This window comes from Lagopus muta, chromosome 1 (assembly GCF_023343835.1).
Source record: "Lagopus muta isolate bLagMut1 chromosome 1, bLagMut1 primary, whole genome shotgun sequence".
NCBI lineage: Eukaryota > Metazoa > Chordata > Aves > Galliformes > Phasianidae > Lagopus > Lagopus muta.
The window spans coordinates 186,445,696-186,517,784 of NC_064433.1; the positions used below are offsets into that span (position 1 = coordinate 186,445,696).

At 39.3% G+C, this 72,089-nt stretch overlaps 2 protein-coding genes across 2 annotated transcripts in view; both read left to right on the forward strand.

Annotated features, from left to right (window-relative positions):
- Positions 1-10,872, forward strand: part of CTSC (cathepsin C) — a 15,801-nt gene extending 4,929 nt beyond the window's left edge. Inside the window, exons 3-7 of the mRNA XM_048940160.1 lie at positions 3,583-3,749; positions 4,202-4,357; positions 5,462-5,577; positions 8,862-8,993; positions 9,732-10,872. Coding sequence (XP_048796117.1) covers positions 3,583-3,749; positions 4,202-4,357; positions 5,462-5,577; positions 8,862-8,993; positions 9,732-10,234 — 1,074 coding nt within the window. The 3' untranslated portion in view covers positions 10,235-10,872. The remainder of the gene's footprint in view (positions 1-3,582; positions 3,750-4,201; positions 4,358-5,461; positions 5,578-8,861; positions 8,994-9,731) is intronic.
- An 18,744-nt stretch (positions 10,873-29,616) lies between these two features.
- Positions 29,617-53,867, forward strand: RAB38 (RAB38, member RAS oncogene family). Its single transcript, XM_048940288.1, has 3 exons — positions 29,617-29,990; positions 38,428-38,708; positions 49,630-53,867. Exons 1-3 carry the CDS (start codon positions 29,786-29,788, stop codon positions 49,780-49,782), a joined length of 639 nt encoding a protein of 212 aa, XP_048796245.1. The 5' UTR covers positions 29,617-29,785; the 3' UTR covers positions 49,783-53,867.
- The last annotated feature ends 18,222 nt before the right edge of the window (positions 53,868-72,089 follow it).

The window sequence follows — 72,089 nt, forward strand, 5'->3', positions numbered from 1 at the left end:
TTTGTAATACTGTCCATCGCGAAACTACTGTTTCACAATTGTCTGTGGAAACTTGGTCAGGCTGTTTGCAAGGAAGAGCTTCAACTTTTGTGACATCTGTCTACTTTAAACCATTAATTATTCCAACAGTTATGAAATAGAAATAAAAAATATTTAGTCCTGATAAAAACTGAAAATGTGTTTCTATCAACTGCAGTTTGCATTCATCTATTGTAAAGCTTCTAGGGGAAAATATCCTCGGTATGGTGCACACTCGAGAGCTTGTTTGAGGAGTGGCTGTTTATTGTTTAAAATACTCATATGATTTGCATCTGAAAGTTATTTAATCATAGCCAAATTCATCTGCTTAGATTTGGTCACAGTCTGGTAAAATGGGCTGAAGTAGAATGGTAATGGGAAATTTTGGAAGAGCTAAATTGTTTATCCTAGCATCTCAGTGAATTAGGCAATTTTTCTCTTTCAAATACTGATGTAGTTACAATTATTACATTAAAAAATGCTCTGGAGTTGGTCTCATTTGATCCTCAGACTCAGATCTTCTGAAGGAGTAGCCATATCAGAAAGCCTTGCATGTCTTTTGTCATAGCTGAGTTTGTGCTTGTCAGGAAAGCATTCATCGTTTAAGATCTGCTCATGAACTTCTGGTCCACTGCAGTTAAGTTACTTGGCTAAAACCCCATTACCATGACAGAACTGATAAACTGTCCTGATTGATCTATGATGTTTTAGCACTTTCCTCATTCAGCAGAGCTGAACAGCTGTGTTTCATACAAATGAATAGCTCTATTTCAGCCAGTAATGTTTCAAGCATGGGGGCTCAGTTGGTGCTAGCTGAACTTTCAGTGTAATTCTTCAACATTAAGCAAAAATAAACTTCTAATAAAAATTTTTCTAAATAAAAAGAATGATGATATTTTGTCTAGAGTGTGTCTCTAGCTGGGCTACTACACTAAGTGGATATAGATGCAGCTTGTTCATTGATAATGCATGTTTCATTTGGGTTTCTTTTAGTGGTCTTGTTCCAGTGACTTACTGAGCCCTTCCAAGTTATTCGAAGATCTCACTGACTTTACAGGTTATTTGTTGTTCTACCTGGGGTCTGTGGACGAAGGACTCACTACACAGAGTGGTTTGGATGCGATTACTATACTGAACTTGGATGTGGGGCAGCTGTACTGACTCCTGACAGAAGCTTTAGCATCTTGCTAAGGGACATGATTTGGCAGAGAGTTGTTGGGGTAATACAGTTAGGTCATGGTTGGACTCGATGATCTTTAAGGTCTTTTCCAACCTGAGTGATTGTGCAATTCTATGATCTTCTTTTGCTGGATGATGTGTCTTCTGAATGCCTCCAGAATCCTTACAGGACTTTCAAGTGTCTTTTGTTTTAAGTGATTACAGTAGCACAGCATAAAAAGCTAAAATGAGCTGAAATGGAAATTAGAACTTCCTGTTTTGATTATTTCATGTCTCTTGTAGTACTTGCTTATTGTTAAGGCTCATACATTGGAGAGAGACAGTCTCCTAAAAATTGTACGGTTTGTCCCTTAGACGAGGTGATATTACTTCAAACTTTTGAGTTGTATCCTAGCAGGAAAAAAAAGCCCCAAAACGACAAAAGTGAGAGGTTTGGTTTCTTTCATATTGAAGTGTTAGCATTATTTCAGCTGGGGAAAAAAATAGATTATAAAGTATTTCACTATACAAGGTAAGCTTTTTCAGCCTATATATACTAAGATCTTCCAGGCTCACTTGGTGACATTTCCCTCTCGCAGGTTTTTCTCCCATTTCCCAACAATTGCTGAAATAACCAATCTAGACAAGTGGTAGTAATTAAGGTTTAAATTTCAGGATGTTGCAAAAAAAAAAAAAAAAGTCTGAATGTTTTTACTCTGTTGCTGAAATCTAAATAGTAGAGTTGCTAGTGCTATTTAATTCTGCAAGTCAATTGAAAGCTTATTTCTGATGTCATTAGCTGGACTAGCTTACTAGCAAGGTGCTTCTGCTGTTTTCCCAGAGTGTAAATGTGAATGTGTATATCTCTAAACTGCAGAATGTTCTTTGAAGCCAAGGAAATGCAGATGTAGTTTATATCTGCTTGCATTTTATATCAGGTAGCAACATAGCGCTTGGTTCTGATAGTCTCAATTTTTGTTTATTTGCACAGTAAGGTGTCTGCTGTCCTATTCCAATTTGAAGTGTAGTCCTGATGTTATAGCCCATAAGCATGCTTGTAAATTTTCTAAGAAATGGGGGGCAAATTCTCATTTCTTCATCATGCTTAATGTAGGTGGCAATCCTCCTGCTAGAATGCGAGTAGGGTTATGGGCTGAACATTGTCAGCAGTAGCTATAAAAGGGGATGGAATAGCAGCCTGGGTGTGCTGCAGTGCTGTGTCCAGTAAGGTCTCTATCCTTTCATTCTTACCTGTTAGGGAAATTAAAAACTTGCAGAATTGAAACATGCTGTTTTTACCAGCAGGACCAGTACTCATACAGGGTGGTTGGGCTTAGTCTGGTTTAAATCTGTTTAGAGGCAGTACTGCAAGTCACTGCTTTTTTCAGTGAAGAGCCTATGAGCACCATTCTGTTGAAACACAGTTCAAAAATCAGTTGCAGATGTACAACTGTACACTGTTGGATGGAATTTAATGATGTATTCTTGGATTAGGGCTTGTATTCTGTTGAAGTAATCTGTGGTTGGAAGAGTCAAGCTAAAGCTTCTGTAGTACAAATTTTCAATCTCCTGTGTGACTTAAAGCAAAACTTGAACCTTAGAAGATGAGTATAAAAACTTTTCTCCCCTCCAGACATTCTACTGTCACAGAATTACTAACAGAAATTTTTCATGCAAGCTTAAAATATTTGTTGTAAACCATGTTAAGCAGAAAGTTTTACTGAATCTGTTAGGAATTTGTAGTTGAGCTTTTAGTAACGTTTTCCTCACCCACTCCCAAATTTCTAATGAGCTGCCTTCAATGAATCATCCTTTTTCATCCTTTTTTTTTTTTTTTTTTTCTAATCTCATTTTGATAGCTGAGATGAAACTGATTCTTTGTGCTCTGTTACCACAGCTCAGACTTCAAGCAGTTGCAAGGCATCCCACCTACAGCTCTGACTTATGGAAGAGAAATGCTCTAATACAGTTTTCCCTGAGATGTTTCTAATGTAGTAACATGTCATCCTCCCTGTATTTGATTTTCATGCTGCCACAAGTCTTGGCTTCTTTTAATAATCCACAAAGACCTTGGAAAGAAGGCTAAATATTAAGATGCCTTTTACATTATAGCTAGGAAGTAACTGTTCAACCCAAAGAATTATATTAGTACTGGTATTAACTATGTATGGTTTGTTGCTGTAAGTGTATGTCACAGCCCAGCTGTCCTTTAGCAAGCTGATGAGGATTGTTTTCATTAATCTGCATAGTGTTTACTTGATCCTTTCTTCTGAAGTTAAACATAAAGTGGGTTGATCTAGAATGTTTGGCCACTTTGTCTGAAACAGAAGAAGCATCTGGTTGGGTAGGTTACTATTGCTATGCTGACAAATGTGTGTATTCAGTACAAGTGTAATCTCTTCACAGTATAAAAAAGAAGGCCAGAATGTAACCAGCTACTGTAATGAGACTCTGCCAGGATGGGTGCATGATGTACTTGGCCACAATTGGGCTTGCTTCACTGGACAGAAGGTTTCTTCATCTGCCTCAGATGTTCACGTAAACCAACTACCTCTCCAGAAACTTGGAGGAGGGTAAGCAACAAATATTTTGCTAGGTGAAACATTTGGCAATTGTGCTTCCGGTTTCAGCAGGTTCATTCAGCATGGTTCAATTTTGTGACTGGAAATAAAGTTAATTCCAGTGATAATGTTCAAATACATCTTCAGTGTTCAAAGACGGGGGGGTTGTGCCAGCCACATCACACATGGTCCTTCAGTCTGTGTCTTCCTGCATTTTCTGTTTAAGCTGATTGAGATGATTGAACTGAGCTGATTGAGGTGATTGTATCTAGGGAGTTATGGGCTGTCTCAAATTTCAGAAGCCTTGTCTTGATCATATAATTGCATAACTCTTCATTTCTGCCTAGTAGGAGGTTCTTCCAGAACTACAGCCTTCTCCACATAAAAACATTTACCAAATTAAATATTTCAATTCCAGTCCTTTTTTTTTTTTTTATTGTACTGTTTTGTTTTTTGATTTGCAGGCTTTCTAGCAGACGCTTTGTGCACAACTTTGACTTTGTAAATGCTATCAATACTTACCAGAAGTCCTGGAGAGCAACAAGATATGAGGAGTATGAGAATTTTTCTCTGGAAGAACTAACAAGAAGAGCTGGGGGTCTCTATTCCAGGACTTCACGGTACTACAGCCTTTTGGTTTGCTATCAACAGCTATACCCACTGCTGCAAAGAATATGTTCATCTTTATGCTCACTCTTCCTGTCTGGGTTTAGGATAAAAATGTAGATGTTTAGTGTTTCAAGCCCTCTAGCTCGGTTTCATGGGGTACCAACTTTCTTGTCCATTTGAATACCAGTTCATAACATGTACTTTCTCAAGCAGCTGAGACAAATGGAGTCACCTCCCCTTTAATCTTGCCTTGCCCAGTAACTTTCTGGTGAGCTTCTACATGCAGAGAAGAAGGAATAGGAGTAGTCTTGGATAGACTGGTGTGTGACATTGCAACCATCAGCTGCTTACTTGCCATTGCTTACAGCCTCTGCATGGCTGTCTTCCTGGTTCTGCTGGTTTATCATTGCAATTAAAAGGCTGGGAAGTGCATTACCTTATTAAACGTGGATGAAGATTTTCTAGGGTAAGTCCTTGGTTACCATGGCAACCTGTCTTGCCTGCAGCCAGGGTCTTCCATAATTGGACTGGAGTGATTTCTCAGTTCCAGTGAAGTCACCCAGAGAGTATATTTAGGGTCCTACAGGTCACATGACAGATTGACAATGAGAATGAATGTGGTTCTACATCACATAATTAATGTGCAAACTGGAATTTTTCAGATAGTTTCTTTTCTTGATGGCTGCTTCTCCTTTTAATTCTTCCATTTTCTATTCTGACACTGCTGTGAGTGGGGTGCTACTGATCCTTTCCAAGCTGTAGCAATTGTATGTGGTTTGTTTGTTTTTTTTTTTTAAGAATGTAATAAAATGTAAAAATTGATTTGGATGGAGTATTTCTACAGATGCTGAGTTTGCACCTCTGGTTAGTGCAAATACTTTAATCTGCTTGTAGATACTTTGTAATACAGTTCCCTTTGGGAAGGATCTGAGTAGGTCTTGCATCTTGTTGAAACTCATCTTTTGAGATGGGCACTTACTCAGCATAGAGGGAGGCTATTTCAAATTGTTTAGTGTGAAACTATGAGAAAAAGGATGGAAGGTGACAACTGAGTGTTACGTGTTGTTTCCTTACTTAGCGTTACGTGTTACTTAAAAGTGTTTTCTGCTCTTTAGGCCGAAGCCTGCTCCTCTAACACCGGAGTTACTCAAAAAAGTTTCAAGCTTACCAGAATCCTGGGACTGGAGAAATGTGAACGGTGTCAATTATGTCAGCCCTGTTAGGAATCAAGGTAAAATAAGTAAATATATATACAATGTGAAATACACTAAATCCCCTTTGATGTACTCTGTAGTTTGCTGTTAACAGGGTTTTATCTTACTTGCATAGTGCCTTGCAATTGGTAGATTGCATCTTTACTGTGACTAACCTGTGGAAACTTTGTGGATCCTGGCTGACAGCACTGCCAAAATACGATGTTGTAGTTATGGTAGTGCTGTTATCTTAGCAGTGTCTTTTGCTGAAGTAAAAGCCAGCACCACAGTGCCCTGCATAAAGACAGCTGCCAAGCTTTGTGTGAATAATCTCAGTCATGGCTTTCTGCGTGCTGACAGAACTGATGTGCACTTAATTCTTTTCCTAATTCGTGCTGATGGCAAATTATCATGCAACATTATCCTGCAGCATTAATTAATAACTCATGAAAATTGTCTGTACTGCCCTGAAATCTTATCAGTTTGTGAACTTCAGCAATTGCTTAAGTAGTTACTTGCAAGATGAGATGTCATTTGCTGTGAAAGGTATATGATAGATTACATACAGTGTGCCATGTGCTCAAAATAGGTGTAAACATATACATACAGTGTCCTCTTCCATAGGCATTTTGATGTGAGATACTTGTTCTATTTCCTAATTAAATAGGTACGTATTGAAAGCCAGATATGCGTTCAGTTTATGCATGCCTTCCCTGTTCTAGTAGAAAACAAATTTCTACGTGCAACTGGATAATTTCCAGCAACTTTGAAGAGCAAAATGGATTTGTGTGGTGGATAGGGAGAGGGTTACTTATATAACTGGATCTACATCTACAATTTAGTTCTGCCAAATTCTGCCTGCTAGATTCCTGGTAGAAAAAAGCATAGAAAGTCTTGTGGGAGTTCTGGATCACAGGCTGTCACATCACATCACTGAGGGATGGTAACAGGAAATAATACAGTCCTGTACTTTCTCCTGATGTGAACTGGAAATGTCCCAAGAGCTGGTTAACTTTCCAAACTGAGGAACACTCAGCCTGAAGATTACTTTTTTCCCTTTGTGTTGCTTCAAGGTTTCTCTAAATGAGAATGTTCTGCTGCTTCCAGTAACACAAGTGCCTGTGTTTTTATTTTTTTCTGTAAGCTGAGAAACCATGCTGAGTATATTAAATGTCTGTGGAATATGCACTCTGCTCCATTAAATAAGAATTTTAGCCTTCAGGCTTTCAGAGAGCAAACAAACAAAAAAACACCCAACAACAGAAAAAGCTACTCACCAATTAAGTTTGTAGATTGTGATTTTTCTGAGGCACTGAGCTCTTGATTTGAAAGGTTATTAGGTGACTAATTAGAACATGACACGATGGAGAAGGCTGTAAGCAGTAGGAAGCATCTTGTCTGGAAGATGCAGAGAGAATTGTATGAATTAAAAGATTGTGGTGTCTCAGGTGTCACATGCTTGTGAAGTCACTGCTTTTTATCTAAGGATATAAAATAAGCTTGTGAACTGAACAAGAATTAAAAGATAAATTTTTGTTCATTGTATAATACTTTGAGACATGGCAGGCTTCATGCAACTACAGTTGTCTTCGATGCTAATACTTAGAGCCAGCTTATAGAACAGTAATGGCATCTTTCAGCCCAGATGTGGATCATCCTGAAGACAGCTCTGCCATTGCTTGTTATCAAATTTACTAGACAGGAGAGGAGAGAAACCTAAATATTTTGTTAGCCTTACCATGCAATTCTGATTTCCACCAACTTCTGCAAGCTTTTTTTTTTTTTTTTTTTTGCAAATAACAATGAGTGGGAAGTCTGGTCAGCTGATCATTTCCTGGATGCTGTGTCCCCTCCTTATTATTCCTCAACATCTATCAGCCCTTTCCTACAGAGCAAGTGTCATCTCATTTGGCTGAAGCTTTAATTGTGTCTGAAGGAGAGAATTTCTAGAAAGCCTCAGGAAAAGCAGCTGTGAAGTTGACTCCCTGCTGCTAGTGTGCTTTGCACATAAAGAACTGCACAAATACCTTTATGATCAGAGTTAAAAAAAAAAAAAAAAAAGTATTATATATCTTTTCTTTTTATATGTAACAACCACCCCAGCAGATTTCAGATTGAAATGATTGCATTGATTGTATGTCGAAAACACAACAAAGTTTTCTGTGGCATGGCCCATCTTGGATGCTGTGTCTGTACAATGGCACCTTTCACAGATTCAGCTAGGCCCTGCTGGGCAAAAAAAAAAAAAACATTCTTCTTCAGTCTGATTTTGCCCCTTTAGAGACGCTTCTAATTCAGTGAAGGTGCAATTTCACCAAGTCTTGCTTTTGTTGTCGTTCTGCTTTTACACACCTACACAGTTCAAGAAAAACTACTTTGTTTTGTTCCTTAAGCCTCCCTCCTTTTCATAGCTCTGCAATTCTTGACTTCCCTACTGTCAGGAAACAAAGGCAAATTGGGCACTGTGGTGACAATCAGATAAAATAGGACTTCATCCAAATAATTGTCCTTCCCTGTGATGCATGTCATTCTACTTCTAGAGGTTTTCAATGCGCTACAAAAATTTCCTAGGGAGTGAAGAGGCCTAAAACTAGAAGCATTACTAAATTTTGTTCCAAAAGTAGGAGACTTAGCTCTTTGCCAGGCAACAGAAGGGAGATTTAAGTGCCTTGGAAAATCCAGTGTACAATTAGATGTCCTTAGGGAAATAAAGGGAACTGGGATGAATATACAGTATCAAACCTTTATACCACTAGACTCTTCAAAGTGAGTTATTTTGGGGGTGGTTCTAGAAGTGGAAGATTTTAACAGGAGATTACAGCATAAAATACACTGATAGGTTGAAATAGTCTAGAAAAGATTTGTCACTGTTAACTTAAAATAGTTCACTGCCCATCAGTGCTCCTTAAAAGGTTATAGCCTGAGGCAGTAGGTTGTGAGGCTTCTCTGCTATAATATGGTCCCTCTAGATTCATTCAGAGTGAATAGCATTGATGTTAAATGATACTGCTGAAAAATCCTGAAGAGTAGAATATAGTCTGTTATTCTGGAATAACTTGGTGTTGTTTAAAAAACAAAAACAGTTGCTAAAGCTGCTTTGAACAAAACTGCTTACAAGCCTAAAAGGTAAATGTATGCTTGAAGTTCTTGATCTGTCAATGTTCAACTTATAATCACTATGTTGGTCTGTCAGGTTTTAACTCTTGTCAGTGCAGTATAGTCATACTGGTACCTGAATGCAGGTGACTCATCTTGTTTATATGACTGACTGCTCATGTTGTTTTGTGGTATTTTTTTGTTTGTTTTTTATTCCTTTCCTTAGCCTCGTGTGGCAGCTGTTATGCGTTTGCCTCCATGGGCATGCTGGAAGCAAGAATACGTATTCTCACAAATAACACTCAGAAGCCAGTCTTCAGTCCCCAACAGGTTGTATCTTGCAGCCAGTATTCTCAGGGTAAGTACACTGGTGCACATGAAGTTAACTTCCAATAATAATGATACTGCAGAAGTACATTCAAAACTTAGACACCTTCTTCTCGCACATGATTTTGTTCTGTTGTCAGAATAATCTGGCAAACTACACATTATAGTACTTTTTTCTTTATTTTTCTGATAGTTAAAAATATATACTGGAGTTTTCAGCCCACTTTGCTATTGGGGGGTGGCACTGGACTAGGAGTAGGTGGACTCCATACTAAGGATGTTACTGGATTTTAACTAGGCTCCATCCTCCTGACCAATCTAAGGAGTTGGGCTGAAAATATATCTAAGTTGCAATGCAAGCCTAGATAGAAAGGAACCAAGTGTCCTGAAAGCATATTTAGAGAGAGAAGGAACATATGGGGAGGGGGAGACGAGCAAAAGCAGTGACTAAGACTTTAAATTTTCAGAGGAGAGAACCCATGCTGTAACAGCTTTTTTTTAAACATATAATCAGCTGCTGTTCATGATGTCAGGAGCAAATTGTTGAGGAGGTGGTCTGTGTATTAGAATATTCCCAATACAGTTCCCACTGTTCTCTGAATTTTTTTGCGTGAAATTTAGAAAGCTAGCTATAGCTAACTGGAATATTAGGATAATTGGAGGCACTGCATCTTCAGTACTGTAATCTAAAAGTATTCCAGCATTTGAGTGGCAATGTCTTCCATATCAAATAACTTCCCAAGGGAATAACCAGGCATTTCTTGTTTAGGCTGTGATGGTGGCTTTCCGTACCTCATTGCTGGGAAGTATGTCCAAGACTTTGGTGTGGTGGAAGAGGACTGCTTCCCTTACACAGCTCAGGATTCTCCATGCTTGTTCAAGCGCAGCTGTTATCACTACTACACTTCTGAGTACCACTATGTTGGTGGTTTCTATGGAGCCTGCAATGAAGCCCTGATGAAACTTGAGCTTGTTCTGAGTGGGCCAATGGCTGTTGCCTTTGAAGTTTATAATGATTTCATGTTTTATAAAGAGGGAATCTACCATCACACTGGGCTCAGGGATAACTTCAATCCTTTTGAACTGACCAATCATGCAGTCTTGCTGGTAGGCTATGGTAAAGACCCAAAAAGTGGTGAGAAGTTCTGGATTGTCAAGAACAGTTGGGGCACCTCGTGGGGAGAAGATGGTTACTTCAGAATCCGTCGTGGCACTGATGAGTGTGCAATTGAAAGCATTGCAGTGGCTGCCACTCCTATTCCAAAATTATAAATGTGGAGGTCTTCATCAAGTGCCTTTGAGAAGGAAATCCTCATTTATGAGAGCGTACCAGTTTTAGAGGATGGTTAAAACCCATTCTCTAGCTTAAATGAGCTTTAATGATGTTTTTCAGACCAGAGAAAAAAGTTTTGCTAGGTGAGGACTCTAAACTCTGCACTGAGTACTGTAGGCTTCTTCTCTGGAGTCTAACAGTTGATCACCTAGAATGCAGTTGGCATTTTGTTAACAGTGGTGATAATTATTAGTCATAGGATATACATTTTTCTGTCACCAGTTGTGTGGTTTTTTTTGTTGTTTTTTTGCCATGGACAATCTTGAACATCACAGCAGGTGCTGTGATAATATGTAGCTACTCTGAAAGGACACTGTAGTGCCTTACTTCTCAGAAATCATGAAGTCACTGCAGTTAATAACTTAAGTGTGTGTTGGGGAGGGAATGGGCAATTCTTCTGATTAAAGGGAAATTTTAAAGCTTTAAGTGTCCTGCAAAAGCTGCAAGTCAAACTCTTATGATGATGAAAATCAGTTCTGTGTTTTGGCCTGTTACTAAATGCTCCAGTTCTGGATTTCACTGCTGTACTTTGCAATTGATCATCTCAGAGTTCAATAAAAATTATCCCACTGCTATAGTTGTTTGTACTTGAAGTAGTTTTGAACTTGTTAAGGACGACTTGCTTCAGCAGAATGTATAATGACTGGGAAGGAAGGTGAAAGGAGGGGATGAATTAAAATCATCCAAATGAAGCCAAGGTTCTTACAGCTGTGTCAAGTAAGGTTGGCAGTGCCCAGGAGCTGAGTAGTCCTTGCTGAGTAAACTGCTGCTCACATGAATAGGTAGGAGTGTCCTGGAGATGAGACCTAGTTTCATATGTGGAAGAAAACTTCAGTTATCTGTTACAGTAACAGATGCCCAAAGCAGTATTTTGTATATCAAATATATTCAAGGACATGGAGAACTTTATAAGTGGGTAAAGTGTCTGTTAGTGACCAAAATGTCTCATTTAAATTAGGTGGGAAAACTCCTTTTTACTTCACTTTTCCATGGAGAAAATACATAGAACCATACTAACAACAGTCTCCAAGATAACATGGTGTCATTTGGATCACTTTTAGCTGGGGTCTGTTGTGGGTTGGGAAGGAGTTTCACCTTGTTCCTTCCTGAAAGGTTTATTTGATGTTGCTGCAAACTGAGATGCCCTGTGATGACTTAATCCTGTGGTAGTGGCTGCAGTATACTGTGAGGCTACACAGTTGTCCCACAGATATTCTGAAATACACAACCAAGCATGATGACGCGTTTTCTCTTTTGCTTCTCCCTAGACCTGAACCCTATTCCTAGGGAAAGCACTGGTATAGAAGCACTAAGAAAATTGTTCCTGAGGTGTGAGAGGCAATACTACTCTTTTCTTGCCTTTTATGATGGGGAGGGATGGTGGGGTACAGATTTCCCTAGACAATGTATGCACAGTTTGTGCCTGCTATGTTACCATGCATCATAATGGTGTGATAGTTTATGTGCTGGTAAATTTCTCTCAGTAAACTACCCCACATCTTTTATCTGGGGATTGATTTGAGTTACACTAATAAAACTAAAGCTGGAAATTGCTTGAAACTAAACAATCAGGTATAGAAGAAATTGTCTGCTTTCATTATGAAAGACAACAGTGCTGGCTGCACTGTAATGCCAGCAGCATACTGCCTGCTATGTTGGTATTATAGCTGCACAGCTTGACCTAATTTGGATGGCTGCTTTTCTATACATAGTTAACACAGATACAAACTCTTGTGAGGTATGAAAGATGATCTGCTGTGTATAAATGATCTGCAGGCTTATTCTGTCACCTGCAATTGCCTGTGGTTTCACTACGGAGGTATAATGTGTTTTGAATATTGATTTGAATATCAAATGCATTCAGAAGTGTCTATTAATAAGCAGCTATCTTCATGAGTTTTGTATAGATGTGCTGGGTTCTTAGATTTCTTTAACTTCTCTAGTACTGTTTTGAAGATAAGCTTCAGAACAGATACAAAAGGTAGGTCATCCTTATTAGTTTTACAGTCCATCAACCATTAGAAAACTGGATCTTAACTCATTATCACCAAGCTGCTGCTGACAGTTGTGGCACTACTAATATAAAGGCATGTTGTTCACCTTGATTCATGTTAGCTACATCTTCTGAATAAGATTATATGTTCTTTTGTTAGAAATTTGTCTGTCACTCCTTGTGTGTGGCAGCTGCATTGGTGTTAATGTGAGCTCTCAGAGCTGTCTGTCACCATCACTGCCACCAACAACTGTCATCAAATGTGCTTGTTTGCTTCTGACTATGTATGTGGTTGTCCCTGTTTTCTGTTTCAAAGTTGCATGGAAAAATGTATGTCAAGCCATCAGCTTGATGGAGCTGGTTATGTGGCCCATGTGACATTTGTATTCTCAGCTTTTGTTTGGGATTGTGAGGCCAGGCATAGAAATTATGTCTTGCAGCCAGGTGCTGAAGAGCAGATGCATTTTCTTCCCAGGGGCCAAAAGAAATGCAACTGCAAGGACTAATAAACGTTTTTGTAATCATAGAATCATAGGATATCCTTAGTATGCTGGGTTGCAAAGAGCAAATCGTTCTGGTATCCTGTGTTGTCAGAAGTAAGGAAGTGGGGGTAAGCTTGGCTATAAGTACAGAAGACAGCGAAAAACATGCTGCCTACAAAATGGAGAGGCACAGGTCTCTGCAACTTCACCTTTTCTAAGAGGCTGTAGTTTGTTCAGATGGTTTCTGTCTATGAGTGATGTGTTAAATGGAAGAAGCTTGAAATGAGAAACAAGGTATCACCTAGGAGAATAATTGCACATTTTTTGGAAATTGTCTTGTGGTGAACAAGTAGGAGCCCAATCTATTTAACTCATGAAAAGAAAGTTAATAGATAATGTCATGGTTGATGATACTTTCAATGGAAACAGCTGATTGTCAGCCCAGCAAATGTATTAAAAATTCAATGTTTTGAACCTGGATATGTAAAAAGGACAAATAAAATTTAGCTGTTTGGCAGCAAATATTGTAAATACGTAAAGCCTATTGAAGGCCATGGTGGTGTTTCCATCTCTGGAGCTGGATCATTCTGTACTTCAAGCATTTCCCCTGGTACAAGAACTGCACTGGGAAATCTGGTAATTGGTATTTGGAGGAGACCTTACCAGACCATAATAATTCATTGCTGTGATCTGAGGACGTGAAATACAAGGTGACTTTTAGCTTCCAAAGTTCCCTGTCTAACCTGACATGACATGCTGCATCAGAAATAACAGAAGAGGCTTTTTCCTAGATTTATTTAAACTGCTAAAACTGGGGCTAAGAGTTTTACGAGTTTTATAGATCCAAGGGTCTTGGGAAGAAAAAGAAAATCATAATGTGCACCAGTGGATATTATTAAAATAGCAAACTTGGGAGAACATGATACTCTGATAGCTTCTCTTTTCTCTCCTTTAATGAACTGCAGTCAAATCTGTTGCTCTCTTTCCACTATTGCTGGAGACTTGAGAACTTGTTTGTAAAAAGAAGTTAAAACCATAGGACTGCTTCAAAAGGTTCCTGGGCTAATGTAGGACTTAGTGTCACCTTCAGGAACATTAATTTGTGTACCTCAACTATTTGGCTTTCAAAATGTGATTACAAGAAGCTTGCAGGTATTGTTAATGGAAAAGCTGCAAGGATGTAAGCTGAAGAATTTTGACACATTTCTTCCTCAGTTATGTTTAGAAAAACACAAATGATTTTTCTTTTCTTTCTGAGATGCAGAAAGATGGAATAACAAAACATTTTTTTCAGTGGTTTCATCCCTTTACCAAAATTTCCAGTTTTAACTCTCATTCTTGACAATCACTGCCTTCCCCTCTGGAATGTGACTTTTTCCACTAAATCAAACGTTGCTTCAGAAAAACCACATCTAGCATATGTTAAAATTCTCTTTAGGATGTGAAAGCTATCATTGCTTTCACTTTCACCTCAATAGGTGGATTATATTTAAATTTGACTCTGCTCTAGATCATCATGAGTGATAAAGACACCTTTATATAGCTGTGGCTAACTTAACATTGTGTTGAAATTGCATAGCCTCCAGAATTTTCTGAAGATCAATGCCTGGAGCCTGCCAGGGCTGGGATGCAGTGGTGGACTAATGAATGAGGAGAAAGGTTTTGGGGCTCATCTGCACTCAGATCTGCCTGTGAGTTAGGAGGAGCTTCAGGGTGTTGCAGGAATAGGACAAGAGTATTGAAGGCCCAATTCCTGCATGCATGGCAAAATTTTGTTCATGGTATCTGCAGCATTAAGATCAGCAAATGGTGATCTTGGTCTGTGGGTTAATGGGAGAAGCATTTAAATTGTAGGCGCGGAAGTGCTCATCTTTGTTAAGTGTGTCAAAGCCACAGCCTCCAACATACACATCAGTGCTGTAGGAAGTGAAGTAGCACTTGAGTTGTAGAGTGACATGTAGAGGATATGTCAGGAAGCCTGTGGGTAACACACTTGAACCCAAGCTGGTTCACTAAGACTGGTTTCCCCCAGTGCGTGTATTGTGCATGTGGATGTCTTTTAAAAGTAAAGGTGAACTCAGTTTCAAGCAGTGACTCAAAGAGAGCCAAAGCATATATTTAAAAAAAAAAACAAAAAACAAAAAAAAAACAACCAACCATATTCTGGATGCTATGGGAATCATGTGATACAAAAAAAAAAAAAAAAAAAAAAAAAGAGGTGAAAGCTTTGACTACAGTATGAAATAACAAAATGTACTTGCCTACCCCTTCTGCACAGTAAGTTTTAAGCAAAAAGGCTCTCACTCTCCTTGCCTGAAACCCAGGGTATGTTGTGTGATCAGAAGAAAGTGTTAGTGATTTTGTAGTTCAAGCAAGCTGAGATTTCCATGCTGGTTGCTATGGTTTCTAGAAGTGGCTTTAAGCTGAAGAAGTGCATCAACATGTATGTGCATGTTTAGATTTCAAAAAAAGAATTACTAGTGACCCACAAAATTAAATTGAAGGTTTCTTCTCCATGTGATCAGGTGCAGAATAGTAATAGAGCATCATTTTTTGTCAGGTCTCTGAATGCCAGGTAAGGCAGGATGGAGAAATGTTGAAACCTTTTTTGTTCAGTCTACAGTGGAACAGACATGTACATATATATAGATTTTTTTTCTGTATTTGAGGCAGACATACATTTCTGCCAGTTATTCCTGATCTCTTCAATTGGATTAATTGACTTGATCCTGCAGATGCCGTTTAGCATGAGATGCAGAAGGTAAATGAAGCTCTGTCTCACGGTAACATCTTGCCAAGATGACAGCTTGGTTCTTCCTTCACCCAGAAAATGTTGCTATTTGCATTTCAAGAAATATACATAGGTTTATTTTTGAAGTGATCTCTAAGATACCTCAGTAAAGGATTAAGGATTGTGTAGCAGGGCTGATAGCATTTTAGCAATACCACAGTTTTAAGCATTGTCATAAGCTTGAAAGTTATTAAAAGTGATATCTTTGCCTGAGGAGAATTTCAATAGTTTGGAAAATATTGTGCATTCTTAAATGTCCAGCAATTCCAATCTTTATGCTCTGTGTCTAATAGTGGATTTTTTTTCCCCAACAGTAACCAACTGTATAGAGTCCTTGTGATGTAATTAGAAAGGAAATGCAATGCATACAATGTGTATATTTAAGAAAGAAAAACAACTCACACCTTGTTTGGAAACTTTTTCCAATATTTCTTCAACATTTTTGGCAATAATGTTACATGTATATAAAGGTGGCCACCTCTACTGTTCTGTTTAGCATTTAGCTAGAATAAATATGATTTTTTGGTCTGGAGCGTATGCCATAAAATCATGAAATGATTTAGGTTAGAAAGGACCTTTAAGACCATCCAGCTCCAGCCCCTGCCATGGGCTGGTTGCCCCCCACCAGCCCGAGTCCCATCCAGCCTGGCCTTGAACACCTCCATGGATGGGGTACCACAGCTCTCTGGGCTGCTGTGCCAGTGCCTCACTGCCCTCGTAATGAATTTCTTTCTAACATCTAACCTGAATCTACCAACTTTTAGTTTAAAACCTTTCCTCCTTGTCTACTCACTATCTGACTGTTCAAAGTCAGTCTCCCTTTTGTTAAAAGCTCCCTTTATATATCGAAAGGCCTCAATGAGGTCTGCTCAGAACCTTCTCTTCTACAAGCCGAACAATCCTCAGCCTTTCTTCTTAGGAGAGGTGCTCCATCCCTCTCATCATCTTCATGCAGTCCTTCTCTGCAGGGTTGCTCTCAATGAGATCTTCTCTCAGTCTGTATACTTGCTTGGGATTGCTCTAAGATGTATGTAGGATTCCCTAAGGTATTTCCAGCCTGAGTATCTCAGAAGAATTAATCTTCCTGAAAATAGATGTGCTGGGACCACTGAGAGGCCTCAACTTCACCTGGGAACCAGAGTACCAGAAGCACCAGTCTCCTGGCTTTTGGCTTGCTGCTTTGTCATTCTTGCTCCCAGTCCTTTTGTGAGCCCCACTTTTGCACTGTAGTTTCAGTTTTGCTAAATCTCCTCAGCCCTCAAAATTGTGGCCCTATTTTGGTAACTTTTCATCTCAGCCTGTAACTTTTTAGGCATAAGCAACCTTGCTCAAATAGCAGAATATTTGTGAATAGGGAGAGGACAAAGTCTGCAGTCTGTATTATGCTATCACTTTGCACAATGATTGCCTTCTAAATCTCATACATTAATGAGGTTGTTGAGGATGTGAATTTTATCTCTCAGTTATGTTTCTACCTCCTTTCTTGAAGCCCTCTATTAACCTTGGGATTATATGTGTGCATTTAAATCAGTAGGATAATAACTGCAGGAAATGACATCCAGTTGTATGTATGCTGGGAGAGAATCAATTACAAGAAATGGACTAAAAGGCCAAATCAAATACATAAAACTTGGCAGTAGGATGATAAAACATAACCAATGCAATGCTTTTGTTTTCCACAGAATGTGTTGTTTTTTGTTTTGTTTTGTTTTGTTTTTTTCTGCTTGAGGAAAGAAATAGAAATAGAGTGATTGCATCTTTCTGACTGCTTGGGGGATGATTTTTCCGCTGCGACATTGAGAAGTTCATTTTTTTCCTTTTTAATTAAAGAGGCTGGTGAAGCAAAAACTTAATGTTATCTCTCTTACCCATTTGGATTGTATAGATTTGTAATGGCAGCATTAAGATCACTCTAAATGGAAAATGAATGGGACTGACTGGGTGTGGAAACACCAGGAGTGACAGTGGGGGATGAGCTGTAAGGCAAGTGCTTTAGTTGACAGTGCATTGAGTTCCCAGCACAGCTGCATCAAATCCTTCAGGATACATGGCACAGGTCACAAAGGGCAACATAAAAGAGGTGATGATTAGGAAAAGGAAGGGGAGAGGATGGGAGGGAAGGGGAGGGAAGGAGAGAAGAATAAAAAAAGACACACCTTTTTATGTCACTGAGTTAGTGTCGAGAAGGACAAATCTTTCTAAGCAGTAGCATCTAAGCAAGAAGACCAGATACTTTAATAGGTAAGTACCTCCTTTGGTAAGTGTAAAAGGAGAACTGACTTCAACGGATGAAGGGAAGGCTGAGGTACTGAGTTTTGCCTCGGTCTTCACTGGCGGCCACGATTCCAATATTTCTCACATCCACAAGCCATGCATCCCTGAACCTCTAGATTCTGGGGCTGTAAATCCCAACCCCCTCCACCTCCCAACTGTAAGGGCAGAGCAAGTCCGAAACCACCTCATGAACTGAATGTGTACAAGTCTATGGGGCTGGATGGCGTGCATCCCAGGGTTCTGTAGGAGCTGGCTGAGGTCGTTGCCAAGCTGATCTCCATCATATTTGAAAAGTCGTGGCTGTCAGGTGAGGTCCTGGATGACTGGAGGAAAGGTCACGTCACTCCCATTTACAAGAAGGGGAGCAAGGAGGACCTGGGGAACTATAGGCCGGTGAGTCCATCTCTGTACCTGGGAAGATCATGGAACAGATCCTCCTGGATGACATGCTTGATCACATGAGGAATGAGCGTGGAATCCCAGACATCCATACAGAGTGGGAGGGGCGGTCCTTGAGAGCAGCCCTGTGGAGAAGGACCTGGGGGTCTTAATGGGGATGAAAAACTTAACTTGAGCCAGCAGTGTGCCCTTGTGGCTCGGAAAGCAAATGTTATTCTGGGCTCCATCAGAAGAGGGGTGGCCAGCAGGGACAGGGAGGTGATTGTACCTCTCTATTCTGCTCTTGTGAGGTCCCATCTGGAGTACTGTGTCCAGGTCTGGAGCCATCAGTACAAGAAAGACAGGGAGCTGTTGGAGAGGAGGAGAAGAGCTGCAAAGATGATCAGGAGACTGGAGCAGCTCCCCTACGAAGACAGGCTGAGGGAGCTGGGCTTGTTCAGCCTGGAGAAAAGAAGGCTGCGGGGTGACCTCATTGCAGCCTTTCAGTACCTAAAGGGAGCCTACAGACGGGAGGGGAATAAACTCTTTGAAAGGGTAGATAGCAGCAGGACAAGGGGAAATGGTTTTAAGTTGAGAGAGGCAAGATTTAGGTTGGATATCAGCGGGAATTTCTTTACAGAGAGAGTGGTGAGGTGCTGGAACAGGCTGCCCAGAGTGGTAGTGGATGCCCTGTCCCTGGAGGTCTTCAAGGTCAGGTTGGATGGGGCCCTTGGCAACGTGGTCTGGTGTTAAATGTGGAGGTAGGTATCCCTGCATGTGGCAGGGGGTTTGGAGATTCATGATCCTTGAGGTCCCTTCCATCCCAAGCCATTCTGTGATTCTGGAAGTCATTGAATCACAGAGAGGTTTGGATTTGAAGGGTGCTTTAAGATCATATAGCTCCAACACCGCTGCTGTGGGCTAGGATACTGTCCACTAGGCCAGGCTGGTCAAAGCCCTATTAGTCTGGCCTTGAACACTTCCAGGGGTGGACATTCACAGTTTCTCTGGGCAACTGCTTCATAGAGGTGGAACAGAATGGGGAGGCCAAAGTTCACAAATGACCATTTTCAGATCCTAAAACAGTACATCATCTAAAAGCAGCAGCTGAAAGCTAATCTAAGAAGGATGAGGAGCTTATGAAGGTTGAGTTGCTGGCATGCCTTTCCTTCCTGTTGCTTCAAGGAAACCTGGCCAAAGCACAGGTATGTGTGAGTATAGGTATGCAGGCTATTTGAACATACATCATGACTCTTATGAGAGGACAGGTGTGAAAGTATTGTTCTACATTCTAAAATAAAATCACTGTCCCCCTTATAGATCTCCATTGAGATATGCTCCACTGCTGCTACAGTGAAGCAAAGTTAATTACTACAAAATCTTTGGTTTAAGAATTCAGCTACAGATCTCCAAGTACAGCCCCTTTCCTGAGTGTTAATTTGAGTGGTGGAATTTGAGCTGGCTGGAATACACCAGAAGAAGCTCTGCCTGTTTTGTAAAGAGACCACTCTGTTAAACCTTCCATTAAGTAAAATCGCTTGCTGCTTTTATAGGAAATGCTTGCTCCAAGAAGGAAATTGCTTTTCTCTGTGCTTTACATTTGTGGCAGTGTTTTGCAGCTGTTATCTGTGGGCAGTGTCAGGGCACTACTTGGCCAAGACCACACAAAGACAACAGAAATGTTCAGTCAGAACAGGCTATTCCTGTGTCTGTGTGGGGCAAGAGTCATTAGACTTGGAAACACAGTATCGTTTTTAGTTGCATTAATGAAAAATGAGATCCCAATTCTGGCAAAAAACAACAACAACAAACAAAAAAGACAAACAGTAGGAATGAGGTTTTGTTTTTTTGCTATGTTATTAATACATAAATATATCAATATTTAAGGCTTCTGCCTATATAAAGCATCTGTAAATGGAGATGACATGGACATGCAATCAGATTTCAGCCTTAGCTCCTCATACAAGTGAAATGCTGTGGCAATGCATTTATAATATGTTTGAAAAGTTGTTCTTTCTTTTAAATTAACAATTATTGCTAACCTATTTGCGTACAAAAATGTACAGAATTATTATACTTTCTTGGGAAAAAAATGGGGAACAAAGCTTGTTTTTATTGTGTTTTTGGTGTTTTGGTTTTTTTTTTTTTCCTTAAAAAATCAACTTTTATCTCTGCAGGTAGAAAGCAATTTCTTTTTTTCTTGACCTTTCTCACGAAAGGAGCAATAATAATGTTTCACAGTTGTGCCTGTGAATGGCAGTGTGATGTGTTTCCAGAAGGTAATAGGTGCACAGTTCAATATGTTTCTAAAGCTCTGCATTATGTAACAAGAATAGAGCTGGCTGCTTATTTAGAAATTCTCTGAACTGTTGCATTCCATTTGCATGTTATTCTCTTACATCTGAACACTGGAGATGAGCCTCTGAGAAGACACAGTGAACATCAGTAATGACTGGGTACCACTATGTCCATCCATGATTCTATATTTTGAATAACGGTAGAAAACTCTTCAATAAGCTGAGGTGAATTTCTGCTAAAGGTAAGTTGTCACTGTAAGGAAGAAACCAGGACGGACAGTGCAGGAAATTGTTTATGATTTTCAAGCATTTTATTCTCAGGCAGATAAATGCTACTTACAGCGAGCTAATCCTGATTCCCTGCCCCATGTTACTGATGTCATTGCACTCCTCAGGCTGCCAAACAGTCTTAGTGAGTAGAGGGCAGGATTTGTCCTCCCCAGACCTGTGCGACCTACTGTAGGGAACCTGCTTTGGCAGGGGGGTTGGACTCGATGATCTCTGGAGGTCCCTTCCAACCCCTACAATTCTGTGATTCTGTGATTCTGTGATTTGGGCAGATGGATGCCCATGGGTTTGAGAACTTCATAAGCATCCCAGATAGATGTTGAAAATTGCTCTCAGTACTGGCTGTTTAGCACAGCTTCTGTGCTTTTCACAGGTGTTTTCAGAATTAAGGGTTATTATTTATATAAGGGTTTATTATTCTAAACTGTGAGGGTTGCTCGAAAAGTAATACCTTCTATTTTATTATGTTGGCCCATGACATCATAGGCAGCTGTTGGTGGTATGGCAGTAGGGGTTCAACCTTCCCACCAGTATTCTGTTATGTTTTGTTGCTGTGTGACAGATGGCAGCAGAGGTCAGTCTGACAAATGGTGTCTGACGGGAAAGTGTGTGTGAAGCAAAGGTATATCACTGAATCCCTCCGTGTGGAAAGAAACGCACCCATTGACATTCATCAGTGCTTGCTGAAGGTTTTTGGAGACCTAGCAGTGGATGTGAGCACACTGAGGCGGTGGGTGGTGCATTTCAGCATTGGTGACAGCAACAGTGGGTCACTTCCACTGCTGCAGATTTGTATGGGTGCAGCATGCAGCTCTTGTTCATCACTGGCAAAACATGCACAGCTAATGGTGGTGACTGTGTTGAAAACTAGCATTTTGTAGCTGAGAATTTGCTCTATCAGACAGTGTTATTGTGTTCCTTGTGTGTGTTGCAGTTTCCGTGAAAATAAATAGGAGAAATTACTTTCAGTGCAACCTAAGTATTTTCCTAGAGAACCTTTAGTTGGTGTTTATAATAATTTTTGTAGGTCTGTCCTTTTCTGTTGACTTTGTGTGCAGCTTGGTTTGGATCAGTATTTGCTTTACAAAACCTGTCAGTAGGGCCTCAGAAAAAGGAAGCCATTGGCACTGGTCACCCCAGACTGCTGTATGATGCTATAAGACACCACAGAAATTACCAGAAAGTTACCCATAATCCCACAGAAACCAAACACCACAAAGAGAAATGCTGAGCAGAAATAGCAGAGAAGGGGACTGGTGCAGACTTAACAGCCCGATTCCTTACCATCTCTACATATCATTTACCTAATGACATTTTGCACAGATAAACTGCCCAGCATAATGAAGAGTTGTAGAGCCCTCACACTACTGCTCATTTTCATGAGCAGGAATCTCCTAATTAATCATCTTCTTGTGCCTACTTGATTTTCAGCCTCCCCAGACATAACATGTAATGGCACTGAAGAATGAATCTGACCTGATGGCAATATGAACTTCTGTTAACAAATTCATTGCACCAATAATCTGATTAATTCAGCGTAACAGTCAGTTATTGAACTCCATAGATCTCAAATTTATCTGACTACAAGGCACTGTGGATACTTAATATTTTCCATGAAGTGCTTCAGACCACACAGAATCAGGCTCTCTGGACATTGTTATTTCATGGCAAATATTATTATGGAGTCCATTCCAGTATGGTAAAGCTCTCTTGAAGGCTTTGTTTTGCACACCATCCCCTGTGAGATAGTTACAGTAGGAGACAAATGAAGCAAATAGGATTGCAGCTGACAGTGCCATATGAATAAATTGCCTCTTCCTGTGAGTGTGATTAAACATTGAAGCAAGTTACCCAGAGAATGGAAAGTCTCCATCCCTGAAGATACACAAAACCTGACTCTAAGGCCCTAAGCACCTTGCTATCACTGACTTTGTTCTGAGGATGGTAGCTGGACTCAATGACCTCCAAAAGTACCCCTCTACCTCAACAATTCTGCAATCTTGTAATATTTTAAAGAACAGCAAATATGACATACAAACTGTACCTTTGATGAACCCTGTTTGAATATGCAGTCTGGGGACTCAGTGGAAATTCTTTAAACCAATGTGTATTCATTTCAGATCTATCTTTATACTTGTTCCTGCACATAAAGTCAGCAGTGCAATATGAGCACCATAAGAGAATGATCATCTCCAAGAATCAGACTTGAATCTGTGTGAATCAGATAGAAATTCTTCTGATGTGGCTCAGTTCTGTTCTAAAAGGTGATGCTGTCCTTTTGAGGACGCAGTAGACAAACTTTCTTCTTTAGACCACACCCATCTGTAGCACTGCATCACACAATTAATCACAATTAATTCACAGTAATTGGAAAGAGTTGAAACTGCTGTACTGTCAGGTTGACCCAGATTTTTTTTGGTAGCTCTGAAATAGCAGTTCTACAAATAATGTGACAGTTAATACTACAGCCTCATTGAGTGCTCTTACACTTTCCTTTTGACTCTGAGGCACAACAGTTTGTTTGGAACTGGCACATTTAGGACTAATTCTGTGCTTTCACTGCCATTTAACCTCAGGGAGAAGCCATTTTTCTTTTCCCAGAGTATTGCTGATGCCTATTACTAGATTTTATCCAGTGGTAGACATTGTGCTCCCACTTGTTATTGTTCTTTTTGAGTTACACTGTGTTCATGTATTCCCAGGTGATTGCTCAAATGTGGTTAGTGTAAAACACACTGCAACCCATCTAAGATTTTGCTGCAGGTTCTGAAGGGTAGACCTCAACTTTCATTTTATTAGGTCGTGTGGATTTGTGTGAGAATATATATATAAAAAAAAAAAAAAAAAAAAAAAAAGGCCTCACAATTACAAATTCTTCTTAGAGGGTATCCAGGTAATCATTTTTGGTTCTTGCCTTGAGATCTGACTTTGCAGAATCCCTAGTGCTAGAAACAGGTCCGCTGCTGTCAGGTGCAGATTTCCTCAACCACTGGTTCAGACAAGTCCAAGAATCTTTAAAGGGATTGTAACTGCTAGAGGGAATGTTTTCAGTTGTATGTTTAGAGGTGTTGTTCCTGAGATAAATCAGAGACTGCTATAGACTCTTTGTGCCAGCCAAACTCTTCTTTTGGTTGGACAGCTGGAACATAATTCTCACGAAGTAGCATTTGGGCATGCCCCTATTATTATGCTATGGATAAAGCGCTTTCAGCTCTGGTGTAGATTGGACTTAAAATGAGTGAGAATAACCGAGTGCAAAAGATAAAACAATAATTTGGCATCTAATCGTAATAGCAAGCTAAATGGTATCTCCACTGGTTGCATAAACATTTGTTTAGATATTCCCTGAGAGTTCTTTCCTGATAAAGTGCATTTTCTGCTAAGTTAATTATAAGTTAGGAAGATCATAATTTAATCAAAGGAGAGCTCTAGCCATATTTGACAAGTCAATAAACATTCCACTATGGGTATGATATGTTTGGTAAGTCAATAGTAATTTTAATCAGGGTAACAATTGGAATGGAAGAGAGGAAAATGCAAGCTAATTATACCCTTCTCATCTAAAAATAAAACTGGGGGAATTGCACCGTTTTGTTAAAACAATCTGTTTATCTTTACGGGGTTATTCTTGTCATAATTAGCCATTCTTCGAATGAAGTCAGTGAATATGTTGTGTCTGAACTAAGGGAAACAATAAATTAATAAAAGATGAACTGTATTCTGTGCAGCTAACCACTTAGCATTTGATCCATACCCTAGGATTAATTGGGATGTGAAAAACTGGCAGAAATCTGTACAGAATTGCAATGTTTCATATCAGTTTTTTTATTGTATTTTGTTGCTGGCAGAGATTTTGTTTGTTTTTACGAGCTCAATAAGGTAATCTTCTGATCTATGAATTTTTACATGTGTATATGTATGTTTTATATATATATATATATACACATAGGCATGTATATGTACCTCATACCTCAGACTCTTTCAAGACATTCAAAGCTACCAGGTGTAACTGTAATAGCTGTGATATGAAAACAGCCAATTAGATGCTCATTCTTTAAGTACAAATATTTGTAATGATATAATAGTTCAGTAATATTTTAAATCAATTTCCTCTGCCAAAAACTGTTACCTTGTGGTTTTAATATTTCAGACAACATTGTCATTTTTTAACAAGCCTTGTTCTTAGTCAGAAGTGAAGTCTTTTTCTGTGGTATGTGCCACACAAAGATAAGGAGTGATAAACTCCAGGATGCATCCATGTTGTCCACGTCTCCTGACAATGTAATTGCACCCTCAATTTTATCACTTCTTCCAGAGAAAAAAATCTCTACTAATGTCAGGGAAATAGTGAAACATTCTTGATGATTATGACTGTAAACCAAGTGTAGTTTTATGCTGTGGCTAACATACAGACAACTGTCCCTTAATTTGATGGAAATTCCTTGAGTATTATTATTTACAATGGAAGTGTATTGAGTTTGCACAAATTCCTGCAAATTAAAACAGAACATTGGTATACTTTATTAATGTTAATATAGGTACTAAAATTGAGGTAGCAGAGTGTGGGATGACACTGTTGTTGCAAATAGAATACTAGTTAGGGAATATAAAAATCATAGAATCATTTGAGTTGGAAGGGACCCTCAGAGGAAATCTAGTGCTATCCCCCTGCAATGAACAGGGACACCTACAGCTCATTCCAGTGCTCAGAGCCCGAACCAGCCTGACCTTGAGTGTCTCCAGAGATGGGATGTCACCACAACTGTGGGCAAAATAAAACAGCATAGTTGGAATCGTATTGTCATGTAGGGTATTTTCAAATTATTATTTTTATTTATTTTTTAAAGCTTAAAATGCATTTGTTTACTAGAGGAAACACAGACAACCAAGATATAATCACTAAAACATAAACTAAATCCATGTTTAAACCTGTTCTTATTGCCTGAGGGTCGTTAAACAACCCAAAGTAAGGCCCAGAGTCATCATCTGGTTCTCCCAGCTTGACGAGTTACTTTGTGTTAGTTGCGCTACGGTAACTACCTACCTGTGGGCGGCCAATGCAAACTAATATGGTTTATATCAACTGCCTTCAATATGGCCTCAGTGAGCATGTGATCCAAAACAGCCAGCACGGCTTCACCAGGGGAAGGTCATGCTTGACCAATCTGGTGGCCTTCTATGATGAAGTGATGGCGTCGGTGGACAAGGGAAAGGCGACTGATGTCATTTACCTGGACTTCAGCAAGGCCTTTGACATGGTTCCCCATCACATCCTTATCTCCAAATTGCAGGGACGTGGATTTGATGGATGGACCACTCAATGGATGAGAAACTGGTTGAAAGGCCACAGACAGAGGGTGGTCATCAATGGCTCTTTGTCCAGGTGGAGGCCGGTAACGAGCAGCATCCCCCAGGGCTCTGTCTTGGGACCGGTGCTCTTCAACATCGTTATCAGTGACATCGATGATGGAATCAATTGGTTGGAGATTCATGATCCTTGAGGTCCCTTCCAACCCAGGCTATTCTGTGATTCTGTGATTCCGTGAAGACAGAGTGCATGATATATGTTCCAGGCTGAGCACACTTCCCCGGGACAGCAAATCATTGAGTTGTAGTAACCTGCTTGTGTGCCTGAAGGGATCAGACATTGTTGTCAAACTAGTCTTGCAGTGATCATTTAAGACACAGCCAGCCTGAACTGTCTGACTTGCTTGATGGTAGTGCTTGTCATATCTTCAGCAGAGCTGTGTAAACAAGCAGTAGTTCCATACCTCTCTGTCCTGCTGCCTTTATATGCCAACTAAGCCAAAACAGTATGGACATAGCATTCAGGAGGTGGGAACAGTCCTGCAAAAACCCATTTCAGCAGGCTTCTGTAAAAGACAAACTGGCACTGGCACAGGCTGTCCAGAGAAGTTGTGGATGCCCCATCCCTGGAGATGCTCAAGACCAGGTTGGGTAGAACATGGTATAAGGAAGGGATGCCATTCACAGGGACCTCAACAGACTAGAAAGGTGGGTCCAGGTGAACCTGATGAGGTTCAACGCGGCAAAGTGCAGAGTTTTGCCCTTGGACCAGAGGAATCCTAGGCATCCATACAGACTGGGAGGAGCGGTACTTGAGAGCAGCCCTGCTGAGAAGGACCTGGGGGCACCTCCCCTATGAAGACAGGCTGAGGGAGCTGGGCTTGATCAGCCTGGAAAAAAGAAGGCTGCAGGGTGACCTCATTGCAGCATTTCAGTACCTAAAGGGAGCCTACAGACAGGAGGGGAATCAACTCATTGAAAGAGTTGATAACAGTAGGACAAGGGGAAATGGTTTGAAGTTGAGGGGGAGAAATTTAGGTTGGATATCAGGGAGAAGTTCTTTACAGAGAGAGAGTGGTGAGGTGCTGGAACAGCTGCCCAGAGAGGTTGTTGTTGCCCCATCCCTGGAGGTGTTCAAGGCCAGGTTGGATGGGGCCCTGGGCAGCCTGGTCTAGTATTAAATGTGGAGGTCGGTGGCCCTGCATGTGGCAGGGGGGTTGGAGACTCATGATCCTTGAGGTCCCTTCCAATCCTGGCCATTCTGTGATTCTGTGAACTAACAGCACAGAGCACATTGTAAACCTCATCTTGGTTGGTGATAAGGCCCCTGTCAGCCTGATCTGGTAGATGGCAAGCAGGTCATGGCAGGAGGTTGGAACTAGGTAGGCTTTAATGTCCCTGGATACTGGAATAGATCTGGATACTCAATATGTGCTTCTAATTAACTCAGCAAAAATCATTTCTCTAAAGGCAGTGGAGCCTCCAACATGCTCAGTCCACATCTCAACATCTCACTGAGCACCTCACTTGTGGCCCTACTGCCATCCTTGATGGTGACCTTGATCCAGCCTATGAGGAGCTCATTGTACCAGGGTATTGCTAGGGCCAAGAATCTTGGCACGTTCAAAGAAGAATTGGAAACTTAAATAATGTGATTATTCAGAGTTATTATAGCTAATGCTAACAAAAGCTTTGGAAAGGAGGTAAAGCCTCATGCTCCATGGTGTAGGCCAATCTCTAACTGAACTTTCTAATAGCATAAGACCTTAGGGCCGATTACCTAGTTAATATCTGCTTGCAGCTGGGTTTCATGCACTGGACTCTGTGTATTGCCATATCAAAGAAGGATAAAATATATGACTGTAATTTCAGCCTCATCCAAAACCCCAATTTCTTCATTTCCTATATAGCTAACCTCTCTGAGACCCTTTTCTTTCTTAACCTGCAAGATAGGACTTTGCAGCTTTAGAGAAGTATTATAAGCCCTTGGAAATGCTTGGCCATCAGATACTCCCTCAAAATGGCAGTGCTAGGAAGTTAGAGATACATCCTGCTATACTGTAGCAGGTAGCAATAATAATAGTATGAATCACACAGAGGCGGTAGCTCGTTGCAGTAACTGATTCGTGTCTCAAATTGCAGCCTTTAATGAGGTCTGTAGCTAAGGAGGATAACCCCTTTGTAATTTTCTCTCCAAACAGAAGTATAGAAATAACAGGGGTTTTTGTTTGCTTGTTTTGAATGAGATTTTGTCTTATTGAAAAAAGTCTTTCAATAAAAACAGAAGTTTCAAGGAAAAAAGAACTCCTCAGATTACACTTTTTCATATGTATGTGTATATACAAAATGTTGAGTTTAATGACTGATTATAAAACATTGCATAACATAACTTTTCCTAATAGTACTCTGAACTCTTAATAAAATCCAGCTTTTTGGATAGGTGACAAATTCCTAATGCCATTTCAGTACATATTTGGATGAGAATTCCATTAAGTAGTATTTCAGTAAGCACAGAATATGTTTTCATTTTCTCAGTGTCATCAATAATGCAAAAATCAATCATGGATGAGTTTCACGCAATACTGAAATTTGGGGGGGTTGCTATCAAAACTGTTGAAAGATCAAATGCCTTTAGGCAACAACAGATGAAGGTTGCCAACAAAGCTGCCTAATTGAAACCGTGACTGCAATTTTCACTTAAAAGATAGGGTCAATTGTGTCAATGGAATGATTTACTCTTTTTTTTTTAATTGCTTACAAGCTTGATATAACTGAATTTGGAAAACAGAGAACCATTGAGATACTGGCACTCATATGCTCTAATGCTGTTACGCTTTTATAACTTCTGATTATCAGTCATGGGATAAATCTTCCAGATTTTTTGAGTTTTAGATTCCTGTAGCATGAAAAAAAAACAAAGCATGAGCTTTGTTCTGCATTCAGCAACACGAGCATGCTGATATGTACAGACAGATGATCATAAATTATTATGTTAATGCAATTTAAAAATATTTATCTGTTATAATTGAGTTCATGCAGCCCTCCTGGTGTGGACACATGTAAAAATGCTTTATATTGTTACAACTGCCATTTCTAGTGATACAAGTGCATTAATACGTTGATTAAAAACAAATCACATCTGAAGTTAAAGCCACACAGGTTTAAGTTTTACACTGTAATGGAAGCATGACATCCTGCAAGGAGATTTCTGCCCTGTTGCAGTGACTGGCATTTTAAACCTGTCTAGAAATTAGGAGATGTGTGGTTAATTATCACTAAGAAGACAGTGATTAAAAAAGGGAGAGCAAGCAAAACTAGAACACAGTAGAAACTCCTAGTAAGGAGTGAAACAGGGACCAGGACTGTGACAGTGATTTTCCTGTGAAGTTTTCAGCAGGCAGACTAATCTCAGACACACCTCATGCTGACCTTTACACGCGTATCTCCTAAACTTTCTGGGTGACTTTTCTCCCCCCAGCCCTTTGCTTCCTCCATCTCCCGGCAGGGCTGCCTGCAGGATCTGGTGATCCTGCTTCCGGACAACGCTAAGCAGCCTCCACCTCCCTCCCTTCCCCTCTTCCCTCCCCAGCTACTCACTCCCTCTCTCCCCTCAGGCTGGCAGGATTCCTGGGGCAGAGCATGCAATCAGTTCGCAGGGAGCAGCCACTGCAACAGGAAAGATGCAGAAGCACAACCAGAAGGAGCACCTCTACAAGCTGCTGGTGATAGGGGACCTGGGAGTGGGCAAAACTAGCATCATCAAGCGCTATGTCCACCAGAACTTCTCCCCCCACTACCGGGCCACCATTGGGGTGGACTTTGCCTTGAAGGTCCTCAGTTGGGATGCTGAGACTGTGGTACGGCTGCAGCTCTGGGATATTGCGGGTAAGTACAGAAGGAAAGCCTGTTCCTAAAACATCTAGAGACTATAGACAAAATATAGATCCGTATTTGTTTGTACCAGTCTTTAAATTGCCTTTGTGGTGAGAGAGAACTTTAAGGTAGTTTGAGATTTTGGAATTGCCACAAAGCCAGCAGATGCATAAACAAGGGATGTCAGAGCAAAACTTGTCCTGCCTGATTTGTTTCCCAAGCCTTCAGACCTGTATGGGGACATTGACTCCTCTCTCCAGGTGCTCTGACTCTTCCCTGCAACTGCCACATCATTAGACTCACAGATCTCTGGGATGGGAGAGAGGTTGACAGGAATTTTTTGCTCATCTAGTTAAGTTAGTGGAAGAGATGAGGGATTCAGTAAGATGGCTAATGTGATTTTTCACAATATGTTTTTTTCCCTCCTTTCCTCTCTCTTCCACATTTCTTGCACCCAATAAAATGTAAAAACTTCCGCAGCCATTTGAAAATTGTTTACATTTGGCCAGACTTCTGGTGGTTAAAATGTATTTGGTCAGATTTACTTATCCTCCAAGAATAAACTACTTTATTTTAATTGTACTTTAGCCTAGAATAAAGAATCTAACATCAAGAAAAAAACAACAACAAAAAAAGATAATTTAATCTTGGGGGAGGGGGAGATGGCTGGGGAGAAAAAGAATAAAGAAGTCCATCTCTATAATTGCATATTTACATTATTAAAAATAGGAATTGGCATTGTTATAGTCAGTGTTTTTTTTTATATTTGTCTTCCAATTAAAACTACAGCTTTTACTTTTTGCCAACTCCCTTCCTAGAGTTGAAGGATTTTTGAGTCAGTGGGCAAAATAAAAGCTGTGTATGGCATATTTTGCATGCAGTAAGTAATCCTTCCTCACGTAGCATACATGAGAATCCAAGTTCAGCAAAAACACAACAGCTTGCAGCTGAATGAAGGGCATCTTTAAAACTCTAAATTAAGACACTGTGTTCATTAAGTAAGGAATGAAGGTGCAGTTTTAGGCAGCTGTGCCAGCCTGTGGGTTCAGGGTTCTAGTATGGTGTTGTGCTGAGTAAAACTACTGAAATAGGAAAATTCTTAACATTCATATTCATGGAGGGTGTGCCTTTCTTCCACAGTTAGCTGACTCGTATCTGAGCACTGAATTTGGCACCGAGGTACTAAAACTTATGCAACAATGCTGCTTTGTGCATACCCTCAGCCTTTTTACACAACCATAGAGTTTTGGGGCTCTATGGTTCTAAATAAGCCCATGTCCAGTATTCCATATCACGAATCAGAATAATGGGGAAAGCATTGCTTTTATTGCTCATCAGTGATTGTAATGATGAATATGTATACATCCATCAACATTTTTTTGTGTGGGAGGAAAAAAAAACACTTCTAATAGTAAATTCTGAATGCATTAGGGACTTAAAGAATGTATTTTGCATGCTTTGTTTCAGAGATTTATTACACTACTAATCATGTGCTGGCGGATCATATGATGTAGCTTTCAGTCAGGCTGCAGAAGCAATTACACTGAGTTGTAGTATACTGAATGACTAGCATGCTTTCTGAGTTATCACACATGACAGAGAGAATTACAGCACAGTACTAAATTTCATATGAATTGCTCAATTCAGAGCATCTCTGTGAAGGTCAAGACAGTGGCCGGTAATAAACAGAGTGCTGTCTCAGTTTTAATGACTTCTGTGTAGCTGTTGATGACTGTACATAGAAAATAAGTTCTGCAGGTAACACTCTCCATTCAGAGCAGCGTGGAGTTATAAAAATGGATCTGACTGATGAGGAAAAAAAAGCGTTTAAAAATGATAGTGAAGTGAAACTGATTGGGTATATGGTGGGAGTGGAAGTACTTTGTCCTTTTGTGGCTGTCATTTGTCATCACTTGCAAAGCACAGATATATAGGGTAGGAGCAACCTCTGTCTTTTGCTAGAATCCTTATTACTATGTCATGTTCAGCTTTGAGGATAAAAATTATCATAGAATCACAAAATGGGTAGGAAGGAAACATAAAGCCCACTCAGTTCCAACGTCCTGCCATGGGTTTGTTGCCACCTCCATCTCAGGCTGCTCAGGGCCCATCCGACCTGGCTTTGAGCACCTCCAGGGATGGGGCATCCACAGCTTTTCTGGGCGGCCTGTGCCAGTGCCTCCCATCCCCACAGTAAATAATTTTTTCCTAACAGCTAACCTAAATTTCCCCTCTTTTAGTTTAAAGCCATTCCCCTTTGTCCTATCACTATTAAACCACGTAAAAAGTCATTCCCCTTCCTGCTTATAAGCTCCCTTCAAGAACTGGAAGGTTGCAATGAGGTCTCCCCAGAGCCTTCTCCAGATTCAACAAGCTCAGTTCCCTCAACCTTTCTTCACAAGAGAGGTGCTCCACTCATCTGGTCATCCCTGTGGCCTTCCTCTGGATCCACTCCAGCAGCTCCTTCCTGTACTGGGGGCCCCAGGCCTGGATGCAGTACTCCAGATGGGGCCTTACGAGAGCAGAATAAAGGGAGACAACCACCTCCTTCTCCCTGCTGCTACTCCTTTGTTGATGCAGCCCAGGATGCTATTGGCCTTCTGGGTTGCAAGAGCACACTGCTGGCTCATGCTCAGCTTTTCATGCACCTGAACCTCAAGTCCTGCTCTGTAGGGCTTCTGTCAAGGAGTTCTCCCAGTCTGTACTCACATCTGGGATTGCTCCAACCCAGGTGCAACACCTTGCAATTGACCTTGTTAAACCTAATTAGGATCTCATGGACCCATTTTTTTAAGCCTGGCCAGCTCCATCTGGATGTCATTCCTTCACAGAATTGTAGACCAAAGAGTAGCTTCCTATTTGAGTGTGAAGTGGCTACTGAGCAACCCTTTCAAGGGTGGCAAATCAATGGCAGCATTTTTTTAGTACCTACCGCCACTTTAGAAGATCAAGTAATTGTTCTCAGAATGTACAACCTTCTATCAAATACCTGTTAGGTACAATTTGGTATCCATAACTTGAAACAAATCATAGAATCATGGAATAGCTTGGGTTGGAAGGGATCTTAAAGATTATCTAATTTTATTCTCCCTGGTATGGGCAGGATTACCAACCACTAAATCAGCCACTTCCTTCTGTTCTGTCAACTGCACCACTCACTTGGTGACATCAACAAATTTGCTGAGAGTACACTTGATTCCGCTTGATAAAGATGTTGGATACAAATGCGTTTTCTCTCTTTAACCAAGCTTAAGGATGTTGGCTTAGCACTTAGGGCATTTTTACATTGAAGATAATGGTGCAAACATGTCAATATTGTTTTGTGTCTGTACTTCTATATGAATATATATGTGTGCATATCTATATATATCAGATATTTCTGCATCTCTCACATTCTTATCTCTCCCTTTGTACAGCCAACATTGCCACCAAGCATGATTCTTACTTACACTTCATTGTTTGCATCAGTGGGCAGTAAATTGTTTAAAAATTTAGAAATAATTTCATCAAAAATATTTTGAGTAAAATTAATGTGAAGCTTATGTGTATTATTAGTAAGAATATACCTGATGGTTTCATGCTTGGAGTGGTGCTCTCTAGCCACCAAATTTACCAATTTTACCTCTGATCACAGATATAAGAATAGCTACACACGCTAACATTCTCCTTGTCTTTAATTTCATCTCAATTTTATTTCACTGAATGTCCCCAAAAACCTGCTGTGGTATTCATGTACTTCTTGAAATATGCCATCACCTCTACTACTGTCTGAAATATCTTGAAATCTTGTTCCTCTGGCTTTTGTTTTGTTCTGTTGGTTTTTTTATTTGTTTGTTTGTTTTTAAACTGTTGCCTCTGTATGAGCATCCTTTAAATCTGTCAGGAGAGATTTTTAGAAGGGAAGCTTTAAAGGAAACAGTCATATTTTGAACGAGGCTCTTAAAAGACAGGATCACTGTCTTCCCTCCCTTCTCTCTGGGGTAGCTCTGCAGAAGAAACCACCTATTGCAGATACCACGTCCTTATTGCAGGCAGCAGCTCTCTGGGAGAGGCATGGGGCAGAAAGCAGCACTCACAGCCTTCCCCTCACCACTTTCTTTTTCAGAACCATTTCAACACTGCCATTATCCCTCCTGCTATGCATGTGTGGGCTGCATTATTCACAGTTAACAAATACATGTTGATTTGCTTTTACAAAGCTGGATCTCGACTCATAAACTTGGTCCACTGCATTAGAGACATCAGGCAATACCAATGACAAAAGACCAGTTTAATTGCTTTCCCTGCAATTTCCACCTTCAGAAGCAACAGTATTTGCATAGATATAGTCACATGACTTAGTAGTTGTAAATTTGCTGGGACCATTATACTCCAGAAGGAGTAACAAGGCCATTCACTAATGCAAGGCACAGTGTGTCCTCAGTGGTTTAAGCTTTCAGTGCCTGCTGAAGATTGCAGTACATATGCATAAATAAGATAGTCATGGTGATTTCCAGGCTAAGTTACCTTGAAATTACTGTTCTACAATCATAAATATGTCCTTCACTCTGATGGTTTTATTTCAGCTGTGATTTGATGGGATCTGAGGGCCTGATCCAGCCCATAGGTTGCTTTTCTACATTTTGGCATGCCACATGCAGGGTGCCTTTTGGCTAAGTTTCAGTCCTGCTTCTACAAAGACAATGACTTGACTTCAGGGGTGAAAATTGTGAAAGGTGCTTTGAAGTGGAAGATAAAAAGCGTTTAAATCTTTTGCACAGTTTCTAGCTTCTCAGTTTTGGGTAAAGATCACTGGATCCCAACTTTCCCCTTGTAGGATGAGGGATAGTGGCCAGAAGTGAAACTCATTGTAAAACTGGGCGTTAGACGGTTTTAATCAATTTTTATCTAAGCTATTTTTTAGATACTAGCACTTTCTCATTAGTTTTTATAACTTTATCAAAGATGATAGTGGCTTGTGGAGATTGCAGAGTTCTACAACTTATTCTTCTGTAGAGTGCATTTATATAAGCTATAAAAGTTCAGGTGTTGATAGCTTTAGGCTTATTAAATTAAATGATACCTTGCTGCAGAGGTGCCTCTGATATCAGTATGGACAAGTACAATTTAGAAAGCAAATCCTTCTTTTGAATGGAAATCTTGTTGCTTTAGCACCTTCATCTGTTTGGGATCACTTCAAAGTGGATCAAAATTTGTCTGGTTTAACAGTTAGGTATCTTTTACTGAATCAGCTGAGTGTTAGCTACTATTTTTCAGCTCACCAGGGTGTCAAATAAATCAACTCATAAAATCATAAAATGTCCCGAATTGGAACGGACCCATAAGGATCACCAGGTTTGTGTTGTTGATATTTTCCTGGTTTCAAGTTTGTCAATTCCTAGGTTGTGCTGCTTTGCCTCCACGGAGAAGCTTATGTGACCTTGTAAGTGACTATCCGGGCCGAGAAGATGCCCTCTGGGTATCTTTTCTCAGTCTCTGACTAAAAATAGACCTAGTCTTTGGTACAGTCAGTGAATGTTCGTGAATGAAGTTGGGGCTGGTGAATCTCAATGGAGACCACCATCTCACTGCACCAAAATCATCAGACTTGTGGGGTTTGATGCCAGATGCCGCACAGTGATCTTGCAAGAGGTGAAGCAAAGTCCAGTGATCCACACAAAAGTTTTAACAGGTTTCTGGTTCTTCCCATTAAAAGCAAAACCCACCTGTCCCAGATTCTTGCTATAAAGCATGTTCTAATGTTTAAGACTGCCTGTGAGATTCCAGTGAATACCTAATGGTTGATCTATTTTCTAACGTAATTACTGCCTATGCCATTGTGCTGCTGAAAACCTGAGGCCACATTCTGACACCTTTAATACATCAAACAGTGCCTATTTTTGTGAGTAATTCTGCAAAAGGAAATGGTTTTAGGAACCTCATCTATTAAGATAACTGTTTGCTCACATAAAGTGGGACCTTTGGAAAAAAGTGTTCCTGTACGCTAAAACAATATTTTGCACTGCAAGCAGGGCACTGACAGAGTTGCCTTTCCAGCTTTGCCTTTCAGCTTAAATAAAAGTAAACCTATTATGCAAACGATATAATACTAAAAGTATGTGGTTACAAACCACTTATTTTCAAAGTTTCATAATGTCTTCGTGCCAAATACGTTCATATATTAATTGCAGCTGATAGGGAAGAAGATCGTTTTAAAAAGGGGTTAGACACTTTATTCAGCCATCCACTTCATTTCTTTCCTTTCTTTGAAGTGATTTCTAATTGAGGTTGGTGAGCTCTCTTTGCCTGCAGAAAGCAACTTTCACAGGTACAGGGGCTTTTCTGTGGAGTGAAAAACCTGCGTATCCACAAAGGCAGTTGAAAGTAGGAGAAGAAATTGGTGTCATAGAATTTGTCAGTGTTTTATGAGCCACTATTAGCCAGAAGAACACATCTTCGGAGCCTTTCCTTCCTCCTTGCGATGCATGATTTATGTGCTGTAAATTAATGATTCAGTGCATGTTCTATAACAAAATATCCCACCTACCTTAGAGAATTGTGTCACAACAACTTACACAATATGTAAGGTCCGAGTTCAGTTATTCTTGTATCTACATCACATCTGCAATGTAAGAAATTTACATGAAAAGTAAGAAGTATTACTGTAATGCATCAAAAACAAACTGTATTTGTTGTTTTTGACCTCACTGAGATGTTAATCAGATTTCTGTCTTTTTTTGCATATACCTTCTAGTAGATGAAAAACATTTTCTCAACAAGGAAATTGCGGAATAGCACATGACTTAGCCATGAATCTGATTTTCCCTTCTGATAGGAATCATAAGACATTTTAATAAAGATAACCATACGAAATTTTCAATATGACCTTATATTTTCTGGATTTTTTTATATTTATATCTTGCTTTATCAATGGAGAGCAGTGTTTGTTTAAGGAAAAAAAAAAAAAAAGATTAATTTGGGGAAGTCAGATAGAAATTGGCTTCTGTGTCCTTCAAAAGACCTTGCCATTGCTGGAACAACTATTGCATAAAACCAAAGATGAATACAAATAGGTGGTATTGTCTCCATGATGTGCATTCAGTAAATTCCAAGGGCAGGCCCTAAATCTTCCTGGTCAGTGCCATTTCCATTAAATACATGTTCTAGAAGCCCAGGTCTCATTCCAGCTTTACATTTGACAGCGCATTTAATCACATAAAGCCTCCACAGCTAATCTCCCAGAGGTGAGACAAACTGGCAATCTTCTTGTCTTCGTAACCTACTCATAACTACATGCATCCAGAAAATAAGGCTAGAAACAGGTTTCCATGGAGCACTGTCTATTTTCACAGCTTTTTTTCCCAGCTGTGGAAGCTTATGATTAAATACAATGCCTGTCTTGCTTAAGGATTGCAGTAATTGTTAGATGTTTGGGGTATTTACAATTGTTCATTTTTGGGTCACAGCTTGGCAATAAAGATCAATGGAAATTCTATTCTTTTCACTTCAAGGAAAATGCTGTGTATTTTTGGAATGTTTTTTTTTTTCAATTTTCCTGTGAAAATAGCATACATATTAACAAAACCCTTATCACCAATATATTGCATCTTAACATCATTGACTTTTTTTCACTGTTAATCACATTAAATTTGAGACATTTCTACACTGAAATCTAATGTTACCTTTTTTCTCACAAAAAAAAACCCCAACAAATACAACAAAAAATCCTTGTCTCTAAATATATTTCCATAAAATCCTTTGAATTCAGCAAATAAAGCCATAAAACTTCTAAACAAATCTAGTGTGAAACCTCTTCTGCCACCTCTTACTGGAGCAATATAGTTCTTTGTATTTCTATTGCTGTGCTGGTTCTGATAATGCTTTCCACTTCTGCAGGGTTTTAAATCCACCTTTCTCACCTTTATGCTTTGCATCACCAGTAATTAAGTTCATAATGAATCTAATGTCTAGTGTAGCTCAAGAGCTTGGTTAAGTTATGGTGGAAAATAGACAGGACTTTCATGCATAAGGAGATCAACTGCGTTAGATATTTCCCAAATAATAATGTAGTGTCAAGGATCTTCAAATCTCGTACCTAGATCTTTTGTGACTCTTGTTTAAAATCCTATGAAGTGTATCAAGAGCAATGTACTTTCCACAGAAATCTGGCCACTTAATAAGACTGAAGTTCAAGCTTGTCATGCTGTTATTACATTTCCTTGCATGCTTGCTTTAAAACTCCTCTAACTCCTTTTTCTTGCTATACTTCCATTCTCATACAAATGAGTCTAGCACTGTAGTTACACTTATTTAGACAAGTAATAGCTTTCCAGAGGTGTCAGACTTACGAAATCAAGCTCTAACTTCAATAGTGTTGCACTAGAAAATGTGCTATGTGAAATACTTAGGTTGGAAGCAATGATATTTATGAGTTGTTTTTGTTTTTTTCTTCCCACGTTCATAACCACAGGTCAGGAAAGATTTGGAAACATGACCAGGGTCTATTACAGAGAGGCCATGGGAGCATTTATTGTCTTTGATGTTACAAGACCTGCAACATTCGAAGCTGTGACAAAATGGAAAGAAGACTTGGACTCTAAGCTTGTTCTTCCAAACGGCAAACCTGTGCCAACAGTCCTCTTAGCAAACAAATGTGACCAGGGAATAGACGTTCTTATGAACAACGGCATCAAGATGGATCAGTTCTGCAAGGAAAATGGGTTCGTGGGCTGGTTTGAAACATCAGCCAAGGTAATGTTTCCATTTCTTTTTAAATGTTTTTCTTTGTGCAGAGAAATTGGTTCCCAAAATAGCTCACAGAGTTGAAATGTCTAACTTGCATTGCTTCTATTTTGGTGGATTTAATTAATGGTAAATTTGCAAATTCATAAAGCCTTCTGTGGTAATTTGTATTTTCCTTAGGTGTTTTATTCCAAAAGAAATTATATGCAATAATATGAAATGCAACTTCTCTTAAGATTATAGACCAGCAGCAAATGTACAACTGGACAACAGCATACTCTGTAATAGCCTAGGGAAGAAGATGACTTTTGGTAAGATGCAAGGATATGAAATTTTTTTCCATAATTCTTGCATTGAATGTTGTCTCTAAATATTTATATAACCACTGTCCCTTAGAAATCTGATCTGAGACAAGAGCTTCATTGTGTTAAATTCCAGAAAGCCAATCCATGGTAGCACTCATAGTAGTCTAAGTGTTATAACCTCTCAATCTCAATGGCCTTTTCAGAAAAGTCAACATAACCAGGGAGGAGAAGAGTACTGAAGCTGCTGAATGAGCTTCTCTTTTGTTCAGTTCTTTGCCTTGGTGCAGATTTCGTGGGTGACTGTAAGAAACTCAAGAGTAAAATCAGAAAGGCACAGGGATGTTTAGAGCAAAAAAAACATATATCCAGGTCATGACTCCCATACATCAATTTGAGGTTTCTCATACAACTTCACTACATAAAAATTTGCAGAGCTGACATACTAAGACTGAGGTTCTATGAAAGGGAACTGTCTCAAAGACCCTATTTGACTATATGACACCTGCATATTGTTATAGTTTGTGAAAGATTGTCATAACCTTGGGACTTTTCATTTATGTAGTTTAATTTGAATAAGGGACCCAAGAAATTGTGATAGTATCTGTAAAAACTGTATTCCAAAAATGCAGTAAACTTTAGTAAGGTTACTGTGCAGGAATTATGAAAAGCTTCTGCCTCTAGATACCTCAACAAGATTTCTGTTTATGAAGAAAGGATGTGACCAAGAATTACGCAGTACAAATACCCCCACCACTGTATTTTTGAAAGCTTTCAGTATGTTTAGTCTTTTAAATAGAGCCTTTTTCCTCAACTCTTTATCTATAAATCTGTTTTGCATTTCCAGCCTTTTGTCTGCCTCCAATTTTGGCTCATATTCACAGAACTGAGGAGAGGAGTGCTTGACCCCTTCTGATGCTGAGTGGGTGTTTTTGAATAAATATGTTGTCCCCACATACCTAAGTTCCACCTATATTTTCATCTCAGTGCCTTGCATCACGTTTTTCCTCTAACTCTTTTGAAGCAGAGTGAGAAGCCTGTGATGTGGCTGTCTAGACACCTCTCAGAGTAAATGAAGAAAAATGTACCTTTCTGTATCATCCTGAATTGGGCACATCTCCCTAAAAGGAATATTAGCTCTCCATTTACTGTCAAGAGATCTTAACTCTCTATATCCTCCCTATAGCTGTCTAAAATTAGCTTATATGATTTACACACTTATTATATTTGTGTAGTTTCTATCACGATGCGACCAATTTTCTTCTATCACATTCAATAAGAAGATAGGAAATCTCATATTGTGATTCCTATCACCAGCAATTGTATCCAATTAATTTCAAGTTGCTGGAACCTAAATTTTCACTATTTTTATTATTTCGTTTCTGTCATGACAACGATCTCTAATAGAAGCTTGATCATATGCAAAATAATGATTTAAACACAACTTCTCAATGGATATTATGTTTATTATATTCTCTGATTATGAAAACTGCTCTCATCATTAACAGCCCGGGAAGACATCTGGATATTTTAAATACAAACAATTTGGCTCTGACTTGGCCAAAATTTTTAGCAGACTGAAAGACAAAATTTTGTATTCAGTTTGTATGAACACTTCATGAAAGTTACTTAAGAATTTTTGGATGATATGCTTGCATTTTACTTTTCTTGGCATCTGGACATCTTCTAAAGTATTAATACTTAAAGGAAGGCTCACTTATAGTTAGCAGAAGTAACAGCAGGTAACTGCTTCAAGCACTTTATGAGCTGTGGGCTAAGACATCATTGTAGTCAGCGTCTCCTTGTTCCTACTGAATGGCCTTCAAAGTAGTCACTTTTCAAAGTGCTGTCTTCAGGGAAACACTTTGGTCTGTGTCCATGAGACAATTATCTTTCTCTACGAATAGGGTTCATCTCATTCCTGCTGATTTGTGCTGGATGAAGCCACTAGAAGCCAGTGTTCCTCTATAGGACAAACAAATATTTGCTGTGAATTGTGTTTAGTTCTGGTTTAACTGAGAGACTGAGATCTCTTACATCGGGTTCTTCATGATAATTATGGCAGAAAGTTAATTATTCCAGGAGAAGAGGAAAACCTGGGGAGCAAAGCATTTGGAATAGCAGCTGCAAGTAGAAGATTTAAAGAGCCAGGGGAATTTATCAGGACAAATTATTTTTTGCAAAAGAATTACATGTTCTGGCCCTTTTTAGTATTCTGTTAGGTGTCCATCTGCCTTTCAGGTAAAAATAACATGAAATATCTCATCATAATTGATATGGAGCCTATGATGTGTGATGTTGTATGTGGCTATTTTGTTCAGAACTACTTATTCTTCATTCCTGGCATGTACATGAGTCTACATTTCTTGGGGACAAGAATCAATTCACTAAAGACTCAAGGTCTAGTGGTAAAATCACCACCACCAAAAAACAAACAAACAAACAAGCAAAAAACCTGGGAAGAAATGTACAGCAGATTGGTTTAAAATGCTTGAATCTATAAGGTTTACAGAGACAACGTGAATTTGATGGAACAGAAGTACTTAGCTTTTGATTGAGAAACAGAGGTTTCATTATTCTAGTTTTTGTTTTGCATCAGCAGCTGGTCACTGATCTTTAACCTATGAGTTCTAGAAATCAATTCCAATCTGTTCACCTCTTGAGAGCAACACATTTCTAGTGACATGTACAAACAATTTCAAAGGTGGCATGGTGATGGAGGCTGGCTTGTCTTGGGCAGAATTGTGGAAATGCAAAGGATAATAAAAAGATATCTCAAAAGGGGAAAATTCAGAGTAAGTTTCTGTAAGCCAAATAGGCTTAAGTATTTCAGTTATTTAGAAACAATAATTATCTATATTCTTCTTACTTTATTTAGCTTAGGAATAACTGCTGGCCAAGCAGTCCTCTGCTTACCACTGAAGTCATGTTGGAATATAAAGTAATCCAACTATGACAAAACTTGTCTTCAACAGCCATTGAGGGGAGAAGTGAGAATTGAGGCCCCCATTCCTTTTATCGAACTATGTTTTGAAGATACAGGCTAGGGTCTAAGATCTCCATATCTGATCTTCATCCAGAATTGTAGGCTCTAAATGATTCAAAGCAAAGTAATCACACTAAGGACAGTGAAATCACAATACTTATGGTGAATTAGACCACAATAATTTCCCCATTTGGTCTTTTTTTTTTTTTTTTTAACTAAACAGAAGTTCTTATAACTATTATTTTAAAATTTTAGTTGTAGCATATATCCAGTATTCTTTCAGCCTAGGGCATATTAAATAATAGAACTTGGGACTGGGGAAAATAAAAACCTGCCTATGGTTGCTATAGAAAACAGAAACTCTTTTCTGAAGTGGAATAACACTGACAGAGAAGTCATCATATTGCAGCTAGCAGTTTTAGCAGTTCAAATAAATAATAACTCTTTCTGGGGTATCCTGGAATAATTAGGTCTCCAGAGGTTTGCTGCCAGCATGCTTGGAAATGTTATCACCTTCATAACAAACTGAATATGATTTATGTGTTTTGGAAGAACAAAGGTGATTATTTATAAAAATGCATCTTTTAGTTCTGGTTGCCTTGCGAGCTGTGTATGTACCTACCATATTTTATGCTGTCAATGGTTTGAAATTTTTTTCTATAACACTGGAATATTACACCAAAAACATCACTGTACTATTCCCTGGTGCCGTTTTTCTTAACAACTTTAATATAAATCATTTGAGCCACCTAATGTATTCTCTTGTGTTAGCCTGGATTCTTACATTAATCTAAAGGAAACATTCAGCCTTTTCCAATCTTCTGCTCCCTACAAAGGTGAAACTTATATTGACAGATTCTCATGTAAGAAGAACCTTGTTGGGCAACAGCACAGTGCAATATAGTCATGTTTTATATATTATAAGTCCAGTAGAGAACCTGGTGTCTTTTACATGCGTCTTTGGTTCGCTCATATCAATTAGGAAATTATTTAATGAATTGCATTGAAAGAGGGGAGATTTAGAATGGATGTTAAGAGAAAATTCTTTACTCAGAAGGTACTGAGGCACTAGCAGAGGCTGCCCAGAGAGCTGTGGGTGCTCCAGCCCTGGAGGTGCTCAAGACCAGGTTAGATGGGCCCTGGGAAGCCTGAGCTGGTAGCTGACAACCAACCCATGGTGGAGGGTTGCAACTGGATGGGCTTTAAGGCCCCTTCCTACCCAACCATTCTATATGATATTGTATAATATTGTGAAAAATGTGTTTTTATAAAGGAAGAAAATTTCTCTTTCCTATTACACATGTAATTATCCAGCATGTCACTAGCGTAACTGAGAAGTCCACTCACTTTTTCGAGACTTTAAACCATCCTTGCCAATGTTTCCTGTTCAAAGATGAAAGTTTTTAACTTGGATTAAAATAGCATCAATGTTAAGCTTATTATCACTTCATAATGAAAATGGAACCATTCGTCAGAACAGACAAATCAGGCAAAACGGAGTGTGTTTAAAATACCTGATTCAGAAGTGAATTTAAAAATCTTACTTCTTCCATAGCTGTGTTATGATTATGCTTGAGTCCCTCATTCCATGCTATAATCCTGCTGTCAGCATCAGAATTAGGTAAAAAGGCATTAAAATTTTGTCCACATTGCCCAGAAGGTCTAGCAGGCAAGCTTTTCAGATTCTTACCAACAGGGTCTTGCACACTGATTGCTGAGACCTTCACTATAGACTATTTGGACACATCCTATTTGGATCTGGAGAAAGTAATATCATCTTTCCTTCATTAGGAAAGGTAGGTAATAATGTGTCCTTCCTGCAGCTTGTGTAGAATTTAGCTCCCAAACACTGGGCACATCAAGAGTCCTCTTTGCCACTATTTTGCTGGATAACCTTTCAGAAAGTCACTCTATCCTCTGACCCAGACTCCTCCAATGAGTAATGTATTGCTCCTTACATTGTCTTTTTAATTTGCCCCCCCTCTCAAAATCTAATCCATCTCACTGCGTAGAACCATAGAAAATACTTCGGCTTCTGCCATAAACCAAGATGTGAGGCTGACATTTCGACAGAAGATTTCAGTTCAGATATACAGTCATATATATGTATATATATGTGTGTATGTGTATGTGGAATACATTGTTGATTTTGTTCCCTGGAACTAAAAGAAGAATTGCTTCAGAGCACACAGCAGGCATCAGATCTATCCAATAGCTTTCTGGTTCACTGTGATGAAATATATTGCTTAGTGCTGGTTCAAAAGCAGTACATTCACAGAATCACAGAACTGTTGAAAAAGGGGCTTCCTGTGGTCATACCTATCATACCTGACACCTTGCTCAAGCAGGGGCATCTAGAGCAGGTGGCCCATGATGGAGTCCAGTAGGGTTGTGAAGATCTCTGAATTTGGACAGTCCCCAGCTTCTTTGAGCAACCTGTGCCAATGTTCAGTCATTCCCACAGTAAGAAATTGTTCTTTGTGTTCAGATGCAATTTCATGTGTTTACTTATATCTACCTCTTACATAAACCTGGACATTTTGACATTTCCCTCCAAAAAGAAAATTTGTAATTTTTTATTCCAAACAATCAAGTTGCTCAGTTTAGGAAAATCTTATATCTAACGGAGCCTTTGGCTGAGGTCTGGGTTAGGACATACTGCTCTTATTCCTCAGCCCTGGGGGGTGGCAATGTCTCTGACTGCAACCAGCCTTTCTTCAGGCAGACTGCCCTGAATCCACACTTGATCTGCTTCTGATGAGAAGGTTTCTTACTGTAGCATATTCAATGAGCTCAATTCAGTTCCAGAAATTATCTTTTTCTTGGTAGTGCAGTCAAGGCAGTTCACGTCTGTGAGCTTCATGATCATGCACCTGGATGCTTTTTAACTTGTGCTGTTCTGTTTTCCTAGAAACCCAACCATGGTGATACAGCACATCTTAATAAGTCTTTGCTGCCAGCACTTAGCAAGGGAGCTCTGATAAGGGAGTTTGTGTAGCCATTTCCTCAAATTGGTTGCTCCAGAGAATTGCAGATTAAAAGGTCTTTAAAGCTTTATCTCTGCTCCTGGATTTTATTGCATGATAGAAAGAAAATGGGAAAACTATGTGGTTGACACTGAGTTCCACATAATACCAAGGTGTTCTGGAATTTGCAAATGCTTACTTATGAGAAGCTGATTTTCTTCATCTCCAGTAGGGTTCCCATCCAGGTCCAGTTTAGGGTTCACATCTCTAACTGGTGATGCTTTAGATGTACCAAGTGCCCTTGTTTGACAGATATGCTTGCACACATGTTGCTATAACAGAGTAGTTCAGTTGGAAGGGATCTTCAAAGATTACCTAATCCAACTGAAAAGCTACTTTGGTGCTGATCAAAAGTCACAGCACATTAATGAGGGCATTGCTCAAGTGCCTTTTGAACACAGACAGGCATGGGGCATCAATCACTTCTCCAGGAAGCCTGTTACAGTGTCTGACCCCCCTCATGGTAAAGAACGTCTAGTCAGAACCTCCTTTGGTACTTCTTACTGCTGTTCTCACATCTGGTCATCGGTTTGCCCTCTTGGTTACTAAGCCATGCTGCTGTCTTGTGTTGTCATTGCTGTTACCATTACCCCCATGTCCCTTCCTGCTGAGCTCTCCAGCCACTCGTCACCTTATCTATGCCCATATCTGTCAGTTCTCCATCCCAGATGCAGCACCCAGCATTTTGCTTCCTTGCACTTCACACAGTTGTTGACTGCCCAACACTCCAATCTGCAGATCCCGCTGCAAATCTTCTCATCCCTACAGGGACCCAACAGCACCTCCCGGCTTAGTGTCATCAACAAACTCTCTAAGGATGCATTCGACTCCTGCACCCAGATCACTGATAAAGTGCTGAATAGATGTAACTTTAGAATAGTGCCTTAGGGAACACCGTTGGTGACCAGCTGCCAGTCAGATGTAGCCCCATTCGCTGTGACACTTTGAGTTCTGCCCTTCATCCAGTTCACCATCCAGGATAGCATGAACCTGTTTTTCTCACAGTTGGACAATTTGAACGGAAGGTGATCTGCAGCAGTCATCATGATTCTTTTGGTGTTTCATGTAGAACAAAACGTATAATAGTGGCAACAGTTAAATCATTTCTACATAGAATGACATTTCACTCTGTTTTCTCTCATATATATATCATTTTTTTCAAACATAATTTTATTTTTAGGCTTAATAGGTCTGTGTCCATGTTTCAGTATGATCAGCAGGGTGTCTGTGATTATTCCTCTCTGTCGGGTCTTACATCTTGATTATTTTTTCTTTGTATTGGCTGGATGGATTTGCACCTGCTCCTTTTTCTCTGTCCTTTCCTAGATTGCTTTCCAGCACCTCCTCTTCACTGAAATTGTCAGATCCCTGGGTGTCTGTTTGGATAGCAGATCACCTCCTACTCTCTGCAGCTGCTTTTCTCCCTAGGAGAGTATTGACTTTTTTCTTTTATTTATTTAGTTAGTTAGTTAGGTTTTTTTCCCCTACGCTGTAGGAGGAGAGGTGCAGAAATCAATATTTCATTAGATAGATCAGAATCAAGCAACGTCTGGTCAACAGAACTGGGGCAATGATTAGTGTTATAACAAAAGGCAACAACAGCATCAGAAGGGGGATGGTCAAGCCATAGAGCTGCTTTGGTGGCATGAACACAGACTCCTTGCAGAGAGTGACTTAGTGTGCTGCTTCTCACCTGTACCACATTCCAGCTGTCATCTGAACCATGGGAGGTTCTGAAAGTCAGCTAGAAGCTAGAGGCTAGAGTTGGATACAAACTTAAGAGCAGTAGTGCTGGCTGTAGAGGTCACCCTTCCTCTTCTGCTCCCTTGTCATCTGGCAGAAATTTTCAACTACACAGTTTGGACCATTCAAATACACTTTCATTCAGGAGTCACTGGGCCAAAAGCTGGATGATAATATGACCGATCCAGGACACACTATGGGTGGGACCTTTTATTCCTTTCATCACTGCATAGAATTGCAGAATGGCTTAGGTTGGAAAGGACCTTATGATCATCCATTTCCAACCTCCCTTGCCATGGAATTTGTTCCTTTCCAGTAATTCAGAACCAAGAGCAGAAAATTGGCAGTGTGGCTGGAAATGCAATTTGCAGAGTTGGTACTCTGGCAGAGAGTAAGGTGGACATGAACTGAAAATCAGGAGTTATCCAAGTGGAATGGTGGGAGCCCAGCATAAACCTTATAATAATCAGTAGATCTGTGAAACAATAGACTCAATCTAAAATGCAACTAGCAAAGAAATCAGAAAGATGAGTTGACTTTGGTAAATCATTTCATTAAAAAGGAGAAAGAGCAATGCAGAAAAAACATTTCAATTTTTCCCGAACTAAATATTTTGAATTTTTATGTCAAAACAATATTCACATGTTCAGTTTTGGCTTTCTTCCAGAAAAGCAAAAAGCAGGTTTAATAATCTGATTTTGATTTGGTTTGAGTTCTAGTTGAGGTAGAACAGCATTGCCTTTCTTTCTGAATTTCTAGTTTCAAGCACCTGAATTTCGTCTCGCATCAGTGAGGATAAGAGATGGTCACCTACACCCATGTTATGTCTCTGTGGGCTTAGGGTCAGTTCCTCTTTCCCACTCGGATAAAATGTTGATCTTATGTCTCTGACAAAGTGGATTGCTGTTAATACATGTCAACATCAATGGATTTGGGCACAATCTCAGAGTGTCACTAAGGCATTCTTGAAAAATTATGTGCTGCCATCCCAGAAGAGAAGCAGCACATAGCTAAATGAAGTGCTTACCAGTCAGTTAATAACAGAAAACATGATGGGAAGGACTCATGGCTTTTTTCACATTTAGCAATCCTGTTTTATCGTTAGCTCACTAAGCAGCTCTGAGACATTTCTCATCGCCTGCTTTTTTCTAAGAAAATTTCACGGTGTCTTGAAAAAGACTTTTGGTGCCTGCCTAAGGAATTTGCTTGTCTGGTCCCAGAGAACCATGTGATACTGTGGCCCTTTGACAGCTCAGTGCAGACCTGATTCTCAGCTCTTTTTTACTTTTCAGGCGTTACTGTGCAAATGGCTTGTCTAAAGATTTCTTTTTTTTTTTTTTTTTTTTTTTACAACCAATGGATATTCTTTATAGGACAAAATGCAGATGTTTAAATTCAGTTGTTCAGTTGAAGAATGCTTTGAATTGTTGGCACTAATTAGCATTTTCAGTTACATACACAGGCTTCAAGTCTTTATTGTGGTGCAAAAGTGAGGCTCACAGCGGAGTTTGTGGAGCTTTACAATAGATTGCAAGGGGATTAGAAATCAGCCTCACAGAATCTATTGCTTTGATTTTTGATCTCCAGGCTGGATATGGCTCTGGGCAGCCTGGTCTTGTGCACATAGCAGGGGTGTTGAAACTAGATGATCATTGTGTTCCTTTTCAACCCAGGTCATTCTATGATTCTATGATCTTTCATGTAATTGCACCATCCCTACTGAAACACACACATACACTTCAGTTTATTTTTTATAGATAAACTTCGTACTTAAAACACCTCATCTGACTTTCTTGAACACATGCACAAAGTGTTTCACATTAAATTATGCAGGCTATTTTGTTACTGTTGCTGCACTGATGCTGAGCATTTTTTGAGGGTGGACTTCATGGCATTGTGTTGTGGGTGGCTGTGGTTTCAGTACAGAAAGCCTCAGGCACAACTTGGAAATGTGGGTCATTCTTAAATTGTAAATAATATATCATTTTCTTGGAGCGAGAGAAGTATGTGTGTATGCATCAACACACACATATATTTGTATATGGATTTACATATATATATATATATTGTTGGTGGGTGATCTGATAGTTCTGGGCTCCCCAGTACAAAAAAGACAGGGATTTCTTGGAAAGAGTCCAGCGGAGGGCCACAAAGATGGTGAAGGGCCTGGAGCATCTCCCCTATGAGGAAAGGCTGAGTGAACTGGGTCTGTTCAGCCTTGAGAAAAGAAGACTGAGAGAGGACCTGATCCAGGTCTATAAGTATCTGAGGTGTGGGGGGCAGAATGGCGAGGCCAGACTGTTTTCAGTGGTGAATGGAGACAGGACAAGGGGAAACGGCTGGAAACTGCAGCACAGGAAGTTCCGCACAAATGTGCACAAGAACTTCTTTACAGTGAGGTGACGGAGCACTGGAACAGGCTGCCCAGGGAGGTGGTGGAGTCTCCTTCTCTGGAGATGTTCAAGACCTGCCTGGATGCCTACCTGTGCGACCTGGTGTAGGGAACCTGCTTTGGCAGGGGGGTTGGACTCGATGATCTCTGGAGGTCCCTTCCAACCCCTACAATGCTGTGATTCTGTGATTCTGTGATATTCCATATCAGCAGTGAGTTTCAATCTCTTGCCATAGAATCATGGAATCATAGAATCATAAAAGATTCTTTGTGATAAAATACATGAAAACCTAACTAATTTTAAAGAAAAAAAACCACACACTACGGTAAGCATTATTTAGTAGAGTCAATTTTTAAAAGCTGTTTATTAAGGAAAGTAAACTTTTGATGTTGCCCAGAGAAAAGTTTAATTATATTCAGGAAATATGCAGGATAGTGCAATTGATATTGACTAATCAACCTCTTTCTCTTTCACTTGCAGGAAAATATAAACATCAATGAAGCTTCCAGATGCTTGGTGAAACACATAATTGCTACTGAGAGTGATCCAGTTCAGCCTATTGAAACAGATATTATAAAACCACACTTGAATTCTGGCAAGATTGTCAGCTGTTCGGCTTGCTTTAAATCCTAAGAGACTTCCAGACTATTGAGTTCAGCAAGAGCTGAACAACTATAATTCACAGTGTATCCCTCATCCAGAGCACTCACCCTACCCAGATTGTCCATAAACAGATTTCAGTCATCTCAAAAATCTACTTACATTCTTCCATAATTTGTGAACAGCTAAAATTTGTTTCAAACTTTTCATTGATAGCAACTATTCAAAACTGCCATTGGTAATTAGTCAAATAAGACCCATGGTGATGGCTGTGTTTTCCTGGTTGGGTGTCACCACCAGTGATATCAAAACCTATTTCTCTGCAATGTGGTTTCTGAAAGCTCATTTTCGAGATGTTCCTGTAGCAATAACCTATTTATTCCTTGTTTCTCCAGCACATCCTCTCAATTCCCTTACCAGACAACCATCGTCATTGTACTGTTTTGCTTCCCATTACACTTGAATGATCTCTTTTTCCGTGAGGGAGAAGATAATGATAATGAAGATATAGGTGTTCAGGGAGAGGCAACAAGAACATTCAATGTGAAATATTCCCAAGTTCATTCTCCTGGATGAGTTGGCAAGGCTGAACATGCAGCAACCATTCATGTCATTCAGTTCTTTAGATCTCAGATTGTGAGACTGAAACTGCGGTAGTTCTTGCTGTGTCTCCCTGAAGACTTACAACAAGTAAAGGGTGATAAAACAGTGAATCAAGGGTAGTCTCACAGGTGATGGAGCTGACAGGTTTTAGAAAGTTTATCTGTTCCAGAAATCCAGCATTTACTCTGAAAAAACTCAGTGATTTTGTTCCTACCTCTCCATCCCCCATGCCGTGTATTCCACAAGTCCCTGAATGCATCCCCTCCATTACGTTGATTCTGATAGGAAAATTTTTCACAATGTAATGAATAAACTTCGCAGGAACACATCTTTATTGAACAGTAGGATATATGTTTTCTGAGAACATTCTCAGAGAAAACAAAATTCTGTGCATGATCACAGAAATCAAAATGATCATTGGAAGCAAAATGGAACGGTCTGGAGGGTAAACACTCTTGGAGAATTCGCAGCATTTGTTGAGCTGCATGCTGGAAATGAAATAACTGACTTTCAGAATCTCATGAAATATGCGTGGACTCATGCAGACAAGTGTCTGGACAAAAAGTCTTGACAGCTGGTTGCAGGTGCCGCAAGACAGACTTTGTCCATCTCCTGCCACAGACAAATCACTTCCACTTTCTTGTTCCCATTCAGCCTATTCCCCTCCAAGCTATCCCCCCTGAGCTGTGAAGATAGGTCAGTGGCAAGACCTATCTTCTGAAATGAGTTTCCATCCTTGGAGATGTGTAACACCATGGAGGAGGCAGAGTGTTATACAGGTGTTTGCAGACATCGCTGCAATACTCCACAATACTTCTTAGAGACAAAGGAGTAAAGCTCCCAGAGGCTAGCAAATAAGTGATGGCCAGGAAAAGCAAAACAAAAATCTCCATAGGGATCTTATGTTGTTAAACCCATGGGGTTCCAGTGTCACTACAACTCAGTCTGTTACTGAATGCTCTGTTACTATATAGGCACTGTAGATGAGAGCCAAGGATGGAGATTTGGCCCTTTGTATGCTCTGCTTACAGCCTTAAATTGATACATTTTTATCTTAGGATTTTAGAATAAGAAAGCAAGCTTTGATCTTAAAAATAAAAAGCCACATCCACGATTCACCTGCACACACACACATAGATTAAAAAAGCCCTATATATATGTATGGACTGGCTTTTTTCAAGGAGAATAACTTTCAGATCTTGATTTCAGTGTCATCCTTTAACACAGGCTCCTGCTACGATCTGGGTCAAACACCTTCCTGCCTCAGTTTCCTCATCTGTAAAACAGGGATTGATGTACACACCTACCTCACAGCACTCCTTGGAAGTTACTGTTGGCACAGTGCCTTGATATGTTACACAAATGCCAAGATGTGTTATGGCTCAGAATGAATTATGAGTGCCCTCTAGCATAATTACATGGTGCTGTAATGCCCTAATGTTTAAATCTACCTATGGCTTGTCTGTACTGCAACAATTAGCTTCAATTATTCCACCTCAGTTAACCTGGTTGGGGTTGTAAAGCAGCATGGGGTGCACGGGATGATTTGATTAGCTGCAGATGTGCTGCAAATGGAAACTGGCTGCACGGATGCCATGGTACTGGTTTAATAATCTCAGCAGCTAGGCTGTAATTAAGAACTACTGCCAGGTCAGTTATTTCAGATTTAAAGCATTATTTAAGTCAAGCTGTATCGATGCCTTAGTAAGGTTAACACTTAATTCATACCTTCAGCTAGCACTGTGGGGAACACAAGCACCTAGGCATATAGATAGCTTCTAAAAAGCTTCATGAGCCAAAACCCATGCTTTACTTGTAAATGTAGATGCCTCAAGCAAAGGAAGTTGCTGTTTCTTCCCCCAAAATTACTATGTACTCATCTTTAGTTATCTTCTGATCACTTATCTTTAATCGCTTTTAGGCAACATTCATGTTTATGAGAGCTAAAAAGTCTGGGATAATGGCAATTAAAAAAAAAAAAAAACATAAATAAAACATTTAGAGGATATATAGTTTTTGTTTCTGATTTTTTTTCTTCTTATTTTTTTCTCTTAATTTTGATTCAGTGCATTTTATAAACCTGCTTTAATCTCTGGTCTCATTATCTGCTCCCTGTATTTCTGTCAGATTTTGCTGTAATCAGTTTTCGGCCAAATATCCTCTGATAGATGAAGGTCAGAGTTTGGTGCATTTCTAGGCTAAACATTATATGATGTCACATAAGACCTAAAGTCATACATATTATACTACAAGAATAAGAAAAATATGAAGAATTAAGCTTCCTTAGGAAGTTATATAACTCCAAATATTCATATTTATTTGTATTCAAGTGATAAGAACCTGTCAAGTCTCCTTCTATAGTGCAATAAATATGTGAATGCCAGCTGGGCATCTACTAAACAGAGCCTTTGCAGAAAGGGTGGTTGTAGGCAGGCCAGAATGAAAGTTTTACTTTGGAATTAATGAGCTCACTATGCTGATACCTTTTCAGGAACAAACGTAATATTTAGTTATACTGTGTCAATCCCAAGCAGATTGGATTTTTTAATTTTTTTAATTGATAAATTCTATATTATGCCTTCTTTGCTAATTGTTAGGGATCAAGAGTCTTAATTGCATAGCCATTTCAAAATGAAACATTTTCCCCTTTTGCAATAAATAATAAAAGATAGAACTGTAGAATCACTAAGGTTTGAAAAGGCCAATAAGATCATCTAGTCCAACTCCCAACCCATCACCACCATGCCCACTAACCATGTCCCTCAGAGCCGTATCTACCCAAGTGGGTAAAGATACTGCAAACTGGATTTAAAATTCACAGTTTTTCCATTTCTCTATAAAACCTCAGGATATCCCAGCACCTAGGACCATGGGATACACAGCTGATGTGCTGGTCATGAAGAATGAGACCCAAACACTCATGAAAAATGGTTAAGCATCTCTGCTAAAAACTTCAGATAACAACTCCACCACATCACCAGCAGTGATGGGGTGTCTGCCACTTTCTGTCCTCAAAGGTTGAGACAAGTAGTATCTCATGGTCCTAAATACATTTAGGTGATCCTAAATAACTTGGAAAGCACATACACATAACCTCGAACAAGAACACAGGAGCGAACTGCAAAATGTGCTCTTTTATGACTGAAAATCATGATCATTATTTATTTGATCAGGTTGGATTTTCAAAAAAGAGCCATTTGAACACTTAAGTTTCGAGTCTTCTCATACACCATTTTTAAGATGATGCTTTTTCACTGAACTTTTCTGTTTGGGAAGAATTATTCCCGACAGTACTTTCTTTGTGATATTTTGTCTTCAGACTACCTCTCTCTCTCTCTGTCTCTCTCTCTCTGTTTCTCCTCTCATTTTTCTTCCTTCTATTTTAATTTACTTGACTATATAAAAGGGGAGGGAGGGTGAAGGGTCATGTTTAAAGAGCAATTTTGTTTTACTTCTTGAAACAGCACGTTCAGCTGGCTGAAGGTCTTAAATACATGAGGGAGCACAATTTTATGTCAATTGCCAGCAGTCAATGGAAATGTATTTTATTGCACCAATATTTATGAATGTGACTGCAGGTCCTATTGTAATTAAAAAGAAGATATTTCTGACTAAATGTGGAATGTGAGTGTTTTGTTAAGTTAATTCATTAACTTTGTAAGGATATACAAATAGGCAGAAGTTAATTCAACTGTTCTCATCCACAGTCAACGTATGACATTCCTAATGGCTTTGTTTTTTGCTTTTCCCCTCCCTCCCCCCCTCCACTTGTTTCTTTGTTTTTGTCATTGTCTTTTTGGCCTGGAATAGTTTCATTTAGACTGTTTCCTTTCTGTACATCCTCTCTCACAAAGCATCCAAGTTAGCATTTGACATTGATTAAAGGCTTGCAGGTCTGAGAATGAAACTTCCTACCTTTTCATCCACTCGTCATCCCATTCATTTTGCAATTCCAGATGCAGTTTTTATAACTCTGCCTCTTGAGAGAGCTGCAGTTCAAAGTCTGTTTTCTGAAGGAAGAAATTCTGGCTCAGAAATAGATGCATCATCAATTTTGGGGCTTGTTATTAAACACAACCTTGGTTCTTGGAAGTCTGACTGGGTAATAAGTGGGCTACGTTTGCAAACCAGGCAGCATGCATGTTTAGGATGTAAAAACTGCATTCATCTTTAGGTGTCAGGGCAAACAGGTGCCTGCAGGAATGCTACACATTGACCTTTCATGATTCTCTTTTTGTGCCTTCAGCTGTTATACTGTCTTACTTAAAAAAAAAAAGGGGCATGTTTGCAGTGTGATTCCAGGCTTTATTTTACAGTGTTTTTCTGTAACGACCCCCCGCCCCCCACACACACACATACAGACATTCTGGTTTCATTCCTTTTTTAAAGAAATCTGAAATCTGCACACTCTAAGAATGGAAATGCCCCACAATGATATTGTTGCTGCTACATTGAGCAATCGCCTTACAATGAGGAAACGTCTTTGAACAGTTGAGAATACTCATTTCCTGTAGCTCACTTCCCTTTACAGTTTCAGTGCATCTGCTGCCTAATTAAGACTAGAATCTCCATGTTCTATGTTTCAAATGCATTAATAATAGTTTACAAAGATAAGACATTAAACTGAGTAGAGCCACAGCATGCATCTCCCTGGAGTGGAAGCTAATAAACATGTCCTGGCAGACTATTCTGCATGTCAGTAGCAGGAGAAAGTTGCTTTAGTCTGATATTTGCTTAGTTTCTTCCAATAAATGAGCTTCCAGCTAAGCTTTAATATCTGAATTCTGCAGCAACAGAATAGTGCTGCTGGCAGTATTCACACCTGGCATTAGGAGTTTAAGTAGTTTTAAAAGACCACGCACTATTTCTTTCAGAAATATTACCTTCGTTAAAGGTTTAAATGTCAGTGGCATTAAATATTTTCTCAGGCACCTAAAAGATCATTTGGGTATCCAGTTCTCATAGTAATCCATCAATGTATTTGTGCTTTTATGAATTCATGCCTTAGGCTTTTACAAAGAAAAAAAGGGCAACAGAATCAACATAACAAAGGGAACGTAACCAGAATCAGGGTGGAGAGCAGCAACTGGGAATAAAATTGGGGTAGAAGCAAGAAACATTCAAGAGCAATGAAAAGATGTTCTACAAGTTCCTTAGAACTGCAGAAATTTCTTAGTGAAAACCTGACTCAGTGTTCAGCTTTTATCATAGAATCATAGAATCACAGAATCATAGAATCATAGAATCACAGAATGGCTTGGGTTGGAAAGGACCCCAAGGATCACCAAATTCCATCTCCTCTGCCATGGCAGGGCCACCAACCTGAAGATCTGGTAATAGACCAGACTGCCCAGGGCCCCATCCAATTTGGTTTTGAACACCTCTAGGGACAGAGCATTCACATTATAAGTTATCTATGCCCTTTATCAGTCAGAGGTCTATGAATTTTGCAGAGCACAAAGAGTCATGTTTCTTGCGTGCCTTGAAGTTTGCCTCTTCACTGGCTACCTCCCTGAAGCTTCCTAGCTTTTTTCAGGAATTCTCTCTTTTTGGTGTTTGGTGCCATCTCATCTCCTTATCTTGCTACTTTAGTGAGGAGTTTTTATCATTCATAAGTGTTTGCGTTGAGGCTCATGCTGCAGTGTGCTCTTTGAATGCAGATCATGCCTCCAAGGGCCTCTTGTAATTCTGCATTAGCATTTCTGATTAACGGTGATGATCAATATTACAGAATAACAGAATCACAGAATCATTTGAACTAGATAAGAAAGTTCGAAACCTGAAAGAAGTGAAAAGAGAAGGTTCCCAGAGGAATCTGCCCCTTGAAATCTGTGTCTGCTCTTGGGCAATTTACAGGTAGTGTATATCTAAGGTTTCATCTGTTCCTGACTGGTGTGTCAAACAAACTCATGTTTAAGTCTTAGAGGAAAACCTTCTTTCCTCTGGTTTTCCAAAGAGGAACCTGTGTGTGGCACAGAGACTGGAAAACACAGAGCACAGAGCTGGCGTGTGGCCTATTAAATGTTCTACATTACTTTACAAATTTCTTTTTTTCCCTCACAGAAGTGATACACTGACAAAGTGAACTACTTGTTAGAACTCTGTATCTTCCATGGAACTACTGTTCTTTTTTTCACTTAGCAGACACAAGAAAAGAAAAGCCATAGGCTCCAGAATTTAAAGATATAACCTAAATACCTAAAAAACTGTTGAGATGCCATGTGTAGGGTCTCCCACTGCATAGCAAACACATAATCATCAGCAAACAGGGAAAAGAGTCCCTAGATATTAGTCAGTCATTTGATGTTATAGCTGGCCTCTCAGAGGTTTACTTCCATCTGAAACAATACCTTTTATGCACATTTAAGGTGATGTCAACAGCAACCAGAAATATTTCACAGACTCTGTGGCTAGCAAAAAAAAGCTAAATGATTATTTATCATATATATCAGATCTACTTCTCCTTCTATCCATTTTATATGCCAATTTCTACAGTTTGTTCATCTAGCTTTATATAAATGACCATCATTGTAGCAGAACATGCCTATAAACATCATGTCTGGGTATGGTTGGTTGTCATAGGATTTTGTAGCACATCCTCTGCAATGAGGCTCCTCTCCTCTGCTCATCCAGGGGAGATCCAAGCACCACAGTTGCTTTTGGGTCCTGTCAAGTGGGAAGGGATCTCATCTCAAGTATGCAGCTGAAGAGAGTGCTATACCTGTCTCTTGACCAAGCACAGGAATGGGACATGGTTTGGCAGGTCACATAAGACAGCTCTTTACTGCTTCTGTGGAATTCCACTTATGCTTTGTTTGCACAGCCCCATATCACTTTAGATTCAGTCTTGTCCATCATGGACTGAACTCTTCTAAGAATAGAAAGCAGCTGCCAGCCCAAAGACACACAGCTCTGCAGCGCCTCTGTTCCTGGCAGCATTAGTTCTCCAGGTGCCTCTGCTCTGCCTCCTGGCACACTCACGGATGCCTCTCTGGTGACAGCACTGAGCAGCTTAGTATCCAATTAATTATCTGTATTCTTCCACTACAAAGCCCCTGATTATTAATATTTAAACAACAACTTCAAAGTCTTACTGCCACCTCCTTTCCTATGTTATCACCCACTAGTTAGAATGTCCAACCTTTTATCCTAGTGGGCTTCAAAGTCTTATTCCATGTTGCCCTCAAGTGGAGCAAGCAATGGAAGTATTGCCTGCACAGAATAACCACATTAGGATCAGGCTTTAGATGGATTTAGTCAAAAGATTATCTAACCTGACAGCCAAAACACTCACTTGGAAAATGCTTAAATCTCTTTTCTTGCAAATTTTCTCTTATACTAATTTTAAGATTTACAGGTCCAAGTTCTGTAAACCTATAGAACCTACGTGTCTTTATAACAGCTGTCTCTTCGTTTTTATAGTCTCTGTGCGTTTATGCATCTCAGGTAAACTTTGTGCATAGGAACGAAATGGCTGCATTTGCATTTGTGTAAATCCATGTTTGATTTAAGAGCTACAAAATCTCTTACATGCACATTGATCTTCTGCTCTGATAACACTAAATGCATTTACAATCTGATTTACCACCTAATAAAGAAATTGAGGGCTAAAATAGAACATATACATTAAAAATTGCAGATGGTGAAATTCATAGCAAAATGTTTCTTAAGAGTCTTAACTCTTAAGAAGAAATAAGAGAAAATCTTACAGTGGAGATTCATAAAAGTGGTTTCTCATTGTGTAAGTAATTACAAGTCAAAATCACAGAATCAAAGAATTACCAAGTTGGAAAAGGCCTTCAAGATCATCCAGCCCTACCATCCACCTATCACCAATAGTACTCACTAAACCATGATCAAAGAACTTGAAAGCAGGAAATAATATGATATAATTATTTGAAATTAAAGAGGAAAAAATAGAAAACATTGGAAAATTACAAAGTAAGGATACATTAGTTAGAGAAAGCATACCAAATAACTTTAAGCATTACAGTACAATTTTATTTACAAAACTATTTACAAAAGGGAAATCAGGATTTCAAATGACATCAAAACTCATAGAAATTGAAACTAGGTCTTTGATTTTTACATTTATTGTCCAGATAGCAGCTATACTGAAATATCAGCATCAAAGAATATAAGTAAAAATGGATTGAATCCTGGAACTACAGGAGCCCTGCAATTCCCACTGAGCTCTTGGTGAAATATGAAGTAACAACAAGGATTTTAAAATATTCAAAAGTCATGGGGAATACCATTCCCAAATAATGTCACATTGGTTTCATAGTCATTGGATGCCTCTAAAAACAAAACCTTCTTTTCTGGTTTCTAAGCATTGAGAGTTTCAAACAATTTTCCTCACTGTTTTTCCCATCAAATTCAGAATGATCCTTTTTCCAAAAAAAGGAGATGAAAGAAAAAATTCCCATACACTACAGAAATCCAGAATTTGTGAGATTAAACACATTCAGCAGAAGGATCAGCACTAACTTGTGTTAAGAAGAAACCTTGAGTGACAGTCCACATTAAACTGTAATTTCTGAAAACATTGTTTTTCATACAGTATGGCCTGAAATATGCATAGTGGTATATGTTGAAGGAGTGATATACCTATGTATTATATGCACAATGCATACATTTGCTTATATAGCATTATATAGACAGAGTTTGCTTAATTACAATATATAAGTAATGTTAGAGATGCGACACCTCATGTCAGTTTCTTCACACTGAATTCTATATCCTCCTTTCCCTTCCAGTCCAGATGTACCAACAGTCCTCTCTCCCCATCATGGAATCATTTTACCATCTCTCTCTTCCACTGCCTCCCTGCAGCCCTGCCCAACCCTCCCACCACCTTGGCCCCATGGATCTGTCTGTAGTTCTGCACTCTTGCTGCAGGCCACCATTTTCACTGTCTACAGAAGTTAGCCAAGTTTTGCCTTTCCCCAGCATCTCCTAGGAGCACAATTGCCATGGCAGTTTCAAAAATACCTAGCTAGAGCTTACACTTACTGAAGTCAACTAGACTGATCTCTAAAGACAGATTACCAAGATGTAGAAAATGAAAAGTATGTATTACGTAGGTCAGTGGCAGGTAGAGTGTTTTACATTACAGCATACTGATTAAAGTACTCTCGCCAAAGGTATGGGAGGACTGTTCACTGCAGTCTCTTGGGATTTATCAGTTTCAGCATGCTGCTGACATGTAATTTTCTTTCCAGTTCATAGAATCGTAGAATCATGGTTGGAAAAAGCATCTAAGATCTTGTAGTCCAGTCATCAACCCATCATCACTATGCTCACTAAGTATGTACCTCAGTGCCACAACTTCATGTTTTTTTGAACACTTCCAGGGACAGTGACTTCATCACTTCCCTGGGCAGCCTGTGCCAATGTGTCGCCACTCTTTCCTAATATCCAGCCTGAACCTCCCCCGGTGTAACTTAACACCATTACCTCTCTTCCTATCACTACTTACCAGGGAGAAGAAGCCTACTTGGTGACTGTTACACAAAAGCAGTAGTATGAAAATTAAACAAAGCCATCCATTAAGTCCCAAGTACATATTTCTTTTATGGGTAAGGAAGACAGAAGCATAACAGACAAAGATCCAATCAGTAACTAAACCACTGAACAGTAACCATCACCCAGCACGTGGACCAATTCCTATGAGATCACTTGTAGTGTTGCCATCTCCCTGTGGCCACACCAACTGAGCAGGTAGATCTCTTTCTCTCAATTTTGCTTGTGTCTCTTTTGCTGTGCCACCAATGAATAAGTGGTCTCACAGAAATCTTAACTAAATCAGAGGAGGCCTCACAGCCACAGAGACCCACATAATCAATTTGATCATTAAATTCTCTGAGATTGCAGCCATTAATCAGAAATCTTTTAATCTGCTTATAGCTATGGGAAAAGAAAAAAAAAAAAAAAAAGAAAAGCTTTTCTCAGACAATTGCGTCAGCTTCTCTTTGATCATTTCCCTAACGTAGCAATAATCTCAGGGTAGCAGGACTGTGGGTGATCTAGAGAATTTAAATATACTCAAAACCAAAAGTATTAGTTGGACAAACAGCTAATGAAGAAGCACATCTCAAACTAGGAACAGCTGGTAGCTGAGACAATATCAGATACATACACTTTCTTACCTTCTCCTCGTTGTTTTTGATGGCTAGTGGAAGTATGGCACTGCTCCTTGGTCCAACCCATGATATTTCTTTTCAAGTTACTCAGGATGTGGAATGAAGCCAGCTTTTTTCTGGGGACTCCACACCTTCATCCTGTAGAACGGCAGGGTAATTGGGTGACAATTCTTTGGCTCATGTTCTACAAGAATCACACTGAATGTTAGGAAAATATCCAATAACCACTTGGAGCCAAGCAATTTGTCATCTTGAGCAACTGTATTCAAATTCTTAACATCACATAAAACACCACCTTGCATGATGTCTCTGATGTGAAAAAGGGCTTACTGTGGATTTTCTTTTACCCATATAGTCAGTGGTTGGACTTTTTGCAACAAAGTTCTGGTTCCTAAGAGTTTAATTCCAAAGCTCATTTCCTCTTCTCTATTTTGACTCCAGAGAGGAATAAAAATATATGAAGAGAACATGACACTTGTTTGGGTTCCTATCTAGGGATGGTCCCTGGATATGATTTGAGAATGAATGTGACAGAAGCATACATGACTACTGTCACTGGTTGGCTGAACTTTGGACGAGGTGAATTATCACTTTGTGTACTGCCGACGAGTGAAATCGAAACCTAGAAAATTTTGATTCCCAAATGTAATAAACTGTAAGATGTACAGCATAAATGTGGACATATGAAAAATCCTGTCCCTCCTAATGATGTTACATCAATAATAATTCCTGTTAGGGCACTTTTATTTTTATATTTTTAATGTTTGAGAATATATCTTTTTTTTTTTTTTCCTCCCAGGAACTAAAATCTTCTACACAGTAGTCAAGTTCAAATTCGTATTTTCTTGTCTCTCTCTTTTTTTTTTTTTGGTAGTTTTCTTTAGGGTATGAAGTACTTTGTCATGTCCACATCTGCTTTGAAGTGCATTTATAAAACCAAGTGAAACATCAGGTAACTTATTTATTAATAAGTTGGCTGTTCCTTAATTGTATCTTATCTTCTATCTTTTGTCAAAGTCAGCAATAATTCAGTTTTCCTTTTCAACTCAAGAGTTTTTCAAAGACTGTAGCTAATTTTTTCCACTATTTATGCATTGAACACTTCTCTCTAGGTTATTTGTAGGTGTATGACCACTTCTAAACAAATGTAAGTGTATAAATTTGTCATAACTCATTTTTTGATTGCCTGTCTATAGTAAGAGCATATTTTATCAGCACAGACCATGATGCCACTCTTACATTTACATTTTATTTTTCTCCCTCTTTGTCTCTATGATTGTCCCCTTGGTATTCTGTACAGTTTTGACAGTTTGTAGTTGACCCCATTACACTGATCTAATTGATGACCACTTGAATTATGATGACAAAGCAGCTGCATTAATCACATAACATATCTGACTTATTTTACCCTATTAGCCCTCTGGGAAATCTTTTAGAAAATTATATCCAAATGGTAAGCTCCTTTGCACAATCTGTTCAGCTAAAGACTTAGCCACCAAAATCCATTTATTTTCTTTAGAAATCAGTCACATAATTTCTAGTGACTTAGCCTTTTCTCCACAAAGTTAAAAGCAAATTATGTGTGTATTTTATTCCCAAAGAACATTCACTTTAGTACAGGCAAAGGAAATGAACACAGTGGCCATCAAATTCTCAGTTCTGAAGCATATAAAAATAGCCTGCAAGTTTAAAAAGCTTCCTTGTTTTTTTCTCTTTCTTATCTTCTGATAATGATCTGAAATATTAATCAAGATGAATGATGTGTGCTCAGCTTTTACCTTGCCCCAGGAAATCCTTATTGCCTCATTATCTCATTCTGTACAGCAGAAACAAGAAGCAAGTGCCTTCATTGTGGATATGTGAAACAATTCAGATTTTGGGGGTTGGACTCTTGTTAATAGAACATTCTGTAAAAAATATTATTGTTTTCCTATCCTTGTAATAATTTATACACGGTGATGCCACTGTTTGGTTTAATGACTGCTTATTTGCATAGACTGATGGCAGACTCACTGATTTACATGAACAACCAAGATGAGTTGATATGGAATTCCAAACTGGGAAGCACCTGTTCCTTCAGGAGCAACACAGAATCTCATCACCACTTAATCTCATAATTGGTTTAGAAGTCATACTTTGTCCCTGCACTATGTGAATAAACACCTATCTCAGATGCATGGGTTATGCTCTAAGTAGACGTGATCTTTATGCTTCATAAACCTGATAGAAATGAGTCAACATAGTACTGAACCTCACTCAGTTTCTGCCACTTCTCAGCACTGTTTCTTTGTGACTTCTTCAACTCTTAGCGTCATGCTTGTCAAGTCTATAGAAAAACTCTTTTGAAAAGGAGATCTGAAACAACCTGAATTATAACAAGTTGACAGAGTCTGGTAAGGAATGTACTGTCTCAAATCAACATGAGACAATTAGCAACACTTTGTAGACAGTTTTATATTCAAAAATGTTTCTTTGGACAGAGTCAAGTCACCTAGAAGAGAAATCTCCCAATATGACAAAAAAAGTATACATCTCTGTTTAGGATTAGGTCTTAAAGGAATCTCTTTTACTTTCCCATCCTTTCTCCCTGGGAAGTTATACCTTGGAACTGAAGAATCATGTTTATAAGATACAAAACAAGCACTGAGCTTGGATCACTTTATATACATATTTTAACTAGGACATGATGTAAGTAATATACTTTGATCCTGTACAGCATTTCCACAGATTTGCAAGGGAAGAGATGGAAGAAATATGATTGCTTTGAAATCTGTCTCTGGGACCTCCCATTATCCCAAAAACCTTCTTGTGGACATATTACATTTGAATTTGGATGGACACTGGGTGAAAATAAGCTTTCAGGACAGAAAGAAGGCTTGGAGACAACATTTGTAAGGAAACGGTTGGTTATCTAGACTGGAAGATACTCTTATTGATATGGGCAGAGACTTGGCAAAGGGCTTCAGTTTTATTGTGTTAGATCCCATTTCACTTCAACTCAGAAAATCTGAATCTGCTAGTAGATGTTACCCTTTTCTTCTAAAAAATGCCAACTATGAATTCACAGATCTTGCAATATGAATAATAAAAAATGGAGTCATCACAGAGATAAGCATTATGAAAAGTACTGGCTAAGCATATTACAAGCTCTCTTCCTATACGCTCCATTTGCATCTCACTTGGCAGAAGAACAACTTCACAGTGAACAACCTCAGGACCTCGGAGGTTGGACTGCAAACAAAGATGAAAAGTCAGCCACAAAGGGCACCACTAGGAACTTTCTCTAACCTTGCACCACTTTTATTCTAGCATATACTCTGGGTGACTTCTCCAGTTCATTGAATGGCAGAAGAGACCTTTATATCAGATCCCTGGGAAAGTCCAAGTGGATATGAAGATTACCCTAGTTTCAACCCCCTGCTATAGGCAGAGATACCTACCTCTAGACCAGGCTGCTCACAGCCCCATCTAGCCCAGCCTTGAGTGCTTTCAGGGAGGGGGCATCCACAGCCTCACTGGGCAACCCATTCCAGGGTCTCATCATCCCCACAGTAAAGAATTTCTTCTTAATATCTAGTCTAAACCTACCCTCTTCCAGTTTAAAGCCATTTTCCCTCATCCCGTCACTACACACCCTTATAAAAAGTCCCTCCCAGCTTTCTTGTAGGCCCCACACAGGTACTGGAAAGGCCACTATAATCTTTTAGTTGCTTGAGCGAGGTTTAAATCAATGGACAATATTCTCAGACTACTTCTGAAGCTAACAAGCTGAGTCCAGTGAATAAGTGCAGAAATAGAAATCTTGCACTTTATTTCTACAGTATTCATGATCATATTTACCATATTCCTTTTATATGCCTATGAACTGAATGAAAATACAGAGTTACTGAAAATATTGAAGCCTGCTTTCTGAAATGGCTGGCTTGATGTTTCCTTATGCATATTTTGTACAGATATCATTCATACCAGTAAATTTGAAAGAAAAATAGAGAAACAAGAATAATATAACGCCATGAAAAAGACTATTAAGGATATTCCTGAGCAATGATACTCCACTCTCCATCTCAGAAAGATCATAAACCACAGAATCACAGAACAGCCCAAATTGGAAGGAACTCAGAAGATCATCATATCCAACCGTTTGTCAGAAAAGGGAATCTGGAAGAGAATATTTTGTATCCTGTGCAATTACATCTTGAAAACCTTCAATTATAGTTATTCTAACACATCCTTGGAGAGGCTGTACTGTTGATTGATTGTTCTGACTGTAAAAAAAATCTTATATCAGGACAAAACTTCTCATGTTCAGCTTGAACCTTTTGTCCCTTGTCTTCTCCATGTGGTTCCCTGCGATGACAGAACTTCTGTCTCATTTCTCACCACCTTTTAACTTCTGAAATATGAACATCTAGACTTCTTTTCACAGCACAGAGCCATTTGTCTAATAATGCATTACCATATGGAAAAACAAAAATCCAGGAGTTATGTCTTGTAATTCTCTCATGACTCCTTCTGAAGAGCACTGCAGACTTTTATTGGTACAAGCCAGAAAACCCTCTTCAGTATCTAGCATTGCATTTTCCTAAATTTCTTAAATTAATTTGCTGAAATTGTAAAAATGCATGAAAATCATAATATGAAGCTTCCTGGAAATTAATAAAATATCCCTCCTACCTTGTAAATATTAAATGAAGAAGAGTCAATAAGATGAAGGACCTGCAGAAGATGAAGTTACACTGTACGTTCTGTCTTCCACTTGGTCTTGTCTCTTCACATATCATGGAATCATAGAATCACTTGAGTTAAGTGGGGAGGTTGGTGGCCCTGCATGTGGCTGGGGGGTTGGAGATTCATGATACTTGAGGTTCCTTCCAACCCTGGCCATTATGTGATTCTGTGATTCTGTGAGTTAGAACAGACCCTTCAAGGTCATCTAGTCCACCTCTGCTGAAATGACACCTACAGATCCATCAGGTTGCTCAGAGCCCCATCTAACCTGACCTTGAATGTCTCCAGGAATGGGGCACCCACCTCTTTTCTGGGCAACCTCTTCCAGTGCCTCACCACCCTTACAGTAAAAAATTTCCTTATATCCAGAGTACCTTTTAGCTGGAAACCAATTTCCCTTGTCCTATTACAACAGACCCTGTTAAAGAGTCTATTAAGAAAGTAAAGGACTGTAGAGTGCAAGAAACCACTCCAACCTACAAAAAGAATATTCAGGCCATTATTACAACTGGAATTAAAAGATTAAAACAGTTGTTTAAAGTGCTAACTAGTCATGTTCTCTTATTAATTTCACACCCTACTAAGCATTATGCCACACTTTGCAGTGCATGGATTCATCCTACACAGCCTGTGCAGAACAGTGCTTTGGGCCTCTGTTTAAATTTTAATTCTGTTCTAAATCAGAATTCTAGGCTTTATATCCTCTGACATTGATTTCCTTCTTTCATTCCCTCTGAAACCAATACTCACATTTATTTTGAGATCCATGCTTAAAACTGAGTGATTTTATGATGAACCAGAGCAGAGATGACCCCCAAAAATGCATGCCCAACAACTCTTGAATCAGGTCTATGAGGCTGAGGTGAGTTTATCCTTAAAGGTACTGTATGCTCACAATTCCTGCTGAGGCTTTTCCATCCAGGTTTCTGCACAGGCATCTTTGACATCTGGCAGATCTGCCTGTGCTGCATAGCTCAATGCACAATAGACTCTCAGCACTAGACATTCATCATTCCTGCATTACCATAGCAAGTTTTTGCTGTGCTGTGGGAAAGAATCCCACTTATCACATTAAAAATGCAAGAAACAATTAAAGAATCCCACTTTTAATAAGACAGTACTTCTCCCATCAATTTTAAGCAATGAATACAGCAAACTCCTTTTCAGGCATTTTGGATTAGTATTCATCACTCTCTGTTGTCAAGGACAGAGGATCCTGCTGTTATGTGCTGAGCTCTTGACACTTGCAGGAGCTGTGCTGAGCCTCAGCATTGGGTGGCTGTCAGATCTAATTAACGTCAGTCCCAGAGATCCAACCTTCAAGTTACAGTTCTTGGCTAAATACACTGATGTGCTCTCCTAGATTGAATACGTGGAATGTATTTATGGAAAATACTAAATATTGGATATGTCAGTTTACACAGAAGAGAGCTTGAGAAATTTCTGGGAGGGCTGCTCTGAAAGTAATGCCCCCTACTTTATTATGTTGCCCCATGATGTCAGAGGTGGATGTTAGAAGTATGGCTGTAGAGGTCATACTTCCTGACTGTATTCCATTACATTTTGTTGCTGTAGCAGATGTCACCAAGGGGCAGTTTGGCAAAAGGGCATCCGTTATAGAAGTGTGTATGAAAGGTGTGGAACGGAATCCCTCCAGTGGAAAAAAAAAGCACCCATCACTGATATTCACTGACCCTTGCTGAATGTTTATGGAACCAATGGGTGTGTGCAAAGAGAGGTGGTTGATGGTGTGTTTCAGCAGTGTGAAAGAAAACCCATGCTCTGAGCAGCTGTGTGGATTTTTATGATCGCGGAATGCAGGCTCCTATTTATCTCTAGCAAAAATGCACATCTAATGGTGATGGCTATGTTAAAAAATCGTGTTTTGTAGCTGAGAATTGCCTCTATCAAGTAGTGTTATTGTGGTCTTTGGACCTGTTGTAGTTTCCAAGAAAATAAATAGGAGGCATTTCTTTCAGAGCAACATCTTTTTTTTTTTTTTTTTTTTTTTCCTATGGAAATGAATGGAATCATTTAAGTATTGGAGACTTTGTTGAAAAAGCTCTTCTCCTGTAGAGGTTGAAGATTACCACTGATGAAAACAAAATAAAACCCAGATTTTGGAGAATCATTCAGCAGTGTATAGCAATCCATTATTGTGAAATTTCTAAGGGAGAGCCAGTGCAAGTATTTAAGTGACAGAAATAAAACATACATCAACTTCTTAAGCAAAGGCAGAAGTATGAAATCAGGATCTTTAGGAAAGTTGATAATAACTAGCTTGTGCATATTTATGGAGAACTGAGATAATGCAGGAAAGAGTTTTTGTAGAGCAGAAAGGCTGAGATCTGGGACTCAGGGAAAAGCGAAGGCTGAGAGGAGGTACTATCAGTGCATGCTAGTAGCTGAAGGAAAGCTGTCAAATGGATGGGATCAGGCTCTTTTCAGTGGTGCTTAGCAACGCAGCAAGGAGTAATGGGCCCCAAACAACTGCAACCAAATCTATCAGGGAAACAAAATAATACTGGCAATATTTAAATATCTGTATTACTCTCCAGTTGGTTGTCAATTATCCATCATTTGTTTTCTCTTTTTCCTTTTCTTTCCTTTTCCCCTTCTTTTTATTCTTTCCTTTTTCCTTTCCTTTTTGCTTTCCTTTCCTTTTTTTTTCTGGGAGAACTTTCCTGGATCTATTTTTCAGCATTACAGACCTTTGCACAGAAGATACTTGAACATCAGAATGTTATACCTCATCCCAGTAAGCCAAACCGAACTTCACATTAGTAAAAATGCTCATTAATGGTGTAGTAAAGTAGTGAAGAGGGCTAGCAAGAAGATGTAGCACTTGAGAGACAAAAGCATTTCTACTGTAACATGAGAGGAAATAAACATGCAGAGCAACCCCAAACATCCTGAAGAGTTTTACAGCTCTTTTAAGACACCCAGACAACTCCATCAGCAGGTCTCCACTGCCACTGTCTCAGTCATTGCTGACCATTTCAGATTTAGCTTTTTCCAAGTACTTCATACAGATAACAAGGATATTAACTACAGTTGAAATAACAAGATGAATGGTTGGATGGATGATCTTTTGACCTCAGTGATTCTATGATTACAAAATTTTCTCAGAGTTGCTTACAGAGTTGGAGTTGAGCGGATGCCATTATCAGCCAGCACTGGTTCTCCCTCTAAGCTGCATCACAACGGTGTGGTTTACCGAGCTCCTACTGAGACACATTAATGGTGCCCTGCTCTCAGGAAATAATGTCACCATTATTTTGTGTCATTCTGTCTCTGTAGATTTCTCTGAAATATGCTCATCAAGCACAAGAAACAACCTCAAAAAGCTGTATTTCCCACTGTTATTGAAGGTTACCTAGAAACATCTGCAGCACAATAACAGTAAACTTTCACACATCCAAGAACACTAGCCATAAAATGCTCCATTGTGCCTATTAACTGCAGTAAGAACTCTTCACAGGGGAGCACTTTATTGCTTCATTATTGGTTTTATATCATTTTAAATCCTGTTCACTGCAGAAACAAACATCCAAACAAATATTTAAAAAGCTAAATGAGGAAGTCTAGTAAAAATTAATCTGCTGCTGGAACCTTTCATGTGTGCAACACCACGTATGGCGTATCTGTGATCAGAATGCAATAAAATACTTTTAAAGATACAAAGAAAACAATGTATTTGCCTTTTTAGTAAATGCAATTTTACTTAATAGGAAGCGATCTGACTGATAGAGTGGGCTGACAGAGAGTAGGAACGTGCTGGTGACATATTCAGTGAGATGATAATTTAGGAGAGGCCTAAATCTAGAAAGACTCAATTCATTGTTACAAATAAAGCATAGTTATATGGGAAGAACTAGGGGTTATGTAATCTATAACTAGATAGAGATGATACATACTTGAATAGGTAATGTTGCCAGCTTTGTCACTGTTCACCGTCCCATCAGACCTTTCCCTTCCCTTCCCTTCCCTTCCCTTCCCTTCCCTTCCCTTCCCTTCCCTTCCCTTCCCTTCCCTTCCCTTCCCTTCCCTTCCCTTCCCTTCCCTTCCCTTCCCTTCCCTTCCCTTCCCTTCCCTTCCCTTCCCTTCCCTTCCCTTCCCTTCCCTTCCCTTCCCTTCCCTTCCCTTCCCTTCCCTTCCCTTCCCTTCCCTTCCCTTCCCTTCCCTTCCTTTCCCATCCCATGCAGTAGTCCATAGCTAAAAAACAGTTCAAGCTGTGTTTTTAAAAAACAGAATTTGGATCATACCACACCTCCTTTTGGAGGTGATCTGCTGCAGAATTATAAGAGAAGAAGGAAGAAAGAGAAATTATTTATAACGAAGCAGTAAGACAGAAGGGAGTTGTTGTTCCTTATCTAGTACCTAACTCCCTGAATGAGTTTTAGTGGTAAGGGTGGCAAGGCACTGGAATAGGTTGCCCAGAGAGGTGATGGATGTCCCATTCCAGGAGAGCATTGAGGTCAAGCTGGACTGATCTCTGAGCAAACTGATGTAGCTTTAAATTCTGTGATTCTATGAAATAGACATTTTTTAATTGGAAATACAAATTTTTATTTATACATAATATGACTCCTGGAAATCAAAGCAATTGAAGTCTGCTAGCAGAGATCTTCCTACAAAATCTCTGTGGTCAAAAACTACTTTTTTTCAGTTTTTGCAGTGGTCTCAAATTGAGATTCTATTTCCTCAGGAAAATTTAGTTTGCTGAATCTGTATGATTCAGGCTAGCAGCTCTTCTGCCCAGTCACTGAACTGTAAGGGAAGGCTATGTTTGCTCTCATTGCAAATGATTGCAGTGCAATTCCGCAAAGACCAGAGAACAATTATGATGAGTGAAAATTGCTGATAGCTTTAAAATGTTTTCAGTCTTTTGACATTTTCAAATCCTTTAATCTGTCACACTGAATGGTACCACTGCATTCTTACTTTTATGAAAGGAAGTTCCTATTTGAATGTTTGCTACAATGTCTGTGATCTCAGAGGAAGAAACAAAGAAAGAAACAGTCCTGTTATCTTACTGCCATCATCTACCCAAGAAAAAGTTACTTAACACTCTTTGTGTTGTGACTGTGATGCGTTTGTAGTGGAGATGGGTTAGATTCCAATCTCATAAGAAAATCAGTATAATATAATTGACATCAGTGGAGTTATTTAGCTTTTTACTGTGCAAAAGAAATGAGGAACTCCCTCAGATCTTTCTTTATCAGAAGCTTACTAAATATGGAGTTTGCAATACAAAGACACCTTTTTAAAAGTGGTTTTATCTTACTTAAATTTCCAGCTTTTCCTACAGAATGAGAATGGAGGATTAAGTGCTTCTGCCCCCCCAATGAATTTGTTGTGTATAAAAACAAAATAATAGCAGTTTCACTCATGCAAACCTAAGCACACAGTCAAGTAATGACGCATACATAATTGTCAAGTGTCTGCCTCCATTTTACTTCATCCTGTGGCTAATTGCCTCATTGCAGACTTCCAGTTAGTTTTACTCCCAGTTGTATTCAGGAAGCCCACAGGGATTGCTTATATAAGCTTTTGAAGTCCTTTACATTATCTCCTAATCTAAAAAGCTTATCAACACAACATTTGAGAGAAAGAAATAAGAAATGAATACTTATTAAAAAGCATTAATCTTACCATAGCTTTAGAAACTACTTGGAAACAACTGGAGATACTGAATAATGTAAGTTGAAGGCTCTCTGTCCCTTGCCCTCTCACTTCTATCAGGATGTTCACAACAGCAATAAAACTGATTAAAAAGCCTTTTCCTTTTTCCTTCCAGTTTTTTCAGATTCTCTAGATTCTGATTAAACTGGGTACTGAGAAACAACAGGATGACAGGATGTTTTTTAACAGGCACTGGTTCTTGCTCCCAGTAAACTCTGGGCCCACCTGTCTGAAGAATTACAACCAAACTTAGCATTTTGTGCTTCAGAGACACTCTGTCATCACATGATGCTGCAAAGCCAGAAAGTGCCAGAACAGCTGTGAAAAGCCTTGAGCTGCTTGGCCTGAAAGTGGAACATCTCTTTTCTCTCTTTCTTTAGCCGCAATAGTAAATGAGTAGAAACACAGATGTACTCACTGAGAAGCTCTGAAGTCTAATCTTACAACTGATAGTTATTCCCCTACAGTATGTTTTTCCTCTGAAAAAGCAACAACTCTCTTGTATGCTTATGTACGTCCTGGGCTGATGGTGAGAATAGTTAAGTTAATACTTGTGTAAGACTTCATTAATATTAGGTTTGAAGGGTTGAAGGCTATTGCAGCATTCCCTGTAAATAAGAGCATCTTGTGAGAGTGTAGATCCTCACCTTAACAATACTGAGGCTGTCAAAAGGATTGTCTTCATGCCACTAACAACTTTCTGTCACTCTCAGGCTAAGAACATTGTCTTACCCTTTCTTAGGTCTCTGGGCATGAGGAAGGATTTCTGCTTTTGGAAGAACCTGTCCTCTGGTCTGTAAAAATTAAAGAAAGAGCAACGGTTTGGTTGTGTTGGTAAGCATCTCAAATAGCATTTCTACTTTTCTTTGCTTGTGGTCGCTACCTCTGGAACACTTTTTCTGGCTGTTCTAGCTGGGTTCATTTTGAAAGGATGTACAGTTCTGCCAATGTCATGTGTACCACCTAATTTTTGTTCTCTTTGTTGTCCAGAATCTGCTGAGTCAGAAGCAACTCTTAATTAGCTGCTGTCAAGAAGTTGTGGTTAGTGTTAGGTATCCTTTCTGGTAGCCTTTTGCATTTCTAGTCACTTCCCACTCATCTGTGATAAAAGGTTGATAAAGAATCTTACAAAATGAAATAGTAATTGTGAAATTTAGCAGATGTTCACCTTTGCTGTTG

Excerpts from the sequence above, each read along its gene's own strand:
- RAB38 (XM_048940288.1), top strand. The coding sequence starts at position 29,786 with ATGCAGAAGCACAACCAGAAGGAGCACCTCTACAAGCTGCTGGTGATA. Across the intron at positions 29,991-38,427 it reads GCAGCTCTGGGATATTGCGG|GTCAGGAAAGATTTGGAAAC; the intron begins GTAAGTACAGAA and ends TCATAACCACAG. Across the intron at positions 38,709-49,629 it reads GGTTTGAAACATCAGCCAAG|GAAAATATAAACATCAATGA; the intron begins GTAATGTTTCCA and ends TTTCACTTGCAG.